The following is a 72089-nucleotide window of genomic DNA, read 5'->3' as shown; positions in this document are numbered from 1 at the left end:
TAATTACCAACACATTGCTCTCTCTTATGATAATGCTATAATTTGATCTTGGTAAACCTCCTTCAGGATGGAAATACACATGATGTTCTAGAATGTTACCTTTTTCCAACCACCTTGCAAATGGGAACTTAAACACAGCGTCTTAAAATGAAAAATCTTTGAGAAGAAAAGACTGGTATTATGCATGCCTGATACCTCCTTCTTCCTTTTCATCTACTTCCTCTTGTACTGCTTGTGCATTTTCCTTCTTATCTTCCTATAATTATTCCAGGTCCAGGTCAGGAGAATTTGAGGGGGACATGACCCTGAAAATCTTGCGCTGGTCCAAGTAATTACCACTGGACATTCATCACACCTTCATCTTGTCCTGTAATTTCTTTCTCCTCAGCATGTGGATGTTTTTTTATATAAACTCATATTTCAAAATACTGAACCTTACCATCAGAATTTCCTGAAGTCATTACTGGGCTTTCATTTGAAACATTCACGCGCACGCTGTACTAATTTTCCAACTTGCTTGCATTCAGTCAGCTAATAAACTCCTTGATGGAATAACACTCACAATGTTATTTTAGAGGCTGGTTAAAGGCTTATTCCTTTATACTCGTGTGTGGCGCTGATATCTTTCTCTCATTAGCCGTCGTTCCTTGCTTCATACCACAGTCGTGTTAAAAAACATCAATGTATTTACTCATGCATTAACATTATTAGATCCATTGGCATAATGACAAGTTCCATAATTCCGCCTATGCATCATCAACCTACGCCTTTGTTGTAAGAGATTAGTGACCCCTAGTGGTGAAAAAGAAATACATATTGTTAGCTTTAAAAGGGATAGTTTGTCCGAAAATGGAAATTATGATCATTTACTCACCATTCAACCCGGTCTCATCCCAAATCGTCATATAACTGACGTTTTGGGACGTCTTTTGACCATACGTCAATATTCGCCTTTTTAGGGCCCCCTTAAACGTCGGTAGATGAGGTTATGGGATCCTAACTCTACCCCATACCTAAACTTAACCCTAAACCTAACCCGTCACCTAACTGACGTTAAAGGTAAAGCGTCAGTTGTATGACGGCCCGGGATCGCCATCTACCGACGTTTAAGGGGGCCCTAAAAAGGCGGATATTGACGTATGGTCAAAATACGTCCCAAAACGTCAGTTATATGACTTTTTGGGATGAGACTGTGTTACACCATTATATCATTCTAAATCCATACAAAGAACAGATTATGCACTTATTTTAGTAACTACAATTACTGGGTAATGACTAGTACTAACCCTGAACCTACCCCTAAACCTACCCCTGTTCCATGTACTTACCTTATATTTGCCAGTACTTTCTAGGTAAGTGAACTTTAATTACCCTGTAAGTACTGTACTGTAAAAGGAAGCGTTACCAGATTATTCAGTGGAATACAAAGATATTTAGAAGAATTTCAACTATACAATGGAAGTCATTGTATGAGTTAAAATATTCAAGTAATAAAGTGCCTTGCATTTTGTATGAGATTCTTTCTTCTCTTGAACACAAAAGAAGATATTTTGAAGAATGTTGCTGGTCAAACATGGTAGCCATTGATTTCCATAGGAAAAAAAAATATTACTATGGAAGTGAATGGTTACAGTCAACTGTTTGATTACCAACATTCTTCAAAATATCATAGAATAGATAGAAAGGATCTCATACAGATTTGGCACAGCATACATTATAACACAATTTGCCCTTTAACAGGAAATTAACATTTGGTCATCAATTACTCACCCTCATGCCATTCTAAACTCATGTGCTGTGGTATTTGTGGATCAATTCCAAACATCATAATAAAAGTAGTGCTTTTCATCCGTATTCCAAGTCTTCTGATGCCACATGGAAGCTTTGTGTGATGAACAGACCATTATTTTCTGATAATCTTCATCTCTGCTGTGGCTCTTCTTTGAAAAATATTGCCCATGGCACAGCTTTGATGTCTTATTGTTTGACTATGAGAACTAAGGACGTTTAATGATATTCACCTACAGCACGTGCCATAGGCGTTTCAATTCTGGTCTGTTGCTTACCCAAAGCTATCATGTGGCATAAGAAGACAGAATGTAGTATAGTATTATGTGAAAAAAAAAAAAATCGCTCTTTTTGAGCGATTATATTTCACAAAGACAAACAAACCAAAAAATAGTTAAAGGGTTTGGAATAAGATAGTGAGTAACTAACAGAATTTATTACACAGCTTTCTGAAATGCTTAATTTTAAAGTCAATTATTCAATGATATTGACTGTATAATCCCTGCTCATCAGGTACTCTGCAGTAATAAATGTTCCAAAATGAGTTTTCACAGCTCATATAGAAAAACAAGTTGGGGTTCTTCAGAGAACGTGGAAAGAATATTTTAGTGGAAAGATATTTAAATAATCCGAAGAACCTTTTTTAATCATAAATAACCTTATGCAATGGAAAAGTTCCATTGATGTTTAAGGTTCTTCATGGAAACAAAATGCCAATTAAGAACCTTTATTTTTAATATTGTATTTGAGGCCTGCGTTTCATTCATGTCTTTCTTTTTTTTTTTTATTTAACTGTCAGACATACATACAAACAAATCAATATAGTGCAGTAGTGAGTAATTGTGTAAATCCATAATTCCAGCAGTGACAAGAGTGATTTAAGTGTTTGATCTAAGTGTGAATGTGAGCGGGTGTGAGTGTGGGTATGTGTATGTGTGTGTATGCGTAAACAAAGTAACCATTTATTATTTATTACCATTGTCATTACAATCACCATCCCACTCCCCACTACCATCATACTGCCCATATTGTGTTGGTAGATTTTTATTTCCATCCTTCCTCCTATGTAACAATTGCCATTGTCAATCCTGTATAAAATAAAATATGATATAATAAGAAAATATAATATATCATGGTATGTAATATAAGAAAATATAAAAAATAAGATAACCTTCCCCCACATCTCATCAGTCCCTGTCTTTTCCTTTTTTTTTTTTTTTTTTTTTTTGTGAGTGTTATGTGCAATGTCTAAGGTGCATTAAAATAGGTAGTACAGTGCGAGAGTGTCTCAAATTGGGACAGAGATGCTGTCCCATTGAAACCATTTCTCGCCTGTCTTGCCTGCCTTGGTATTTGTGAGGTGTTTCCATATATACTTATTCCTTCCTTTTTCCCCCCTATTCTATGTTGTGGTGCATTAAAAACCCATGAAAAGATAAGGGGGAACTTATTGCATTAGTGATGACAATGACACTTAATTCTAATACAGCATTGACAATGGCAATATTGCATTCATGTCTTTCTTGTCACACCACGGACACGCTTTCATTCAAACACAGCTGGTGCCATCTTGCACCTTATTTATCGCCTGTATTTACTGTAAAATGAGACCAGAAGACTTGTATTAATAGTAGGCCTACAGTGATGTTGTTTAAGTGTTTGTCTTGTTCCTAGAAATGGTTGTTTTGTTCACTGTAATGGATAATACAAAAAAAAAAAAAACAGGAAGATTTGTGACAGTTTTTCTCAAATCAGTATTTCATATCCATGTCATTATTTATATGGTGACACCTGTGTAATAAGACTGTTCATTATCACTTAAATGTCCATCTTGTTTGAACTTTTTTTTGTGCTAGCATCCAGCTGGATGTACATTATTTTTGAGTGAACTATCTTTTTAGTCTGTCCTAATTTCGATCCAGCTTTTAGGGTACTTTTTACGCTATTTGGACCTTAACAGCCTCAGTCCGCATCCATTTGTTGTTGGAACATGTGCAGCAGTTTACTGCAACTGCTAAAGCTGGTGACTTGGTTGCTGTTTTAGACCCCCGACGGTGCTTTCACTCACTTACACCAATTTTAACACTTGCTTGTGTTAAAAGACAAAAAAAGACTGCTGTTCCTTTGCTGCCAGGAGTACAGAGAAGCTGTAGGAGTTCTCATTGGTTACTTCCCGTTCAGCCCACTTGAGAAGCGCCATTATTTCAGCCACTTTGTTGGATGGTTCCTGGATGTGAAAATTGGCCATAATCATAAAGATAATGAATGATTATAACGCAACTGCTTGATTGCTCAATTGGCGTCCTGTCCTTCATTAAATGCTGCAGAGCCAACTCATATGTCACACTCAGTCAGACAGCTGTTTCACCTCTTCGGCGACATACCATTCGGCTTCAGGAACATCACGTCATTAATCACTTGCGCTCAAGCAGTGCAGCTCATTAAATGCTTCAAAACCAAACACTGACACCCGCCTGCCCATCAGCATCCCGACAGCCTGTCTTTCCACGCATACACTTGCAATCTCACGTAGGCAGCACATGTCCGTGTTTATTATGTCTGGCTTGGATGTCCCTTTGGGAAACCCACATCAATCACCATTTCTTCTTCATCTAATCACATAGCTTGACTTGCCCACTGGAAACCCTCTGCTGGCAATGTTGAACCTGGGTAAGATATTTTTGTTAAAAAAATATTTCATCACACCGTATGACCTGATGAACACATATTTCCATCCAAATCAGTATAGCTGCTAGTCTCACCTGCCAACATCACAACATCGACTCCAAACTTTAGTAATGGTACAGTGCTTTTCAAGGTCTTTCAAAGTCTAAACACCTACACACCAGATGCCAGGCCGAAGACTGCAATGACAGGAAATTCACATTCCAATGCATGATTGAAATTACACTCTGAATATAATGAAGAAAATTACCAGGTTTACATGCTCGTATTGTTTTTAGTTGGAGGGCCATATTTTGTGTTTAAAAAGAGGATTGCATATTTCACATTTCTTGCCATATGCATCAGCATATTTAAAACAAATATATAAGTTATGCATGTTGTTTATTCTCTCTCTTTTAATAATTCCGAAGATGCTTTCACTCAAATTCACCATTATGCTCCTTCAGTCAAGCATTGTCTTTTTAGTGCTTCTTGACACATAAAGGTTGTGGCTTTGGCTTCTTTTGAAACCATTTTCATTCCCATTATACAGACATATGCCAGATGTCTTGTCCAGATTTCTTGTGCATTTGGAAAACATTTTCATCCAATGTCCCATGTTGCTGGAATGTGTGTTCCCTGGCCATCAAAACCCATGACCTTGGTGTTGCTAGTGCTATAATGTACACCAAAAACACAATAATCAAGCAGGTTTTAAATATAGTGATTAATTGGCTTAAGTGGTTTAAAGAAATTGGTTTAACATGTTGAGGGATCTTCCAGCACCAATAGTCCTTATACAGCATTACCTTCATTAACCTTGTTATTTTTTGTGTGAAAAAAAAAAAGCTTAACTTGATAGCACTCCAAAAAAATCTGTGAACTCTACACTGTAATTTTATTTTAAATGACAATTTTAGTTAAATTTTAGTCATTTTATTTGTGTGCTTGTGTATTTTTTTATTTATTAGTTTTGTCTTTTTTTTAGTTTTATACGCCCACGAAGTGCTGACACCATTTTTGGGAGGTTTTCATAAATCAAGACCATTGTCAAAAAATGCAGACTTTAAACACATGGTTCAGACTTTTGCAAAACCGAAGCTGATACATGCCACTGCTTAAAACACCATTCGAAAATGATTTGTGGATGAGGATGTTTTCTCTTTTTATCTGTCTCTCTAAAGAGGAAAAGTGCATAAAATTGTTGTTTTCCCTTCAGTATTGGAAAACAGAGGAGGACAAAACAAGGACAGTGTGTTTGAACAGTGTTTTACGCACACATATTCATAGCGGTTATTTGTCATCAACAGCTGTGAATTTATCATGGTGAGACAATAAATGTATCACAACCAGCTTTCCGAGGGAGAACAAAAGCCAAATGCACTCTTCTTTTCCTGCTCAAAGACATGAGAACTTATTTTGGAGTCCTCTGCTGATACACAACAATTATTAAGCAGATTGGAAAACGTATGCATACAAACAGTTTGATGTCTGTTCTGTACTGTATTACAGTTACTGAGAACGGGACTTTATGTGTGCACTGCAATTAGAAATTAACTCTTACTGACCGTTCTGTAACCAATTTGTAACCGGACCTAACCTTGTGTCTTTTTCTTGCTGTGTGTGTGGAGACAAAAAGAGTATCAGACTGTGTGTGTGTGCCTCCATGCTTGTTAATAAGCTTTAACGGGGCCTGCATAAACCCTTCATTAAAAATCTCCACTAATCCGCATTTTGCTTTCTCCCTGAATCATCCCTCATTACTTTTCCTCTCCACACTTCCACACTTCTCCACCTCTCTCTTGCTCTCCCGCATGTGTTCTGTTTATTTCACTATTATGGATTTCCTCTGTATTGTGGGTATGGAAATGCTGCGTGTGCCGTTATGCATTATTTGTGCTTCTGCAATTCAAAAGTCCTTTTAATTGACAAGCTCCTCCTCGTTTGCATATCTCCACCAAGAGTCGTGACCAGGAAGAAAATAAAGCTTGTGCGGTTAATGTGTGAGCTTTCTGTTAATATGGAATATTTTGTGACTTATCCACACGATTCTACATTTGTGATTTATTTGACTTTGCAGGAAAAGCATGGTGCTGCTCAGCTTTTTCATACATATCCCTCCAGTCCCCCATTATTAATGCTAAAATTATGCAAATAGACAGCATTTATGGCTCAATTTTGTTTTTATGCTTTCTGTTATTCGTACAGTTGCCATGGGCATTCTATAATAATGTAAACTAAAAACACTGACATGACAACACAGAACAATGGCCATGCAGATGTTCCTGCAAACAGTCAATAAATATAGCATATGTGGTGCAATTATTCTATTTAGAAAAAAAAACAGTGTAATTGAGATTTTTATTTTACATAAAGGGGTCATGAATTGAGAAATACAATTTTCCTTGATCATTTGACATATCATTTGAAGGTTTCAGAACTCAAAACTTCCTCCTTAGTCCAAAAACAGCTTTTATTAAAACCAAGCTCAGAAAACATCTCATTTCGGATTTTGTCTAATTATTATTATGCCACAGTGCGACGGAAGACCACCTCTGCAGAAGAAAATCAATGCCTCACTCACTGAGCCCCACTCACCGATTCACCAATGTCATGTAGTAGTAAATACGAGAGCGACACAGGCACAGGATTACTCCAGCAACAAAACTATAGAGTTGCCTCTGAGGATTACAAGACGTTTGGAAGTGCAAACTTGTGGAAAAAATACTGGATCCGACAGTAATGTTGCAACACATTACTGGGGCGGCAGTGGCTCAGTGGTTCATGTGGGTTGTCCACAAACCGAAGGGTTGGTGGTTCAATCCTCGGTTCCACCTGGCCAAGTGTCGAGGTGTCCATGAGCAAGACACCTAACCCCAGCTGCTCCCGACGAGCTGGCTGGCGCCTTGCATGGCTGACACCGCCGTCGGTGTATGAATGTGTGTGAATGGGTGAATGTGAGGCAATATGTAAAGCGCTTTGGTGGCCATTAGGTCTATGAAAGCGCTATATAAATGCAGTCCATTTACCATTTTACCATTTTAACACACAAGTGTGAGTGACAGTGTTCCCCTTTCTGTCGGTCACTTTCAAAGTTATGTAAAAATAGCGATACTAGGGGTCCCCCTTGAGAGCCCCTAACACCTCTGACGTATTCAGAAAAAGCCAATAGATTTGCCGTGTGCAATTTTTCCCAATGTGAGAACAAGACCATGCCAACGTTGCAATCTTGCTTCCCTTTCTTGCCAAGAAAGAGAAAAACCCAGTCTGAGTGTTACACTGAGTTGGCAGCTGGGCCGCTGCAAGCATCGGACAAGATTGGAATTCCTCATCCTGTACTGAGAACTCAGAGTTTGATGGTTTCTTCTTCTGGTTCCAGAAGTGCTTGAAAAGCTCATAAAGAATGGAAGGGAGACACTGCCAAAACCTACTTCAAAAGTTCTTTCGCCCTCAATATCGTCAACGGTGGGATGGCCAGGGGGTACACAGAGCGCTGCCACCTGGTGGGATCGTCCTAAAATCATGCCCACGTCCTGTACGTCTACTCTATCCCTAGGGATGAAGGCTTACAGTGCCTTTAGAGAGGTCACTTCCACCCTGCGTGCCATGGCCATCCTGTAGGCCCATCTAGCATTGATGCAGGAACCTAGATTGATGCTGGGACTGCGTTTGCCGATTGTTGTTGCTCTCAGAGCAACTAAAGTCACAGATCAGTCTCTCGACCTGACGATGTCCACATTTGTGGCCCTAGAATTCCTTGGCTAACCTTGTGGAGATGAGGGAGCTCAACAAAGTGTGCTTTCTTGTTGCCCTTTCTTGCACGTGTGGCCTCTTCACCGACACTGTCGAGGACTTTGCCCAGCAGTTCAGCTGTAGAAAAGCTGACTGAGGCAATTATGACATCTTTCTTCGGCGAGATGCACCTATGACTGCCACACCAGCTCTGATTTCTAGCACCATCTCTTAATTGTCCAAAAAAAACACATAATTTTCACATATTTTACATTATTACAGCTCCCATCCCCCCAAGCTTTCCCAAACGCGTTCTTTAGTTCTGGTTTTGATTAAGCCCCTCCTAATAAATGTGCTGTGATTGGTTAGCTGGCCCAGTGTGTTGTGATTGGCTGTATTTAGCGTGTGTTCGGGAAATGTCCCACCCATAATCGTGAGTTCTGCTGTAACTATAAAGGATGGCGGCAATTTTAAACCCAATTCAGACCCTGACAATGTTAACAAACAAGATGAGCATCAAAAATGGAGTTCATGCACGGACCTTGCAAGCCTGAGTTCACAGGACGTTTCACAGTGCTATGTTTTTCTTGTACATTTATAGTGGTTCTCAACTCTTAACCCACCGCTCTGCATATTGTGTATGTCTCCCTTATTTAACACACGTGATTCAGATCCTCAGCTCGTTAGGATAGACTCTATGAACTGAACTGAGGCCCTGTTTACACGAGAATGCTCGCGGGTGAAAACGTAAAAATATTTTATCGGAAGTGCCTTTCGTTTACACGGTGACGGCGTTTTTGAGGCTTAAAAAGGCAAAAAAGTGAAACCACCCTCCAGAGTGGAAATCTTAAAAACGCTCCACTGCCGCGTTCCCGTGTAAACGGTAAAAACGCAAAAGTCTGCTTGACAGTGAAGGTTGTACGCAGGCGCGCGGGCTTGGTGTTGTTGTAGTATGCACTCACTGCTGCCTGAAGTGCATACTACATTAAATTTCATACACTTTTGCATCACCATTTGCACGCGAATTTCCCACACAAAACGCTCGACTAAACACAGAATAAAAAGTGATGACGCAACCCCACTTTTGCGTTTTCACTTCAGAATCGTTTCAGTGTAAACATAGCCTGAATATGTCAGATAAGAGAGAGATACAAAATGTGCAAATCAGTGGGTCCCGAGGACTGGAGTTGAGAACCACTGCATTATACAGTACAATGTTATCCACCATTTAATTATGATTTTGAGATGAATTTGATGATGAATTTTTCAGAAAAGAATGGTTTTACAAACAGTTATCGCTCACAGAAACACGGTTAATTTTCCTGCTAGAAATTTCCAAAAGCGAGAGCTTATAATAGCTATAGTAAACAACACTATATCAACACTGATGTTGGCAAGCAGGTGAGGGTAGCAACAACATAAAACTTATAATTAGAACTGTTAATAGAAAACACAACTACAAATAATAAGACATACTTACAAGTTTTCATCCACAAACAACAGATTGTCCTGACAAAGTGGAAACTGCTGCATTTCAGAAGAAGCTTTTGGGAGTAGCCTGTATTGTGTTTCTGGGAGCTCTTCTTCGTAAAATGTGCAGCACACAGATAAACATCAGGATTATAATATTCAGGAACAGTGTTTAAAATAGATTTCACCCGATTTTCACTCCAAGTTCATCAGCCTAAGGAAGGTCAAACAAATGAGTTAAAAAACAGTGTCTCTTTGACATAGCAGCAGCTCCTCCAGGCCTTGTACGATTTGCTCCGTATTCCGTCGGCGGGGATTATTTAAATGAGTAACATTATGACTTCATAAAGCCCGGAAAAATTGCGTTGTAGTCCAAGTAGTTCTTGGAAAGTGGATTCTGTTAAATAAAATATCTCCTTTTCAGTTTTGTAACCTTGCAGATCTTTTATGCTCAAACAGCAACATTAACTAAAGCTGAAAAAGCGAAAAAGCACAATAGGGCCACTTTAAACATTACCAAACAGTAGATGTTAGTGAGAGATTTTCATGACTTATGAAGCAACAAGAAATTAAATAAATAACACAATAATAATAGTGATTATTTCATCTGAAAAGCTTGAAATCTTTGATTGATGCATAATGCATTATCTTGAAATGAATAGCCAAATGGTGTGTTCTAGTTAAAGACATTCCTATTCATTAGCTGTCCTGGGGAAACAGTCAGAAACAGAAAGAAAGAAACAGAGCAAGAGTGCACCTGTCACACAAAGCAATACCCTGATGATATATTTCCTCATATACAGACAATATATTATTTTCAGTAAAATAATATTTCTACATTAATGCATTGAAACAGACTTTTAGAATCTTAATAAGTGCTGCTGCCCTGATGGATTGGATCATAATTGGCTTGCACACTGTAAAATCGATGATAAATGGACACTTAAAGTGACATAAAATGTATTTTTTTTTAAAAAGCAGACATTGTCATACAACAGAATTCAAAGTGTCCAAATGGTGGTCAATGTGTATAAGAATTGTAAAGGAAGATAAAAAGAAAATGAGAGCTATATCAATATATTATAAAGGTATGGATGGTTGTGCAGTGAAATGCAAATGCACATAGTCTATTCTAGGGAGCTCTTTGGTTACCAGGTTGGTTCATATTTCTACCTTCTTCAGTAATTGGCATTTAGCATGATAAATGTAGTCACTTGACCCATACTGAATTATGCAGTAATACAGGGATGCCAAAACGTTCTCTCTTTCTGCTTCAAACATTTGGGTCATTTGGTGTTAAACCGGTTTGGGGTCGGTCGGTCTTATACTCACTTATGCTCACCAAAGCTGCATGTATTTGATCAAAAATACAGTTATATTATGACATTTTATTACAATATAAAATAACTGTTTTCTGCTTTTAATGTAATTTATTCCTGCAAAGGCAAAGTTGAATTTTCAGCAACATAACTCTAGTCTTCAATGTTTCATGACCCTTTAGAAAGTAACGCTTCCTTTTACAGTCCAGTTACCCATGTAAATACTATGTACTTATTTTAGTAACTACAATTACTGAGTAATAACTAGTACTAACCCTGAACCTATCCCTAAACCTACCCCTGTTCCATGTACTCACCTTATATTAGCCAGTAGTTTCTAGGTAAGTACACTGTAAGTACCCTGTAAGTACTGTACTGTAAAAGGAAGCGTTACCTAAAAATCATTTTAATATGCTGAATTGGTGCTCAAGAAACTTTTTTTTTTCAATTATAAATGCTGTTGTGATGCTTAATTTTTTTTTTTTTTTGTGGAACCTATTCAAATTTATCCCCAGTACTCTTTGACTATGAAATTTAAAAGAACATAATTAGGGCCCAAGCCCTGAAAGGGCGAAGGCCCTATTGTTTTCCTAAGGATTATTTATTATTAGGGCCCAAGCCCTGAAAGGGCGAAGGCCCTATTGTTTTCCTTAGGATTATTCTTTTCTATTATTATTATTATTATTATTATTATTATTATTATTATTTTTCTTACGACTATTCGGGCACTTTTGGGGCCCTTAACATGCTCGAAAACTCTTGAAACTTTGCACACGGGTCAGAACCCGCGGCCATCAGAGCCGGGCTGAAGATGGTACCCGGGCGTGGCAGGGGGGCTCGTCAGCGCCCCCTGGAATGGGGTCCGAACACTTGGTCCATAACTCAAACACGCTTGCATGTAATAATATGAAACTCGGTACGCATGTTGATCTCATCGTTTCATCTATACCTCGCGCTTTTACTTTTTACCCCAGCCCAACAGGAAGTCGGCTATTGAGGTTTGTTTGTAAAACGCTCGCAATGTTATTTGAAATACTCCTCCTAGAGCTTTGATCCAAATTCGACGATACTCGGTCAGCGTGAAGTCAAGACATTGAGGATGAAAGCTTGTGTGGGGATTTTTGATATCTCGAACGGTTTGGCCATGGCGAGGAAACGAAATCATGGCGAGAAACGTGAAACAGGAAGTTTGTTATAACTTCAGCATACATTAACTGATCTTGATGAAACTTCAGCAGTGTGTTCGCTGTAAGAGGACGATCACATGGATGTGACTATTGTGAGTCAAAGTTATAGCGCCACCAACTGGCAGCAGGAAGTGTGTCACTTTCAAAATGCTTTGATATCACCCTTTTATTTTTACCCGATTTGCTTCAAACTTCATATGTATAATGTAAACATACGGCAGATGTAGACCTGTGAATGGATTCTTGATATCTTTGAAACTGTTGCCGTGGCGACGCATCAAACTTTACCCTTCTTTTAGGATGCTTTTAGGATGCTTTTGAGACCCTTAGCATGCTTCAAAATGCATGAAACTCGACAGACACATCACATTTATTAGCCAGTAGACACGTGCAAAGTTTCAGAAACGGGCGTGGTGAGGGCTCAGTAGCGCCACCTTTTGACAAAAGTGGGGTTGTTAGTTTTATCTACAGTTACAAAAATCGGTATGTATATTGTACTCCTCGAGCCGGACAACTTTCTAATTGACACTCATTAGCTAGGACCCACAGAAAGTCAGATATGTTTGTTTGAATGTGGTCTTGCTTAATCTGAGCCTACATCTCTGTCTTTGCCTGTCTGTGTATGTGTGTGTGTTTGTAGGGGGAGGGGTCTTAACCATTTCACTCCTGTGTGTATGGCCTGCATAAAAAATAAATGCCTTAAGCCTGGTATTTTTTTAAATAAGTTTTTTATTTTTTATAAGTAAAGGCATATAACCAGTTTAATTGTAGTGCATTAATAGTTTTATATAATTAGTTTATTAATTAAATTAACTTGGTCCATAAACTTGATCTGAAAATTTGGTCCATAAATCAAACACACTTGCATGTAATAATATGACTTGAGTGTTAATCACATCATGTTTTCAGTTTGAATATAAAATATATAAATTATGTAAAAAAAATAAAGTTGATCCAGCTGGAGCGCAGGCTGAGAATAGCGCTGTCATGACTGGATCACGAGATCATCAGTCATGCCCTCTCATACCTTACGCGCACACCACGCCCACTTACATCAGGTCACATCAACATGTCAGCCGGAGGGATAACGAGGGTCGTCGTCGCTTTTGGATTCAAGAATTTCTTACAACAAGATGGCAAAAGAACAGCGCTTTGCAAGACATGCAACGTTAAGATCGCGGACAGTCAGATGACAACCTCCAATTTCGTCCGTCATTTGAAGAGCCATTCTGCCCACTGTGCCCAGTAAGTGCTTGTCAATTTGTTAATGTTATCTGGTTAGCTCGTTCGTAGTTAGCTAGCTAATGTAAGTTAAAGGAGAACTCCGGCGCAAAATTACACATTTACCTAGTCAACCGTTATCTGAGATTTGTTTTCATGACTGCCGAATGTAAATAGTTTTATCTATAAAAACAGTTTAGCCTATAAGTGACGCCCGACATTCTGCATATTGTGTTATTTTGTTAAGCCCCACTAAAGGCATAAAACTGTAAAGCACAATCAAGTTTTCACACTATATTCCAAGACTTCTAAAGTCATTCAATAGCTTAATGTGTGGTAAAATTAATATTTTAGTCTCTAAGTTAAAGTTAACGGAAAGTCATCTCGCCTCAGTCATTCTCCATGCATCAGCATTAGCGCGTCGCGTTCGGTTGCGACAGTAACACGACGACACTCTCTTCAAGATCAATGTTCCCAATATTATACTTTATTTGTAGATAAGGCATAAAGGTCTATGATTTGCATAAAATGACTATCTTGCTGGAGTGGAGTTTATTGCCCTTTAGAATACACTAAGCATTAGTGCTGCACGATTAATTATATCGCAGTCGTAATAGCGATCTCAAACCTATGCAATTATATAACGCAAAATGCCGCGATTTTATATGAAATAAACAAAGTAGGGCTATTAGCGCAGCATCTCTTCTTTTTTGTCATCCTTTGACTAGTGTTACAAGATCCCCCTCTTATTGGTTCAAATGCCTTTTCGCATTTTGCACGACAAGAAGTGAAAAGCTGCTTGTGATTAGAATAGATGAGACTCGCATAATGCGCATGCACTGACCGTGTGCCAGCCCAGAATAAACAGTTCTCTTTCGAGCTTGAACGAACAATAGCACACACAATTATGCCAAAATGTGGTTTTGTCTAGTATCTTCATAACATAAGAAAAGTCTATGGATTAAAGAGTTGTGCTATGAGGCGCATGTGAGATCCGCGTCTCGGCAACGGGTGCTCTTAAAGGGCCAGCAGCGAATAAAGCGTTCTTTCAGTAAAGTTAAAAGAACAAAGGGAAATTAGAAAATTACTCACTGATCTTGAGTAAAGAACTTTTGTAGCTTTAATAAGGATTATTATATATATATAATTTATGATTCAGGCAGCGCAGACTGTTTGATAACTTTATTCAATTTCTGTACCTGTTAAGACAGGAAGGGCACAGGTTTTTTATTATGGGTTTATGTGGGGATTGTTTGAAGTTCACTTAATTTAAAAGCTGTTATATATTTTTTTTAAGCCTAATAATTTTTTAAAAAGTTGATGGCTTTCAATTGATGGAATCACTGTAATGTTGGTTTGGTTGATGGTTTATTGATCATTATAGGTGTTATCAATCATTTATTGTTGTTGTTGTTGTTTTTAGTTTGAGTTGAGAAATAAACATTAATCTGTGTGTGCATTTTACTTTAGAACCAAGCAAGTTGGACTCATGAAACCATTTTATTATATCGGAGTCGCAAATCGCAATTGCAATATTGGCTCAATAATGGCAATATGACATTTTCCCAAATCGTGCAGCCCTACTAAGCATAGATTATAGATACCATCCCTTCGCTATGTTCTTTTCAATGTGAAGCGTTGCGTGCTGTGACTTGGTGTTGCTTCAAGTGCATCATTCTGCACGGGATGCGCATGATTGCTTATAATACTTTGGGGAGACAAGGGGGCGTGGCCTAAGGGAATATCACTCGTGATGTTAAGTGATGTTACCCCGCCATCGCTGATACAACCTTTAGCAGTTATGTTTTTGCTTCTTGAGAGAGAGAGAAAGTGTGTGTGTGTGTTTGTGTGTGTGTGAGCAGTGGCGGTTCTAGGCGGGGGCCTGGGGGGGCCAGTGCCCCTGCGACAACAAGCTTGGACCCCCTTGTGGCCCCCCTAAATGTGGAGTCAGTGTGAAATATTTTTTTTATAGTGTGTCACGCATTGAGCATGACAGTCACTCGTTTCAGTCTTTTGTCTCACACTCCCGTCACACATTGTATTTCTCATGCGGAAAAACTATTAATATATTTAATATACGCAATTTCTCTGGCCGCGCCGCTCTCACGTGAGAATCAAGCGCGTCTCGCCTGGAGTTCAGCAGTCGACCCTGCTACGCATCAGCCAATCAAAAAAAGAGAAGTGCTACTTAATAGCCAATCAGAAAAGGGCACTATTGTATCTGGCTTAAAATTTAACGCAACAACCAATGAAAAAAAGCATATCCTGGAATTGTTCATATGATTCTGTTACATCTTCCGAAAGTTTCTTCACCCGTCCCACAGATGAAACTAATCACTAGAGCTCCGAACATCACTTAGAGCACGGAGTAAGTCATGATCTCCTGTTTTAATGTTACAACAAATTCACAACTTGTTTGACAAAAACTATGACAACTTGACTGATGTAAGATGAATCTTTCCCGTAGCGTAAGCTAGCTTACGCAATGCTCGTTCCCTCATCTAGAGAGAACCGAGGTTACGTTAGGTAATCGATTCGTTTCCCATTTAATTAGTATCAGTCTGTAACTTAGACAACAGTTTTACAGCCTGTTCACTGACAACACCTGCTCAGAACAAGTAGTCTAGGCCTAGTCATCTTATTACACGAATCACGATGACTGACATATTGTCACATTATAAACATCTCTCTCTCCAAATAGGCTTAATAATTTTATTAGCACTAGATAAATTAAAGTGTAATGCATAGTCGATTTTAAAACATCTCTCTCTCCAAATAGGCTTAATAATTTTATTAGCACTAGATAAATTAAAGTGTATTGCATAGTCGATATTATAGGTCACTTTTAAAATCATGTCATATTTTATAATTATATCCTGGCCAAGGATGCATTAATTATTGCTTCTGTCTTTCAAAGATGTCAGGAAAAAAACAATTATAAAAAAGCTCATTCACCCTGAGAGGAAAGCCCCCTAAAAAGGCCAGTTTAGAGGATAATTTGCTGATCTTTTTGCAAAAAAAAAAAAAAAAAACCCCACAAAAATCGTAGATTAATTTGTAAAAAATTATATATATATATATATATATATATATATATATATACATACTGTATATTCAATGTAAAAAAATAAAATGGAAATTCAAATACAGACTGATATATGTAATGCAAATGTAAAAATATAATGGAAATGCAAATTGTTGGATAATTATAAACATGGTATTTTGCTTATTTATGCATTCAGTGCAGTGCAGAAAATGATAAGGTCTAAATGTAACTGGCCCCTCTAACAGTACAACTGGCCCCAGCTTGGCCCCCCCAGTTGAAATGGTCTAGAACCGCCACTGTGTGTGTGTGTGAGAGAGAGAGAGAGAGAGAGAGAGAGAGAGAGAGAGAGAGAGAGAGAGAGAGAGAGGAGAAATGTAACAAAGTTTAATATTGTTTGTAAACTGTGTTTGAGAGAGAGGAAGGTGTTCAGAGAGTCTGTAGGATGTTAAGCTGTTATTTGTTTTATGGACTCAATGTTGAAAATTTAAAACATTTCAAACACACTGTTGGCAGAAGTGAAAAATAAATAATTTTATGAAGTTACAATTTTGTTTGATTCCATGGTGTATTTTACTGAACATGAGTATTTACAATGCAAATTAGTGTAATTTACTGGCAAATACTTATCTTGTCTTTTCATTTTATTAAGATCAGATTCTGCATGTAAAATTAAAATAATAAGGTGACTTGACTTGCACTTGACTTAACCTACTACAAGACTTGACTTGACTTGACATAGCCTGTGACTTGACTTGACTTGCCCCCCCCCCAAAAAAATACTTGGGACTTACTTGAGACTTGACGGTTAAGACTTGAGACTTACTTGAGACTTGCGTGACCTGCGCCCATCTCTGCTCTAAGTTTTAAGACAGTTCAAATGGAAGTTGGGAATTATGTGTTGTTTGAATAAATCTCCTGGGAGAAATACATCAAATTACAACACATGTGTTTACCAATCACCACCATACTCGGTGTGCATGAAGTCAAGACATTGAGGATGCTCAATTCCGGACGGATTTTTGATATCTCGAACGGTTTGGCCGTGGCGAGGAAAATAATTTTATGACTAAAAAAGGACACATAAAATGTGTTAACTTTGCTCGTTTTACCTACAGTTACAAAACATGCCACGTATATTGTTCTTGTCAAGCCGATCAACTTTCTAATTAACAGTAAGAAGCTCAGACCAAAAGAAAGTCAGATATTGCAGTTTGGATGTGTATCTTGTCTCTATCAGTGTCTGTATGGGGAAGAGGGAGGGGGGGGGGGGTTGCTGGTGTCTGCGTTTATGTGTGTGTGTGTGTGGCTGACTGTAGATTTTTTCTGCAAGTCCTTATCTTTTTGCATAACAATTTTGTATTTTTTTAAAAGACAAAATATGCATATAACCCTAATCTTTTAAATGTATAGTTTGCTTTAAATAAAAGTAAGATAAATTGGTAAACTACAAATTGGTAATTGAAGCTGAATGAATTTAAAATTAATGTGCTATATTTCAATACATTTGCTTTCCTTAATATTGTAAAACACTAACCTCATTTATATGTGTGTGTGTGTGTGTGTTTGTATGTATATATATTTTGCAAAGCCCTCACTGATGCAAGCTCTTCTGCACACTTCTCTTCGACAGTCAATGCGGAGGTTAAGTTTTTGCACGTCGTGCAGAATAACCCTCTTTATATATATATATATATATATATATATATATATATATATATATATATACTTAAAAAAGCGGGGGTTAAGTTTTTGCACGTCGTGCAGAATAACACTAAAGGCACCATATATATACTTAAAAGTGGGGTTGTTAGTTTTATCTACAGTTACAAAAATCGGTATATACATTGTGCTCCTCAAGCCGTACAACTTTCTAATACATAGTCATTAGCTCGGACCAAGAGGAAGTCAGATATTTTGGTCTGAATATGGTGAGCCTCTCTCTGAGCCTACGTCCCTGTATGGCAAGCCCTTTTAACATTTAAAAGCTAAGTTTGCCTATCCGGAATTAACATTGTAGATATCAACAACGTCTTTCTGTCTAGTCGTTACACTTTGGATAGTTTGTATTATCATTTAAGATATCTGTAACATAATTGTGACTACTCGAAATGACAGAGTATGGCAAGCCGTTTTAACATTTAATCATGAAAGGGTCAAAGCCTTCGGCACCGCCACCCGGGTGCCTTTAGGTAACTAAAGGAACCGGGGTTGCGGTGCCTCCGGCTTGGGCCCGCCATCGCTGCTCGCAGCTATATTTATTATTTTGTAACCTTTTGGGCATTTTTGGGGCCCTTAACGTGCTCGAAAACTCTTGAAACTTTGCACATGGGTCAGAACCCGCGGCCATCAGAGCCGGGCTGAAGCTGGTACCCGTGCGTGGCAGGGCGGCTCGTCAGCGCCCCCTGGAACGGGGTCCGAACACTTGGTCCATAACTCAAACACGTTTGTATATAATAATATGAAACTCGGTGCACATGTTGATCTCATAGTTTCATCTATACCTCGCGCTTTTACTTTTTACCCCAGCCCAACAGGAAGTCGGCTATTGAGGTTTGTTTGTAAAACGCTCGCAATGGAATGTTAAATACTCCTCCTAGAGCTTTGATCCAAATTCGACAAAACTCGGTCAGCGTGAAGTCAAGACATTGAGGATGAAAGTTTGCGAGGGGATTTTTTATATCTCGAACGGTTTGGCCGTGGCGAGGAAACGAAATCATGGCGAGAAACGTGAAACAGGAAGTGTGTTATAACTTCAGCATACATTAACTGATCTTGATGAAACTTCAGCAGTGTGTTCGCTGTAAGAGGACGATCACATGGATGTGACTATTGTGAGTCAAAGTTATAGCGCCACCAACTGGCAGCAGGAAGTGTGTCACTTTCAAAATGCTTTGATATCACCCTTTTATTTTTACCCGATTTGCTTCAAACGTCATCTGTATAATGTAAACATACGGCAGATGTAGACCTGTGAATGGATTCTTGATATCTTTGAAACTGTTGCCGTGGCGACGCATCAAACGTTACCATTCTTTTAGGATGCTTTTGAGACCCTTAGCATGCTTGAAATTGCATGAAACTCGACAGACACATCACATTTATTAGCCAGTAGACACGTGCAAAGTTTCAGAAACGGGCGTGGTGAGGGCTCAGTAGCGCCACCTTTTGACAAAAGTGGGGTTGTTAGTTTTATCTACAGTTACAAAAATCGGTATGTATATTGTACCCCTCGAGCCGGACAACTTTCTAATTGACACTCATTAGCTAGGACCCACAGAAAGTCAGATATGTTTGTTTGAATGTGGTCTTGCTCAATCTGAGCCTGCTGTCTTTGCCTGTCTGTGTATGTGTGTGTGTTTGTAGGGGGAGGGGTATTAACCATTTCACTCCTGTGTGTATGGCCTGCATAAAAAATAAATGCCTTAAGCCTGGTATTTTTTAAATAAGTTTTTTATTTTTTATAAGTAAAGGCATATAACCAGTTTAATTGTAGTGCATTAATAGTTTTATATAATTAGTTTATTAATTAAATTAACTTGGTCCATAAACTTGATCTGAAAATTTGGTCCATAAATCAAACACACTTGCATGTAATAATATGACTTGAGTGTTAATCACATCATGTTTTCAGTTTGAATATAAAATATATAAATTATGTAAAAAAAAATAAAGTTGATCCAGCTGGAGCGCAGGCTGAGAATAGCGCTGTCATGACTGGATCAGAGATCATCAGTCATGCCCTCTCATACCTTACGCGCACACCACGCCCACTTACATCAGATCACATCAACATGTCAGCCGGAGGGATACCGAGGGTCGCTTTCGGATTCAAGAATTTCTTACAACAAGATGGCAAAAGAACAGCGCTTTGCAAGACATGCAACGTTAAGATCGCGGACAGTCAGATGACAACCTCCAATTTCGTCCGTCATTTGAAGAGCCAGCCATTCTGCCCAGTAAGTGCTTGTCAATTTGTTAATGTTATCTGGTTAGCTCGTTCGTAGTTAGCTAGCTAATGTAAGTTAAAGGAGAACTCCGGCGCAAAATTACACATTGTTACCTAGTCAACCATTATCTGAGATTTGTTTTCATGACTGCCGAATGTAAATAGCCTAGTTTTATCTATAAAAACAGTTTAGCCTATAAGTGACGTCCGACATTCTGCATATTGTGTTATTTTGTTAAGCCCCTCTAAAGGCATAAAAAACTGTAAAGCACAATCAAGTTTTCACACTATATTCCAAGACTTCTAAAGTCATTCAATAGCTTAATGTGTGGTAAAATTAATATTTTAGTCTCTAAGTTAAAGTTAACGGAAAGTCATCTCGCATCAGTCATTCTCCATGCATCAGCATTAGCGCGTCGCGTTCGGTTGCGACAGTAACACGACGACACTCTCTTCAAGATCAATGTTCCCAATATTATACTTTATTTGTAGATAAGGCATAAAGGTCTATGATTTGCATAAAATGACTATCTTGCTGGAGTGGAGTTTATTGCCCTTTAGAATACACTAAGCATTAGTGCTGCACGATTATATCGCAGTCGTAATAGCGATCTCAAACCTATGCAATTATATAACGCAAAATGCCGCGATTTTATATGAAATAAACAAAGTAGGGCTATTAGCGCAGCATCTCTTCTTTTTTGTCATCCTTTGACTAGTGTTACAAGATCCCCCTCTTATTGGTTCAAATGCCTTTTCGCATTTTGCTCGACAAGAAGTGAAAAGCTGCCTGTGAGTGCCCTAGATTAGATGATACGCATAATGCGCATGCACTGACCGTGTGCCAGCCCAGAATAAACAGTTCTCTTTCGAGCTTGAACGAACAATAGCACACACAATTATGCCAAAATGTGGTTTTGTCTAGTATCTTCATAACATAAGAAAAGTCTATGGATAAAAAGAGTTGTGCTATGAGGCGCGTGTGAGATCCGCGTCTCGGCAACGGGTGCTCTTAAAGGGCCAGCAGCGAATAAAGCGTTCTTTCAGTAAAGTTAAAAGAACAAAGGGAAATTAGAAAATTACTCACTGATCTTGAGTAAAGAACTTTTGTAGCTTTAATAAGGATTATTATATATATAATTTATGATTCAGGCAGCGCAGACTGTTTGATAACTTTATTCAATTTCTGTACCTGTTAAGACAGGAAGGGCACAGGTAAATATGTTTTTTATTATGGGTTTATGCGGGGATTGTTTGAAGTTCACTTAATTTAAAAGCTGTTATATATTTTTTTTAAGCCTAATAATTTTTTTAAAAGTTGATGGCTTTCAATTGATGGAATCACTGTAATGTTGGTTTGGTTGATGGTTTATTGGTCATTATAGGTGTTATCAATCATTTATTGTTGTTGTTGTTTTTAGTTTGAGTTGAGAAATAAACATTAATCTGTGTGTGCATTTTACTTTAGAACCAAGCAAGTTGGACTCATGAAACCATTTTATTATATCGGAGTCGCAAATCGCAATTGCAATATTGGCTCAATAATGGCAATATGACATTTTCCCAAATCGTGCAGCCCTACTAAGCATAGATTATAGATACCATCCCTTCGCTATGTTCTTTTCAATGTGAAGCGTTGCGTGCTGTGACTTGGTGTTGCTTCAAGTGCATCATTCTGCACACGGGATGCGCATGATTGCTTATAATATTTTGGGGAGAGAAGGGGGCGTGGCCTAAGGGAATATCACTCGTGATGTTAAGTGGTGTTACCCCGCCATCGCTGATACAACCTTTAGCAGTTATGTTTTTGCTTCTTGAGAGAGAGAGAAAGTGTGTGTGTGTGTGTGTGTGTGAGCAGTGGCGGTTCTAGGCGGGGGCCTGGGGGGGCCAGTGCCCCTGCGACAACAAGCTTGGACCCCCTTGTGGCCCCCCTAAATGTGGAGTCAGTGTGAAATATTTTTTTTATAGTGTGTCACGCATTGAGCATGACAGTCACTCGTTTCAGTCTTTTGTCTCACACTCCCGTCACACATTGTATTTCTCATGCGGAAAAACTATTAATAATATATTTAATATACGCAATTTCTCTGGCCGCGCCGCTCTCACGTGAGAATCAAGCGCGTCTCGCCTGGAGTTCAGCAGTCGACCCTGCTACGCATCAGCCAATCAAAAAAAGAGAAGTGCTACTTAATAGCCAATCAGAAAAGGGCACTATTGTATCTGGGTAAAATTTAACGCAACAACCAATGAAAAAAAGCATATCCTGGAATTGTTCATATGATTCTGTTACAACATCTTCCGAAAGTTTCTTCACCCGTCCCACAGATGAAACTAATCACTGGAGCTCCGAACATCACTTGGAGCACGGAGTAAGTCATGATCTCCTGTTTTAATGTTACAACAAATTCACAACTTGTTTGACAAAAACTATGACAACTTGACTGATGTAAGATGAATCTTTCCCGTAGCGTAAGCTAGCTTACGCAATGCTCGTTCCCTCATCTAGAGAGAACCGAGGTTACGTTAGGTAATCGATTCGTTTCCCATTTAATTAGTATCAGTCTGTAACTTAGACAACAGTTTTACAGCCTGTTCACTGACAACACCTGCTCAGAACAAGTAGTCTAGGCCTAGTCATCTTATTACACGAATCACGATGACTGACATATTGTCACATTATAAACATCTCTCTCTCCAAATAGGCTTAATAATTTTATTAGCACTAGATAAATTAAAGTGTATTGCATAGTCGATTTTATAGGTCACTTTTAAAATCATGTCATATTTTATAATTATATCCTGGCCAAGGATGCATTAATTATTGCTTCTGTCTTTCAAAGATGTCAGGAAAAAAACAATTATAAAAAAGCTCATTCACCCTGAGAGGAAAGCCCCCTAAAAAGGCCAGTTTAGAGGATAATTTGCTAATCTTTTTGCAAAAAAAAAAAAAAAACCCCCACAAAAATCGTAGATTAATTTGTAAAAATTATATATATATATATAGATATATATATACATACATACTGTATATTCAATGTAAAAAAATAAAATGGAAATTCAAATACAGACTGATATATGTAATGCAAATGTAAAAATATAATGGAAATGCAAATTGTTGGATAATTATAAACATGGTATTTTGCTTATTTATGCCTTCAGTGCAGTGCAGAAAATGATAAGGTCTAAATGTAACTGGCCCCTCTAACAGTACAACTGGCCCCAGCTTGGCCCCCCCAGTTGAAATGGTCTAGAACCGCCACTGTGTGTGTGAGAGAGAGAGAGAGAGAGAGAGAGAGAGAGAGAGAGAGAGAGAAATGTAACAAAGTTTAATATTGTTTGTAAACTGTGTTTGAGAGAGAGGAAGGTGTTCAGAGAGTCTGTAGGATGTTAAGCTGTTATTTGTTTTATGGACTCAATGTTGAAAATTTAAAACATTTCAAACACACTGTTGGCAGAAGTGAAAAATAAATAATTTTATGAAGTTACAATTTTGTTTGATTCCATGGTGTATTTTACTGAACATGAGTATTTACAATGCAAATTATTGTAATTTACTGGCAAATACTTATCTTGTCTTTTCATTTTATTAAGATCAGATTCTGCATGTAAAATTAAAATAATAAGGTGACTTGACTTGCACTTGACTTAACCTACTACAAGACTTGACTTGACTTGACATAGCCTGTGACTTGACTTGACTTGCCCCCCCCCAAAAAAATACTTGGGACTTACTTGAGACTTGACGGTTAAGACTTGAGACTTACTTGAGACTTGCGTGACCTGCACCCATCTCTGCTCTAAGTTTTAAGACAGTTCAAATGGAAGTTGGGAATTATGTGTTGTTTGAATAAATCTCCTAGGAGAAATACATCAAATTACAACGCATGTGTTTACCAATCACCACCATACTCGGTGTGCATGAAGTCAAGACATTGAGGATGCTCAATTCCGGACGGATTTTTGATATCTCGAACGGTTTGGCCGTGGCGAGGAAAATAATTTATGACTAAAAAAGGACACATAAAATGTGTTAACTTTGCTCGTTTTACCTACAGTTACAAAACATGCCACGTATATTGTTCTTGTCAAGCCGATCAACTTTCTAATTAACAGTAAGAAGCTCAGACCAAAAGAAAGTCAGATATTGCAGTTTGGATGTGTATCTTGTCTCTATCAGTGTCTGTGTGGGGAAGAGGGAGGGGGGGGGGGTGCTGGTGTCTGCGTTTATGTGTGTGTGTGTGTGTGTGTGTGTGTGTGGCTGACTGTAGATTTTTTCTGCAAGTCCTTATCTTTTTGCATAACAATTTTGTATTTTTTTAAATGACAAAATATGCATATAACCCTAATCTTTTAAATGTATAGTTTGCTTTAAATAAAAGTAAGATAAATTGGTAAACTACAAATTGGTAATTGAAGCTGAATGAATTTAAAATTAATGTGCTATATTTCAATACATTTGCTTTCCTTAATATTGTAAAACACTAACCTCATTTATATGTGTGTGTGTGTGTTTGTATGTATATATATTTTGCAAAGCCCTCACTGATGTAAGCTCTTCTGCACACTTCTCTTCGACAGTCAATGCGGAGGTTAAGTTTTTGCACGTCGTGCAGAATAACCCTCTTTATATATATATATATATATATATATACTTAAAAAAGCGGGGGTTAAGTTTTTGCACGTCGTGCAGAATAACACTAAAGGCACCATATATATACTTAAAAGTGGGGTTGTTAGTTTTATCTACAGTTACAAAAATCGGTATATACATTGTACTCCTCAAGCCGTACAACTTTCTAATACATAGTCATTAGCTCGGACCAAGAGGAAGTCAGATATTTTGGTCTGAATATGGTGAGCCTCTCTCTGAGCCTACGTCCCTGTATGGCAAGCCCTTTTAACATTTAAAAGCTAAGTTTGCCTATCCGGAATTAACATTGTAGATATCAACAACGTCTTTCTGTCTAATCGTTACACTTTGGATAGTTTGTATTATCATTTAAGATATCTGTAACATAATTGTGACTAGTCGAAATGACAGAGTATGGCAAGCCGTTTTAACATTTAATCATGAAAGGGCCAAAGCCTTCGGCACCGCCACCCGGGTGCCTTTAGGTAACTAAAGGAACCGGGGTTGCGGTGCCTCCGGCTTGGGCCCGCCATCGCTGCTCGCAGCTATATTTTATTATTATTATTATAATAATTATTTTAAATGTAAAGGTCTTTCTTTCTTTCTTTCTTTCTTTCTTTCTTTCTTTCTTTCTTTCTTTCTTTCTTTCTTTCTTTCTTTCTTTCTTTCTTTCTTTCTTTCTTTCTTTCTTTCTTTCTTTCTTTTTCGTTTGCAATTTAATGCATCCTTGTTGAACATGTTGTGAAATATTGTCACGAAAGGGCAACATTTGCTAAATTAACATGATTTTCCATTTCTTTAACTCATCCAAATAAATTAACTAATTGTAAAAATGATTTTTTAAGAACTTCATTTCTTCAGCTAGTCAAGACTTAAAAAGAAATTACTTGTATCCAATTATATTAAAAAAAAGGAAGTCATACTGAAATTGTTTTTAAGATGAATAGGTTTTTTTCTTCTTTACAGTGTAGAAAAAATTACATTTTTATTTATTTATTTATTTCATTTTATTAAAAAATAAACAGACCTTAGCCATGAGTGACATTTACTGGAGTTAAGGATGTGACAACTAGCCCCGGTCTCCCCTATACAGCTTGCAATATTTTTATAAGCTCCTCTTTATCTTTCTTTGCTGAGTTAAATAAGTCAACACAGTTCTCTGTTAAACTCTCCCATGCTGAGATTCTTTCAGCTAAGTAGCACGTTTCTGAGAAAGAGAGAGCGAGAGGAAGCAGAACAGGAGTAAAAGCACACGACATGATGCCTGTAAAGCATTTTGATACCTACAGGGGTGCATTTACGGAACTTAATACTGACATGTGAGCGTGTGAAGCGGCTTTTAAATTTCATCACGAAAGAGGAAGCATTACAGGGCTGTGTAAATCTGCTGATATGTTTAATTACTTACGAATGTTGGCGATTTACAAGCTTTCATTTGCAGAAGGGAAATAAATGAAGAACTGAATACACAATCAGTTTTCCATTTAAGAAGCAAGCTGTCGTCTACATTCACAGATGAATATCACCATCATATGAGCGTTCAGGTGGAAAAGCTCACAGTGTTCCATTACTGAGATTTGTTTCTGGGGCCTAGTTAGGCTTCAGCTGGGATCCATTTGAGCATCAAGAATCACAACTAATTGTGTTTTAGAGTACTTGACCAATTACAGATTATCTGCTCTAGGTCAAATGGTAAATATTATCATGACATGATTAACAGCTCATGTTTAGTTAGTCACACAAGACACAATTCTTCATATTAAAACATAAGAGCATGGGGTGTTTGTCTATCAATCGCTGTAATCAAATTTCACTATATCTTCTACTTTAAACATTCTCTACAACAACATGGATTCGATTTTGCTTAGTTTATTATAAGTTGCAGAGATGGGTGAATTATGAATCCTGGATCAGTTGAGTCAAAAGCATGACCTCCAAAATTCCAAATTTAACCCTTGACTTCTAGAGACTTTTATTTTGCTGGATGGCAGTGAACAGTTCACAAGTCAGTCTTCTCCTTTTCCCAAGTTCTCCTCTATCCTACGCATTTTAATCCATTAATCATTTATTTTCTAGGGGGCATGATCCCTCAATATTTTTATTTATTTACTTTGGGAACAGCATTTCCACATTTTCTTTAATTTAAAAGTTTAATTTATCCAATGGCTGCTAAGAAGATGGGACGCAATGAAAACCCTGTGGTCGTTGTGGTTTCACTCATGGAAGACCAAGTAAAAGAAGTAACACTCATTATTTTACTAGTTCTTCCAGCATGCGTTCAGTTGAGTTCTGTTGACAACTATGCATAGCTCACCATATGTCACTCACTTTTTTTTTTCCTGGTTCGGTTAAGACACGCCTCATAATCAAAGCCCTATGGAGCAGTATCAGACTCACATTCTGACTAGAATATGAGTATGACGAAGTCAGGCTACATTTCTGATGTAGATTGTTGTCATTGTTTTCACCAATGCTTATTGTTATTGTCCATATCACCTAGAAGCCACATAGGATCCCAAGTCTCCATTTTTTTGTCAATGAAATGTTGTTCACAGTGGTAATTTGACCACTTGACTTGTAGTTTAAGCCAACAATAATACTTTCCTGGTCTGCTCTGCAGCCATAATGACATTGCAAGTGCTATAGCAAGCAAGCTTACGTTGTTATTACACAGATAAAGTTACAGCTCATGTTTTCAAATGAGTTCACAGGCTATTATTTATCTGAAATTGTGACTGGCTGAGGTTGTTCTTTGTGATGAGAAGCCCTGTCTGTAATTTCAGAAATGCTGACGTTAAGCTTCAATCCGTATAGAGGCAGCATCTGCTGAATGTTTAACTTTGGTTTTTATCTTTGTAGAGTTGTTGTTCCACTAAAATTGCCATGTCCACACGGTTCAACTCACAAGCTGCTCTTTGATGCAGCAAACAGTATGGAAAAAAGTACTAAAAAATCGTAGAAGGTCACACGTGTTTGTCTGCATTCTCACAGACTGTCTGTGTATCATTCCAGTCATTTCATCGCCATGATGTTTGTGTCATTGCTGTTTTATTATTCAATGGAATTGTGTGGTTGTGCATGTTATTAGTTTTCAACCGGGGGGCCAGGATTCACTAGGGGGGCCTTGGCAAACTTTCAAGGAGGCCACAATATGCTTTAAAACTTGTTTTGAGCTGTTTTAAAATAAGCTTAAACAACTAAAAAGCAAGAGATCCCCTGAACTTATACTACTTAGTTTAATTCAAGACGGTTGTTTTGAACGTAGTGAACCAGTTCTCGAAGGTGGCTCATTTCATTCCCTTGCCCACATTACCCTCTGCCAAGGAGACAGCAGAGACTGTGGTTGACTATGTTTTTCGCTTACATGGCCTCCTGATTGATTTGGTTTCCCCAATTTGTGCCCAAATTTTGGTGAGAATTTTGTAAATTACTGGCAGCGACTGTCAGTCTATCCTCTGGGTTTCATCCCCAGAGCAATGGTCAAACTGAAAGAGCCAACCCGGATCTGAAAAGAACGTTGCAATGTTGCTCTCAGTGGTTGAGTACGCTCATAACTCGCTACAAGTGTTATCCACGGGCCTATCTCCGTTTGAGGGTAGTTTAGGTTACCAGCCACTAATTTTTCCTAGCCTGGAATCTGAAGTCACGGTCCCCTCCGCTCACGCCTTCAACCAGAGGTGCCACTGCATATGGACCAGAGCCCGAGAGACTCTGCTCCAGGTGGGGGCATGCACCAAGGATAAGGCTTCCACTTTGCTCCGTTTCTAATAAATTAGCTCCTAAATTTATCAGCCCGCTTACTGTCTCCAAGATCATTAGTCCAGTGGCAGTCGGACTCAACTTCTTTCTGCGTGCAGGAGAATTTATCCCGCCTTTCATGTGTCTAAATTAAAACCTTAAAACCTAATTAAAACCCACCTGTCCCAGTTCCTCCTCCGCCACGACTCGTAGATGGGGAACCCACATATTCGGTTAACCGCATTCTGGACTCTAGGCGGAGGGGGCATGGATTCCAGTATCTGGTGAGGGTTATGGTCCGGAGGAGAGAAGTTGGGTAACTGCTAGGTCAGTGATTTCAAAAACTCAATTCCTGGAGGGCCAAAGCTCTACACAGTTTAGCTCCAACCAGCTCCAACTCAGACCTGTAAGGAAGTTTCTAGTAATCCTGAAGACCTTGATTAGCTCAATGGATCTGGATCAGGTGTGTTTGATTGGGCTTGTAGCAAAATTGTGCAGAGCTGTGGCCCTCCAGGAATTGAGTTTGAGATCACTGTGCTAGGGACATCCTGGATCACTCCCTTATCGATGATTACAATCGGCTGGTAAGGACATCTGGTAACACCAGGAGGCGTTCCTAGGAGGGAGGGTACGGTCACGGTTCATGAATCTACTGTGTCCTCCTTGTCTCGTGCCATTGTTATTGTGTGTGTGTGGGCATGGTTACTGATCACTACCGCTGGTCAGCAGCGCCAGACTGCGCTGGTACATTATCTACAGCGCCAGCTGCATCTGATCAGCTGTGCCTATATATACTCACTGTTTGCGTCTTGTCTTTGTCAGTTGTTGTGATATGTTCCGGTGTTGTTCCTGTTCCTGTCTGGTCTTCAATCGTGGTCTCTGTTCCTGTCTTAGATTGTTTGTTGTGTCTTCCCACCTGTTTCATCATCTGCATTCTCTGGATCTGGATTCTTCTCATCATTAATCATCACCTTCAGTCTAGTTCCATTGAAGTCCCTGCGTCACTTGCCTATCCCTGTTTGTCATTCTTGGGGCAGACCTGACCTGGATTGTTTATTATTTTAATAAACGAGATTATATTTGCTCTTGCCTTCTCTCTATTTCTCCGCAAGACACCAGCGTTTAGTTGACTCTGGTAAGCGCTCATTGTCACAGTTGTAAACATGACGACTTTCTTCTTACACAAAGGGACTATGGCGTTGCAATTACTTTTTTTTCAGGCAGACTGTTAAAGAAAGCTACACAAGTCTCCCAGACACCCCGTGGAATTCAAACAATCAGATGACTACTTTGAAAATCCTGAAGTGTGCAATATGCATCATTCAACCAACAGTCTGTGGGTGTGACGACTGAGACTACAGAGCTCTTGGAAAACACAACAAATTCCTTGTGTGTTTGCACACATTTGGAGAATAAAGCTAAAGCAGATTCTGATTCATAAAGCACGTTCCACCTCCCCCAACTCAGACATCACAAACTAATTGCAAGTCGTAGTTAAAAGTAGAATACTTTCAATAAGAGGTTGAATATATTAGGGAATACTAATTATATGCTGGTACTCCACTCAAATCAACTCAAATTATTCTGCAAATAAATAATACGTTTAAAAAACATTTGAAAGTGAGCAGCTTTGTCATTAGTAGAAGGATCAGAAATATCTTGAGGACCTTCAAATATTGTTTTGACAATAGGGAGCCTTGGAGACTGTTGCTAGGCTATTCTTACTACTGTAGTTGCCTGGTGCAGTAATGCCTTGTGTATGGCTATCATTGTTCATATGGAAGACCGTTTCCAAGTATTTACTACAAAAAATCTTTTTTCCCCACAAATATGAGAAATAAAGTCACAATTATAAGATATGAATGATATCTAAAGGCAGGTACAGGCCTCTATTGCCCAGATGATTGAGTCGACATATAAGGGTAAAATTAAACTTAGATTAGTAAATGAGTTGAAGACATCAGTTTGCTTTGCAAAAGCAGCATTTAAAATATTACACTGTTACTACACTCTAATTACACTATATTACTATTACTGTATTATAAAAATTACAATATTATAAATATTACACTCTTACACTGTTAGTAAAGTCAAATCGCCTTGGAAACTTGAACCTATTGAAAGTAACTGGAGCTAATCTGAAATTCAGCTTTATATGGCATAAAATGTATCACATGTTCTCTCTCTATAAGTAGTGGATCATGAGTTAAATGAAGTGTGGAGGAGAGGAACCCCTTCAGCTCCTGTAACTGTAGAACTCCTCAGGGATTCCTGCCTAATTCCATTTAATTCCATGAATGTCCTGCCATTCCCAGATGGGCACTAACTACTCAATTATGCCACGCTAAAACTCTTATTCTGGTGGACTGCGGACCTTGCTTGACTTCGTACAAATTTCCCTAACGATACCTAATGAGAATCTTTTGAACGGCTCAGTGTGCTCCTCCAATTTAAAACCAGGAACTGTAGCCTGCATTTTTGATGCATTAGGTTTCAAATCACACAAATAGCATCAGTAATCTGGGTAGCACTTTAAGTTCAGTGAGACTGAAACTTTATTTTTAGAGCATCATCTTTGCGAGTCCTTTCACGGAAATGTGTGCAACCGAAGAAACTTTTCTTATAAAACCTTTTATCACGGTCCTGGACTCTTTTCAGAGTATTTGCTCTCATGCTGTGCCGAGGGATTACGCTGAGTCATCTGAGAAGAGACGGAGAAAGGGAGGGGGATACAGAGAGATTGAATTTTAGATTTGGATGCTATAATGGAAAACATTTCTAATTGCTAGTAAAATTGTGATGGGAGAAATGTTTGTTTGTTTGTTTTTGTTTTTCAAATCTTTTCCGTTCCCTCACAAAACTTTTGCATTCCCATGCAAAACTTTTGCGTTCCCTCGCAAAGACATTTGCGTACCCCCGCAACTTGCTGGCACAGGAAGTCAGTGAAGAAAATGTTTAAATAGTCCATGTGACTACAGTGGCAACAAGAATACTTTTTGTGCGAATAAAAACAACAAAAATACCGACTTTATTCAACTATTTGTTTTCTTCAGTGTGGGCCTCTGACGCGAGTTCACGGCGTGAACGGCGCATGAACGAGAACTGAGATGATGACGTTCAAGAAGTAGAAGAAGAACGTCATCTTCTCAGTACTCGCGCATGCGCTGTGGCACTCTCGTGAACTCACATCAGAGGCCCACATTGAATAAAACAAACACATAGACACACAGTCACATGGACTATTTCAACATTTTCTTTACTGACTTTCTGGGCTGGCAAGTTTCAATCCCTTAGAATCCATATAATCCATAGAGGAGTGAGCCAGCTCTCAGATTTAATCAAAAATATCTTAATTTGTGATCTGAAGAAGATGAACCAAAATCTTATGGGATTGGAACAACATGAGAGTGGGATTGGAACAACATGAGAGTGAGTAATGTTACGGCCCTTGGCCTGTTTCTGGTCATTCTCATGTGCCTCCTCTCTTTCAGGCCTAATTGCTGACACCTGGGAAGATGGTTTTTATATAGGAGCTTCTTTGGTGCATTGTTCCCTCTTCCCGGTCTCGTGGCCAAAGGCTCAGACGCTGCTCTACTGTACATACAACCATATATATTTATACATGAGTATAGACTTTTAATTTTGAACCCACAGATGTCAAAATTACCCTGTAAAATTGCACAAGAACATATTTTGCCAGAAATGTAATGATAACTTTTGTATACGTAAATTTTTTGGAATTTTCTGGCATATATTAATTAACAGAATAGGTACATGTTAGTTTTAAAATAATTACATTATAATTTGCTTGTATATCTGCTTGGTACCCCTTTATTACCCAAAACTTAACATAGTTCCCTTATTCCTACACGGATGTACACTATAATTACAGAAACTTACACCAAAATTTCAGGGTACTTACACAGATTTTTGCAGGTCGTAAAATAAAGTGTTACCGCACTTTAAAAAAAAAAAAAAAAAAATATATATATATATATATATATATATAGGTTTTGAATGGCATGAGGGTAAATAAATAATAACAAATCTTTCATGTTGGCTTAAATATATCTATAATTCTAACACAGTCTCATCCCAAAAAGTCATATAACTGACGTTTTGGGACGTATTTTGACCATACGTCAATATCCGCCTTTTTAGGGCCCCCTTAAACGTCGGTAGATGGCGATCCCGGGCCGTCATACAACTGACGCTTTACCTTTAACGTCAGTTAGGTGACGGGTTAGGTTTAGGGTTAAGTTTAGGTATGGGGTAGAGTTAGGATCCCATAACCTCATCTACCGACGTTTAAGGGGGCCCTAAAAAGGCGAATATTGACGTATGGTCAAAAGACGTCCCAAAACGTCAGTTATATGACGATTTGGGATGAGACCGGGTTGATAATTCGGGCAGGTCATAGGCTATTCCTATGCTGTTCATAAGCTATTGGTATATAAGCTATTCCTAATATATACCAAGATGTAAAAGCAAGAATGAATTAAATTGAAAAAAAAATGTGAAACTCCACTACAGAAATGATACATTAAATATCCTTGGAAAACATTTAAAATGACTTACATGCTTTGATGTGTTTTTTTTTTTTTTTCTGTTAGAATGGACCATTTAATATTTTCAGAGGTTAAGGCAGCTATCACTAACAATGGCTTTCAGTTTGTCATCTCACTTGGGTTTCACATACATTTTTTACTTCTCACGACATCCGTCTATAGAACTCAATTCTTCAAACCATTCGTTTTTTTGAATAAAGTCAAGGCAGAGTGTCATGCCTGAATAATTGCTGCCCAGTGGTGCACATTTCTGTAATTATGAATTGCCTGCACAGACTGCTGATGTCTCACATCGACTGCATTAACCCTGACAACTAAGGACTGTCCAGCTGCCACGTTACATTAAAAGACTTGTGTATTATTTCATCACCCTCATTCTGAACAGCTTGCATGAGCATGTGAACATGTATGACACATGTCAGGGTGACGCTCATTATGTACGGTTCTCCCTATAACCATCCAATCTGGTTCTGAAACTGCATATTCTTCATATGCAGCTCTACAGGGGATTTCCAAACAAACTACAAATCCAAAAAATGGAAAACATAACCTCATTGATGCTGACTTTGAATAGCCAATCCAATATGGATGTTATATCAGTCTCTGACTGTACCCACTCATTTCCATATGCAGCTTTTCATCTTTGGCGGTTCTGCAACCTACAACAACAAACATATTATCAAATGAATTCATAAAATGTCAAATCAGCAGCACTGCTAAAACCACAGTTTACATGTATCATCTATATAGCCTACAGTATATATAATTTTATTGAATAAAATATGTGTGTGTGTTAGTGGCCAAAAGTGATATCTGGAGGGGATATTTGTTCTTAATGACCCTACAAGGTTGATTAAACCATAATTATATCAGGAGAATATTTGGTCATTTTTAAACATTTGAAATATGAGGGTAGGGTAAACATTAAACTTGATTGAGGCATTTATCTGACTAAATTATTTGGCAAAAAGCAAACTACATAATTTATGTTCATAATTTATTTGTATGGCAGCCAGACCAAAAATTTGTGTCTGCACAATTTGGCATGTTTTTGTGTTATCAAAATGTTCTCGGCAGAGGTGGAAAGCGTAATAAAATATTCGACTCAAGTAAAAGTACCACTACTTCATTGAAATTTTACTTAAGTACGAGTAAAATTACTGGTCTGAAAATCAAAGTAAAAAAAAAAAGGTAAAAAGTAGCTCATTTAAAATTTACTCAGAGTTACCTTTTTAACAGCGTGGTGGGGGAATTTCCGTGTAGGATGGAACTCAAACTGCGTCGAATGAAACTTTGGGGGAACACCCCTTAGCGTAGCGCCTCTGAAGCATGACTGAAACTAAGCCATATCTCCAATTTGTGCAACGTCATGACATAATGACAGCACATAGGCGGAAGCTATGAAGGGACGCCGGCACATGAGATGTCAGCTTTCTGTTCTTCAGCAAGCGCTATCTGTGATTGTTTGTCTTTTTTTTATAGTTTTCTGTCTCTAAGTCAAAAAAGTATATCAAGCACAAAATGTTGAGCGCGAGTTTCAGGAAGTGTGTGCATCCTTGCCCTCGTTACATCACGCACTGTATGGGAATGCAATACCGTTTTTTCCCGACCTACACAACTCGTAGTGGAATAGACCACACTCCTCTCATGTGCAACTGCAATCTGTACCCATATTTTAAAATATTCAGGACCCAAATAGACATTTTCAGAAGGTATTGCCATTCTACAAAATCTACTAAGGGAACCAGCCCATTGAGACCGGCTCCTGCTGCTAGAACAACCTTATTTGCTCCTACACTACATTAGGACCTCTTTCCTGAAGCCCTCTTCGCCTGACGGACAACCTTCAGGTCACCCTTCTGGCTGGAGGACTTCGGTTAAGAGCACTTTCTCTGTTGCCAGGCTCCTGCAGGAGGGGCTCTAGAGGCAATTCTCTCCAACTGCTCTTGCCGATGGGAGGAGCTGGTTGACGGCTGAGGCTGGCCACTTGGACCAGCTCTCATAGATCAAGATTTAGAGTGGAGAGGGAAATACTGTTGGAACGCCGTTCATCTATAATCAGATTATATCAGCCCATTGAGCTGTATTTTTAGGCCCAGGCCACGCCCGTCTCGGCGGGATGTGATGTAATGGGTGCAAAGCGCCCCCATTGGTTCTGACGTCACCATGGGCCTCTCTTGAGGCTGCTGAAGTTGCCGCAGAACAGCCAATAGGCACGCAAGCCATTTTTACGATGTGTGCCACAATGCTTTTTACATTTAATTTAAAATGAAATATATTTTTTGGCTGGTGTGTGATGGTGAGGGTCAGAGAGGATGAAATGTAGTGATGAGGTGGTGACTAGCTGGTGACCATGACAGTAATATTTATGCAACAAAAAAAGCTTAATTTATTGGTTAGATTTACAGATGCTTGTTTTTACCTTTATTCTATTCATACTTTGATTTTAATTTGTGATTTACTTAATATAATTGCTCCAAATGCTCTCGTTAACTGACACTATTGCCAAAAAAAGTTTTGTATAGTTTTCATTTGACTGGGCAATGAGAGCGTGCTGATATTTGATCACAACTGCCAACAGATTATCCTGTATAAGAGCAGGATTACATTAAGGCTTTAGAGTACCTGTCTTTGATATGTCCTCCATAATTAATGCTAAGCTAATACACTGTGTCAATCAGCAATGGTCAAATAAGTTTATTGTTCAAATAAGTATATGTTTGACATTGGCCATCAGATTAGTAGGTCGCGCGACATACTTTTCTTTTGCACCACTTAGGATTTTTGATTGTTAGAAACACTAGTTTAGGAGGGTGCCCATTTTATAAGTTTTGTTATACTATAATTAGTGTAGTTGATTAGAGCGTCTGGTAGTTTGGTAGTTAGTTAGTCTCACAGTTAAGTCAGAACGTTTGTTAGCGATACATCTTAAAGGGAATCCAAAGGTATGCTTTGTCTCAGTATACGCCCCAACAAACAATGCCAACGTCTACGTGAAAGATGCATTTTACAACGACCTCACTGAACTCATTAAGACCATTCCTCCACACACTATAACCATCCTTGCAGGAGACTTTAATGCAAGAATCGGGAGAGACAGTCATATTTCAAATCCAAGAGTTGTCGGTAACCACTGCTATCACACAGTAAAATTACAATGGATTGAGGATGATCAGCATGTGTGAAATGGCAAGTTTACGGCCCGCCAACTCATGGTTTCCAAACAGACCGACCAGACTACAAACTTACAAAAGTCCAAAAAGCAAATTCTATCAGCTAGAACACAAAAGTCCAAAAAGCAAATTCTATCAGCTAGACCACATTCTATTCAACACAAAGTGGTGGACTTCTGTTAAAAATCGTTGTGCATATAATACCTGCAATGTCGGCTCTGACCATAAAATTGTGTGCGCCAAGTCAAACCGGAAAAGAGATGTGCTTGAAGACCCAGAACTGAAAAACGCGTTCAGGTGCGAAATCGATTTGAAGCACTCTTCGATGAAACAGTATGCCTAGACCCATCAGAATCCATAAAACAGCGAACCAATCCATTAGACTCTGCTCTCGTCGGAGCCTGTGAGAATATACTGGAGAAAAGGCCGAAATTCAAACAACCAAGCTGGATTAGCCCCAAAACCATCAAGCTAATCAACGAAGAAGGAGATGTCAAGGCAAGATACAAGCGCACACAAAATACAAAAGACAAAGAAGAATGGCGTGAAAAGCAAAAAAAGGTTTCGAAAGCATTCAATTTGGACAACGAGGCACATATCAACGCTAAACTCGATGCCCTAGAGCGAGCAGTCAGCAAACATGAACATCTCAAAGTATGGAAGCTTATCCAGGACATCAGTGAAAAGCCCAAAGATGTTTCCTCTTGCAAAGTCAGAATGTTCAATGGCGACATCCCAATGGACATCAAGCTTGATAAAGCCTATTCTGAAGAAAGGTAACCCACAGCTCATGACGAACTATCGAGGAATCAGCCTAATGTCAATAGCAGCCAAAGTTTACAATAGAGTAATTATCAATCACATAAGAGGCCCGGTCGACAAACTGCTTGGAAACAACCAAGCAGGTTTCAGAACAGGCTGGGGATGTGTTCAACAGATCCAAATCCTTCGTAGGATCATGGATGGAGCGTGCGCACAAGACTTCCCAATGTATACTACCTTTATTGACTTCAGGAAAGCGTTTGATCGAGAGATGATGTTTACCATCCAATGTCATTACGGAATTCCATCGGACATTGTAAACGCAATCAGAATCATGTATGACAAGTCGACAAGCCAAGTATACGTTGGAGGAGAGCGTTCGAAGTCCTTTGCAATCACAACAGGAGTTTTACAAGGAGACGTCCTTGCACCGTACCTATTCATAATTGTCATCGACTATGTTTCAAAGCAATCAGCAGGCGAATTCGGTTACCTAACACACACGGTTACCCCAGCCCGATCGGAAAATGCACGGCCACAATGATCTTGCGCCAAAAAGAGAAAAGAGACAAAAATCGATCGAAAGCTCAACGCCTCGCATTCGCAGACGACATAGCGCTTCTCGAGAACGATCTAACCAAAGCACAACAACAGCAGAACAGTAATGCAGCAAAATGCCTCTACCGTCGGTCTCGAGATAAGCATTGAAAAAAACGTTCAAGTCCAACTAAACGATAAATCCCAAATAAAGACCAATCTGTCAATTGATGGAAAGCTGATCGTAATCGCGGACGCGTTTAAGTATTTGGGATCATACATAGTGTTGACCGAAAAAGATGTCAACAACCGTATAGCTTTAGCTTGGGTCGCATTCACGAAACGCAAGACCATTTTTAGATCGCCCGAGCCGCATGTAAAGTTCAAGATGCGGCTATTCCATGCATTGTGCATATCTGTGCTTCTTTACGGATGCGAGTCATGGGCGCTCACTCAAGCCTTTGAAGAGAAACTAACATCTTTGCTAGAAAGTGCTACCGAATCATGCTGGGAATCAACCAGGCAGAGTTTCACATGACAATAAAAAACTGTACAGCACGACTGGTCAACAGCTAATTAGTGACATTATCAGGAGAAGGCAGCACCAGTTCATCGGACACCGTCATCGCATGGGAAACAATGAACCAGCGCATATATATGAAGAGTTCAGATGCAAAAGCCTCTAAATGCCATTTGAAATTTTCTTCTTTAATGATGATTTTTTATCAAACTTGTATATTTGAGTTCAGTAATTTCACTTAAATAACAATTAATAGGTAATTATCATTGCCATTTAAGTGAAATTACTGAACTTAAATATACAAGTTTGATAAAAATCATCATTAAAGAAGAAAATTTCAAATGGCATTTAGAGGCTTTTGCATCTGAACTCTTCATATGTTCCTCACAAGTCGGAAGTCATGCCCGTGGGAACTAGGGGTGCTGAGGGTGCTGCAGCACCCCCTGGCGACAGCTGTTTCACTACATTGAAATTTAATATGACGTGACTTTAAATAACTTTGTTTTTGAGCATGTTTTTTAAGAACACCTTCTACCTTTATAAAACGACTCTAACGATTATTTAATTTCCATATGTTGTCGAATAGTTGTATAGAAATTAATATAGGCTGCTTATCATAAGGCAAAAGTCGATCTCGCATAGAGTGAGTGACATGACACTGAGGTCCAGCATCTCAAAATTGATTTGACACTCATTTTATGCATGTGAAAAAACTAAATATAGATGTCTTGATTAAAGCATTCTTTGGCATTAAGGGCTGTTCACAAAGAACGAGTTTTTCCATTACCCTCTGCTACTGTTCCAATGATTTTCACTGTGAATGCGCACGCAACTGTTGCGCCCGCGTCTCGCGAATGAAACCTCATTCTCAAAACGCGGCACTCAAGTTAAAATAAGTTCAACAAAAATGCACCTCGAGACCTTGCATTCCCCCAAATTCGCCTGTATGTGCTGTAATGGTAGTTAATGTAATGGTCAAGTGGTAGAACATTAAACTAACGTGCAAGAGTTTCTGAGTTATTTTTTTCCCCTCATTAAAACCGATTATGTTTATCAGTTGTTGTCAAGCAGGGACATGACAAAATGTTTGAATGCATTTTACTTTGTGGTTTCACCGGTACGAATAGAGATTTTTCCGCAACTGATCAAGCTCGTGTCCGTGTGAAGATGTTCCTTGTGGCAGCGCGAGCCACAAGAGAACACTTTATCAGCACTGAGTCAACGAGTAGCTTACTTTGATCACTTGATTTAAAAAAAACAACACATTTCAGTGTGCTATTTCTCCTCTTATTTAACAAATGAATGTTCTGCTAGACTAGTTAACCGGATATGTTTTATTTATTAGTATTGGTACATCCGTGCCGCGAGATGTTTAAAAGTGCTGGGGACAATATCGACCCTGGCAAAAAGTGGTGGGGAAATTCCCAAATAATAATTATTAATAATTATGATAGTAATAAAAGGTGTTTCTGTTTCTGTTTTTTTTTTTTTTTTTTTTTTTTTGCGTCAAAATATTTCTCAAACGGCAGTGCCTCCACCGCTGATGACCCAATGCCCCTCCAGGAGATCTGCTCTGGCGCCGACTCTGTCAAGCCACGCCCATTAAGCCCCGCCCCCAGCACCCCATGATAAAATATGTTCCCACGGCCATGTCGGAAGTCACATCAAACTGGCGGGGTAGACCAAGAATATCATACAGGGATTACGTTTATCAGCACTACAAACATCTAGAGCTAGATAAAGAACGACTGCACGAAGAGGTGACCAGCATGTCGAAAGAAAGAGGAACATATAGCTAGTTTCGGTTATAGAGATCGGTTCATTTGTTTTTTTTCCTTGCTCTGTTCTACACATTGAGGTACACACATTTTTTTTTTAATTCTTATGCACTAGACAACGTAAATAGGGACGTAACATTTATGGGGGCTCGTCCGGGATCCAAACAATTGGAATTTTCCTGGTTATTGATAATTATAGTGTGTGTATATCTTTATGCTGCATCTTGCAAGGGAACGCTTGTGTACATAATGAATGGATATAGTGACAGCTACGTTAATGTGTTATTCCCTAGACAACGTAAATAGGGAGGGACATAACAAACCTCCATACACAGACTACAGAGCTAGAATAATGCTTGTCCTGTCTCCTATGAAACCAATCAGACATGTTCAATTCAGACATGGTTCTTGGTGCATCAAGAGGCTTTCAGCAGCTCTCATGTTTGTGCTTTCCTTTTGACTTCAGTACAGTATGCAGTTGTTCAGGTCAGTGTAAGGCAACTCGGTGTTACTCTTTCTTACAAACAGGAAACTTGTAACTGATTACAAGCACAAACAAACAGTGCTGACCACATCTAATACAACTGTGAAGGTCGTCTTTTGCAAGGCCATATCTAATGTTGTATTTTAAAATGTGTTTTGGTCTCTGGAAAACCTTCATTGTGTATACAGTATGTGGGTGTGTATTTGTGTTTGTGCTTCATTTCTTTCTTTCTTTTTTTGTACCACATGATCATTCATTATCAATTCCATAATAAAGAGTGCCCTCTGCTCTGAACATTTCACACATTTTAATCGACAAACAAGCTATGTTCTGTAATATTTACAGAGCAGTTACATCTGCTCTGTAAATCCAGCATAGTCCCAAACATTCTGACACATTTTGTAAGGTGTTCTGCATTTTTTTCCAGCACAGTTAAAATAGTCCAGAGCCTATTCTGCAAGCAACCCAGAAAAAAAAAAAATAAGAACCCTTGTGAACTTTTTGGTCAGTCTTTTGCTCCATGTTTATGTTTTTATAATGTCAAGTTAATAAAATACATTTTAACTTAAGCCTAGTTTATTAACGTTTTGTGTTGGGGCGATTGCATGGGGACAGGTGGGGCACAAACCTTTCCCTATACCTTCAAATGGGGAATGGCAGAAAATGTTTGAGAAACACTCTACCAAACCAACCAAGACCTACAATCCAAGAGGCGAATCAAGAGACACCAATGGCCGGTGGCCTGGTACCCCTTGGTATTTTGTTTCCCCATGCTCCTTCTGCGGTAGAGTGTGTGGCTCAAGGATCGGATTTGACGCCCACGTGAAGTGGCACCAGCAGCAAGGTTGCTGAAGCCCACCCCCATCCCTGGAGCAAGCGTCATCATCGAACACGATGGACATCTAAGAGAGTGTGTGTGTGTGGTCCTGGCAAACCCTATGTTATGGGGACAAAATGTCCCCACATAAATGACAATATTTGAAATCCCTGTCCTTGTGTGGACGTTTTCGGTCCCCATTAGGAAAACAGCATAAAAGTAATTAGTTAGGTACAGTATACAATTCATTATGTCCATGGAATGTCCCCATAACACACACACACACACAAATGTGTGTTCCACCATGTATTAAAGAATGAGAACTTCAGACCTATTGCATATCTTAGGCAGAGACTAAGGTTAGTGGGACCTTTTTAGTTTCAACTTCAGTAATACAATAATATTTACTCTATACTAAATGATACCCACAAATGTATTATACGACCATATTTTAATATTTAATAAAGGATTGCTCCATTCAGTACTGAAGCCTTGATAATCTACTCGCTCTACTACCCATGGTCATTGAATTTTCATGAAATCATCATAGTAAAAAATATTTCGCCTTTGACTATGGTGGTTCACCAAAACTGTTGGACGATGATATGTCTCTGCATTCTAATCTTATCATGCGTGGTAAACTGTTGGCATCTATCTCATTTACAGCTGTTAGGTGGCAAAACGTGCTCTGGTTAACATTGTCAAGCATCATGACTTCTACATTGCACACACGGAACAATCATTTAAAAGAATAACTCCCATATTTAAATGTGGTTGTCATAAACTTTGCAGTGTATGTGGCCTATGGCACCTTGGTATTTCCAAATGTCAAAGGACCACAAACTTTAATTGCCAGCATTCACAGTCTTAATGTAACCAACAAAACTCAAACATCAATACCAATTGGCTTTGTTGAAATGAAGGAGGCGCTCGTTGTCTTTCTTGTCATAACCATCCCTGGAGCTAAAGCTAACTTTACTTAATTTGTGTAAGGTAGCTGTTTAATGGATGTCTCTACCACTTTAGTAGAGTTTTCTCTGTTTCTGTTTGCCCCACTCAGAAAACATTCTTGTCATGTCTCTGTTGTGTTCAGTAAACAGTTTGGGAAAATGTGCTGGCTTGTGCTAAATTTCCTTTGAAATTCTCTAAAGTAAAATGCCCACAATACACTGGCAATTACAGCAGTTCAGCACTGCAGTAATTACAGCTTTTTGTAACTAGAGCTTCTGTCAATAGAAGTTTCATGTCTCAGTATCTCTCAAGTTTCTAGAAGGAGGCGTGACAAACCAAACCCTTTACGGCAAGCAATTATTAAGCAGTGGGTTTGTTAATGACCCTATAGACCTCATTCGCAAACACCAGAAGTAGCTTACCACGGCCATATTGTTGACATGACATCTGTCCTGCTGCCCCTTGCAGCGCGCAGATTTGAGTTGAGGGGGAGCTTCATCTCGTCGGTATCAAGAGAAGAAAAACTTGATTGGTGTGTGGACCCACATCAAAATCAAGTAATAGCATTAAGTAAAGATCCGTCCTTATTGCCAGCCGTAACCTATCCGGATATTTATATTTATCTCGATCATACAGTATCCATATACTGTAAGGTACAAACTACAATTTACCTCAACAAGGCAACATGAACGACACACGTCTCATTTGTGGAGGTGGAAAAACAAGTTCTTTGTGACGTGCAAGATTTGTTGTATTAAAATGTAAGTACAAAAAGAAAAGGCATGAGAGTCGGTTGTTTTTGTCAATTTTTCATTTAAAATGTTTGTAATTTTAATATAAGTGGTTACATATTTGACCACTTGCTTGAGCAACTTAATATATAGAAGTAGTGTATGGAATAATTGGCTTATGTTGTTGAAATAGTGAGTATGTGTTAAAATAAAAATAGTGAGTAGCGGGGTGTTTGTGGTACAGCCGTTGATCAGTTACTGTAATGTAAACGCAGCACACTGTATAAAGCACTATCGCGCGTCCTGCTTGTGTACCGTATACACACCTGCACATGCATTGCACACGGATTATGTGTGAAACCTGTGGTAAAATGATGGGAACAGACTTTTCTGTGGGGAGTTGGCTGAAAGTTTAGCATATTTATCCTAGCTAGCCTCTGCGCTGTCTCAACCCTGCCTCCTTCCCTTCATGTTTTCTGACAGTCGGTATCTTATCGCATAAAAACTAACTCTGAGGTTCTTATTGATGTTGTTAGAACAGCCGTGTATTACACAAAACCATCACGCTGTTAAAAAAACAACAAAAGTGAAAACAGTGAAAATACCATGGATAATCCCGACGCTACCTCACTTGTCAATTGACAGACTGACAGTTTCCGTGCTTTCTATGTCAACAATATGGCCGCCGCAAACATTGATGACGCAGATCGAATATGGTCTATTGTAAATGGATGGTCTCATAATATTCACTGTTGGTATCTTCCTATTTATAATAAACTCATGAACCCCTTTCACACAGCACATAGATCCTGGAAAATTGCCAGGAAATTGCCAGAACACCTTCTGTGTGAACGAAAACACGACCCGGGATTGATACCGGCATCGATCCCGGTTGGGGACCTAGTAACATTGTTGGGATCAATCCCAGAATGCACGCTGTGTGAACAAAAGCCAGGACCAATGGCGTAAGGGAATGAGTGATGCCATATAATGCCATATAATGATGCCATTTTTGGTTACCCAAAGAACCTTTTAGTTCTTAAACAAACCATTTTCCTTCTTAGTGAGAAGACCACTTTAATAATTTAAAGAGCGTTTCTCCACTATAAAGAACCTGGGGTGTGTTTCCCGTACAATGACGTAGTTCACTGAATCACTACCATAGTACGATGCATCGTTGGAAAAATCAACTAGCTAGTCACGACTGTTTCCCGAAACCCACTGTCGCAAAGTATCGTTCAACCACGTTGGTTTCACACGTGGTGGAGTAATAACTACTTTTAATGAAACTGTTTGAGATCCAATTAACGCTAGATTTGTTTTGTATAAATTACACACATCTCATCTGAGGACTATTTCTAATTGTTCTCAGTTGTTCTGCTTTATTACCAGACTCAATATTTGGCTCGTTCTTGCATAGTAGAGCACGTTCGCACATGCTCACTCTTCAAACACGTTACTTCAAATCTTTTGAAAAACTAAAAGATGTAAATTACATTTGTATGTATGCTGAATAAATGGCACCGGTTGTACTGAATGTCAGCTTGCTTATTTTGCTCAAGATAAGGATTTATTACCTCCAAATGTTATGCAATATAGAAACGATGCCTCTAACCACAGGTCGAGAGCTGTTGTTCAAACCACCCAACTTTGCGATGCTGTTTGCGAATGTCCGTTGGAATGATGGTTTCGGTAAACACCGACTCGTTAAACTATGCAGATAACGACGGAACTTGAGACCATAGTTGGCTAACGATGCTTTCGGGAAATGCACCCCTGGTTGGTTCCATGAACGTAAAAAGTTATTCATGGAGCCATTAATGCCCATAAAGAACCTTTTTATTTAAGAGTGAAGTCCTGTTTACAAGCTCACTTTTCATTCTATTCTCAGGTCCACAGAAAGACCACACACTGCAACAACAAAAACTTCACTCGATACATTGACATGAACATGTAAATGTACTTTGGCAATTACCGCAGTCCGCATTACAGTAATTACAATAATTTGTTGAGTTCCTGTCAAGGGATACACCTTTGTCTGGACAAAAGCGAAACTAATTGCAAAGCAGGTACTTGGCAAAACTGGGTCTACCAATGCTCTTTTGTGTTGAGGGCCATTAATATTAATGAATTCCTCTGTTTGAATCTTGTTTAATGTTTTATTGTAACATTAAGATATTAAAAGTTATACATTTCCAATGTTTTATTACAAGACAAACATTGTTGAGCAGGAATGATACAAGCATGTTAAAGGAAAAGTAAGCCAAAACAGGATATTCATAAGTGTTCAACCTTCATAAAATTAAACTAAATATTATATAAGCTGTTTTTTCTTTATATATTTTTTTCATACTGTTATTTATGCAATGAATCAAAATGAAATCAAAACAGGGTTGTGTTTCCCGTACAACGATGTAACTCGCTGCTTCATAGTACGATGCATCGTTGGAGAAATCAACTAGCTAGTCACGACTATTTCCCCAAACCCACTGTCACAAAGTATCGTTCAACCACGTTGGTTCCACACGTGGTCGAGTAATAACTACTTTTAATGAAACAGTTTGAGATCCAATTAACGCTAGATTTGTTAATATAAATTGTGTCATCTGAGGACTATTTCAAATTGTTCTCGGTTATTTTGCTTTATCACCAAACTCAATATTTGGCTCGTTCTTACATAATAGAGCACGTTCGCACATGCACACTCTTCAACATCGGTACTTTTAAATCGTTTGACAAACTAAAAGACGTAAATTCCATTTTTATGTATTCTACATACAAGGCACTAGTTGTACTGAATGTCAGCCTGCATATTTTACTCACCTACACTAGAGATTTTATTACTTCCAAATGTCATGCAATATAGAAACGATGCTTGAGCTGTCGCTTTGAGCTGTCGTTCGAACCACACAACTTTGCGATGCTGTTTGCGAATGTTTGTTGGAACGATGGTTACGGGAAACACCGACTCGTTGAACTATGCTGATAACGACGGAACTTGCGACCATAGTTGGCTAACGATGCTTTCGGAAAACTCACCCCAGAACGAGAGTTACACATAAATGTTAGTCAAAATTAAAAATAGCTAAAACCCAGTGAGTTATTTTGTTGTGCAAGTAACTATCAATAATTATCAAATAAACATAAAGAAAAATCATATGCAAAAAATAGGTAAGTAGGTTATAAGTTTAGTCCACATTAAAGGGTTAGTTTGTCCAATATTGAATATCCTTTCATTAATTACTCGCCCCCATGTCATTCCAAACCCGTAAGACTTTCGTTCATCTTCTGAACACAAATGAAGATTTTTTTTTAATGAAATCTGGGGTGCGTTTCCCAAAAGCATCGTTAGCCAACTATGGTCGCATGTTCCATCGTTGCCAATAGAGTTCAATGGAAATTGCGACCATAGTTGGCTAACGATGCTTTCGGGAAAACGCACCCCAGAGCAATATTTGTTCCTCCGTTACAGCCTATGAAACTACCTTTTTTGTGCACAAACAAAGCACCTCTGTTGTTTCATAAAATTTAAGTTAAACCACTGAGGTGGCATTTATTACTTTAATGATGTATTAACTACCTTTATGGGACCAGAAAAGGGTAGTTGCATAAGCTGTCCAAGAAGAGACAGAAAGCTCTCAGATTTAATTAAAAAGATTTTCATTGAGGGTGAGTAATTAATGACAGAATTCAATTTTTTGGGTGAACTAACCCTTTCAGTGATCTAGAAAGTTTTGGAAAAAATGTTGGTTCCCTATCAGTCAGTCACTCTAAGTGTGAGAAGGGAACGAGATCTGCGTCCCTTGGCCACGCCTTCCCCTGCCTGGGAGCGCTTGTTTCATCATAGAAGCTGACATCTCATGTGTGCCGTCCCTTTGTAGCTTCCGCCTATGTGCCGTCACACATTACGCCATGACACAACACCAATCGGAGACTGGCTTAGTTTCATTCATGCTTCAGAGGCGCTATGCTGAGGGCTGTTCCCCCAAAGTGTCATTTGACGCAGTTTGAGTTCCCTCGAAAGGGAACAAGGGTTACAGTCGTAAACCGAGGACGTTTTCTCACAATAGCTTGGTTTTGGCAGTTGCGAGAACAAATCATTTGTGCGAATGATTCATGGACTCACTCATAAAGACTTTCTTTCCTGGTCGAACCAATGTATTTGAACAAATCGGTTGAATAAATGATGCAATGACTCACTCAAAAAGTGCCATAACAATGTAACTTGCAAAAATTAACCGTTCTATACAATAGTATATTTAATGTGTGTGTAGTTCCTATAACAATTTTTTTTTTTCTCATGACTTGCATAGCAGATCATTATTGCGAGTTCAAGTTATTGCAAGTGCAAATTCTTGCAATTCATAATACTGGGCTGTCTGCAATACAGAAAATGACTTGACATTTTATAGAAATTTTCTTGTTTTATATAATTTGGCTGATGTTGCTGCTGTGTGCAGTCTCTCTCTCTCTCTCTCTCTCTCTCTCTCTCTCTCTCTCTCTCACTCTCTCTCTCTGTGTGCGCGTCAGAGTTAATAATATAGTTGCAGGGGAGGTGAGAATGCTCTAAGGTGCATGCTCTACTTGCCTTTGCCAGTGAACTGAGGTAGTGTAACATCACTTAAACAAGCTTCTGCACTTGGTTCTGGTTCTAAATCAGTGCAGGTCACTCAGCTGCTCTAAATGTACATGCTCCAGTCAACTGATTGTGAGGAGGCGGTAAAAATGACTGATCCAATTGGTAGTGAGAATGTCCTACAAGTATTTCCCCTTTCCCTCCACACTCATGAATTGGAAAGGGAATTTTGAGTAGTGCAGGCAGAGAGAAGAAAGAGATAGGAAGATCTGAAGAAATATTAAAATGTGGAGAGACTTTTAGTGCTTCTGACATGCACACTACAAGGACACAGCGTTGCAGTGTGAGCAACACATCTACATTGCAATGGGTTATCATTGTCAACAAGTCAAGAAAAAAAAACAACAGAGTAGAGAATTCACCAAATCTGAAATATGCTGGCTGAAAGTGCCGGTTATTTGCACATGCTTTCTGTGTTGTTTTACTGGCAGGTTCACAAAAATAATTATCCAAATTAGGTAAGGGTGCAAATATGCTTACAATATCTGCCCTGTACACTTGCACTGTACACGTGCAATTCCTAGGAATGGAAGAAACAGATTGCAACTACTGAGGTTACTTGTATTGTGTTTGTATTTGGGTACTCTCTGGAGTATATAATTCTACTTGTACTTGAGTAAAAAAATTAAGGTGAGTAATCTTGTAAAATCACAATCCATTGCTGAGTACGCCCACAATTTGAATTAATATTAAAACCCTTTGACCTAGATTTGGTATTCAATAAAGATATACGATCGTAAACGGACCAATCAAAACCAGCGGAGGCTGGTGGGTTTTAAAATGGATGCACACAAAATTTTAGCAGTCAGATCCACTCCCAAGGATTTTTACCTTTTTTGGGGGGTCACTTTTTGACAGAACATTAACAGACATATGCAGCAAGACGATATAAATGTAATTTCACTCTCCTAGCCTTATAGCCCATCACTATCATAACGTGTTTGGCATGAGGGCGGGACAATGTGCCACTCAAGTGACATCACAGCAATAGCAAACCACAATGAACCAATCCAATAGACAAAATCAAGAAATAAATCAGATACATCACAAAAGGGCGAACTTTAAAATAAGAGGATAAATATAATGGAATACATCACAAATTACATGGCATCTGGCATAAAATGATCCATATGATCCGTATCTTTTCCGTATCTTTTGTGGAAAACAGATTTAAAACCCTATTCGTGTATTCGGCCCTCATTGTGTGTCATTTATTAGAGAAAGCCATGTTTTGTTGTTAGAGGATTTAATTTAGGCTCCTAGATGGAAATATCTGTTCGGTTTTCAGACGTTTGACGCTTTGACTTTCACATCCCTAATCTCTCTGTCCTTCTCTCGTCCCATTCTTTCTCTCTCCGCCCGGGACAACTCGTTTAATGACATGCTGCTAATCCTATTAGACAGCTCGCTCGTTCTGTTACTCTAGTGGATATCCCTCTGTCACAAATCCTGTTCGCCTGGACAAACCTAAAATGGTTTTCTAATTGTGGATTGTTAATTGCTAATCAAGAATCTAAGATAAGACCGAGACTCTCGTAGGCCTATTATCTATTATATGACTTTGGATGATATCATCTTAAACACGAGAGGTTTGAAAGACATGCAAAAGTGCCACTGTTATTCTGCTCAGCCACCGACGCACATTTGATTTGTTTGTCTGTTTGTGTTACGGAGTGGAGTGGTACGGAGGGGTCGGAGAGATGGAATGACACTTGACAGATCTTATGTCTTGCAAGTCAATGTTCTCTCTCATTCTTTCGCCCCCTCTTTCTTTCTGTCTCTTGACACCTGATGTGTGCATCTCACTCCCCCGGCCTCTGATTTTTGATCCTCTCGATAGTGGCAGAATGAGAAATTGTCATATTTCTGTTTTTCATTCTATCTGTTTTTCTTACTTCTCATCATGTCGTGTGTGTGTGTGTGTGTGTCATTTGGGTTGACTTGATTCACTTTGCTTTGTTTATGTCTGACCTCATGTTTGTAAAAAGACTCATAAAATCAGTAACCTTCTGCACCACCATAAGGTGTTTTGGCTAGTGTTTTTTGGTACTTGTCTGCTAAAGACCAGCTGCCTGATCTGCTAAAAGTTGAAGGCCATCTAGAAAAAGCCCATTAAAACCAGTTAGCCTTAAATTTTAAAGATATTAAAGAATTTACAAATTCTCAAGAATAAGAATCTTACAACCACTCCTTAAGATATCAGGGAATAAATCAGCAGCCCACCAACCCCTTTCATTAATAATTCATTTTCTATTAGCAAAAGTAATTTGTTCATTTTCACAAATAACATGTATTTATTTTTTTTTAAACCAAGGATTCCTTTTAAAATGGAATCTTGTGTGGAATTAAATATTTAAATATAAACAAGCAATCAACCAGCATGATCATAATTCACCCGCATGTCATTCCACGACATTCTGTGGAATACCAAAAAATACATTTAGTAAAATGTCTTTTATACAATGAAAGGCTCCAAAGAATAATACTAAAAAAATAAAGATAACTTTTCCCAAGCCATATGGCAATATAAAAATGAGGAATAAATGGAAATTTGTTGTTTTTCACTGAAAACCTTCAAAATTCTTTTGACAATCATTCATTTTGTGTTCCGTAGCAGGCTGATAATAATACAGGTTTCAAAACACATGAAATGTATTGAAAAAAATAAATGGACAACTGCAAGACTATAAATTCAAGGTTCTGTTTCTGCAAGAGTTCAAGATCAATTCAAAACTGTGACAGATGTGTGTGCATTATGAGATTTACTAGGGAGAGCCGTGTTTTGTCATCAGAAGATCTTAAATTAGATATTTGGATCAAAATGCCAATCTGTTCTGTTTCCAGACATTTACTGCTGCTTTGATTTTCACATCCCTAATCTAATGTTATCTAATCTAGTATAATCTTCATAATAGTGAATGTGTGTGTGTGTGTGTGTGTTTGTGTAGTTGAGTGTGTTATAATGTCTCTATTAGTCATTTGTAGTGAGGTGTTCTGGTTCAGTAGGGCTACAGACAAGACAAAGTGCCGCAGATAAATGTGACAATAAAATACATGCACCCTCTCCCTTCTCTCTCTCTTGCTTATACTCTTAGAGATCAATTTACAGTTTACACAACTTAATAGTGTGAAAGAGCATTTTCGATTACTTTTTTTGTGTAGGTAGACACACAATTGTTCACATTGTTATTGTGAATCAGAGTCCTGTGTGGCTTGTTAAATTTTCTTGTTTGGAGATTGGCATGGTGTAAATATGCGTGTCTGTGGTTCAAGTTCATATCTGATGTTACATCTTGCCTCTCGAGGTTCATTAGAGGGCACACAATTCCCATGAGTGTCCAGAATGAATCCGTATTTTGGGTGGTTTCCTGGCATGCAAGTGAGACAGAGTGTCGCAGTGCTTCCTTTGGCCTGTGAATACTAAGCTGCATAGTGAGTGTCTAAAGTATTCCCATGGGGTTCTCAAGAGAGCCAGAAGAAACCACTTCTGCTGTTGCACACATAGTTTGACACAGCAAAACACACAGACAAAAAGAGTGAGTGCAATGCACATTCATTTTAAATATATTCATAAAAAAATATTTTGTAATTATAAGAAATATTATATTCATTTATTTTTATAGTACCACATTTAAGTCGTAAAATATACACCTGCATTTCATGTGAACAGAAAGCGCACCAGTACAGATTTGAGTTCTCTTATCGTGCTTGAATGGTTTAAAAGCACTTGAAAGAATGATCGGCTAGGACAGGACAGGCCTATATATTTATTTATTTTTTTATTTATTAGGGGTTGCACAGACTAGTCGACTTCATGACGCTTGCTCTGTCATGACGCTTTAAGCTTGACGTCAACTAGTCGCTGGTCACGGCCAATGGAGGACGCAATAAAAAAAAAATCAAACAGTTAGACATGACAAATAAATGCATACTCAGAGAATGCTCCATGAGATATGTTTGATTATACCATCTGGATTCTCACAATTGATCGGGACAATGCATGTTTAAAAAAAAAAAAAAAAAAAAAAAACATATTTCTTAGAAATTAAGTAAAAAGCACTCACTTACACACATAAATAGAAATTTATGTCCCATGTGTATATTGATTTTCTTCAGCCTTATTTAAGCCCTGGAGACAAAATCTGTTTAGATTTTAGTAACGATCGACTACTAGATCACAAGCAACACACACACACACTCACTAAAGCACATATACAGAAAGACCTAATATTGAGGGGGATTCATTTATCTCTATGTAGTCTGTTGATCAATACCTAGTCTGTCCAAAATAAAACAGAATTGTTATTAGCCATAATGTGTTGCCTTATGATGGCATGTTGCATATCTGAGTGATTTTTGCTTAAAATCACCATTTACTCATGGATGCATCTTTATTTTATTTTTTTAACAATGTACAGTAGATTCCTATGGCTGCAGTTACACTCTGTGGACAACACATGAATAGTAAATGTAGGTGAATTGTGTGGATGTCCAACTATTCTTTTGTTTCAGGCAGAGGGGAGAGAAGATTTTAATTATGCCTTTCAGCTGCAATTATGATTTTTTTTAGCAATTGCAAACAACATGCATTTATATTTGCTTTATCCATGTTTGTGTTTGAACTCATATGAACTGCAGTTTTTGTGCGTCTGACCCTAAAAGGTTAATCAAACTCTTTTAAGCAAAAGTAGAAGTTAATTTGTCTTCTTAACATCCATATTTTCATCTCTATGTTCTCTCTCTCACCCATTCGGTTCCGGTTTTCTCGTCTTTTTGCTTGTTGTTTTAAGTAGGTATTAGATAGGACAACTCTTGCCTCTGGCAATATTGTGCTGAGCTCTCTAAATTTAAATTCACCAGCGTGTGTCACAACCCGACTTATCCGTCCATAGCCACCTACCCAAAGCCGCATACACGCGCGCACACACACACACACACACACACACACACACACACACACACACACACACACACACACATACACATACACATACACACATGCACAAGCCTTTTATGTTGACTCTGATGTGACGAGAAAAAGCAAGGCACTGACCCTTGTTTGGCATAACACACACACACACCATCCCACACACAATGTGTTCATAGATGATGAACACTGGCTTTAACGCGAGCTTGCATGCCTTGCATGGACATAAACACGTACACACACTCACACCCATACACTCTCAAACTTCCCCCAGGCTGTGTCTGTTTTTTAAGCTCTGTCTATCAGTGCATGCAGTGTAGAGGAGACAAAACCCCTGACTCTGCAGTAAGAAAGAGGAGAAAAGAACAATCACTCAAAAGAGAGAGGAAAAAGATTGTCCTTCAAAGATTGCCCAACACTCCCACAACGGCCACCCGAGGGCAGCATGCATGTCGCCTCAACAACTACCATGATGACTGATACATTTGTGATCAACCTGGTGCATTTAGTGCATTTAGGAATATAATACAATATTGGTTAATATTTGCATTTTTTTTAAATGCATGCAAATACTATACAAATTGTACAACTAAAACTGCCTGTGAGTGAATTACACAAATAGTGACTGTTTCCAAACAGGTTTCCCAAATTCCATGCCGCCAAACTTGTGCTGTATAATACATATCTGAAAGAACCTGTAGTGAATCTGTGTACTGCTGCAAATGAGCAATACAGTTGAGAGCTTTGTGCGGGGGTGGCGCCCTTGTCACCCTGGAGAACATTGGCGGCCCTAGGCGGCTGCCTATATCGTCTATGCCAGGATCCGCCACTGATCCTCATACACTCATACGCCGATGGGTTTGAATTGAATGCAGAGCTTGATGTCTCTGTCATGTTGCTAATTAAAAATAGTAATAAAGTGCATCAAAGTCCCTTTCAAGGAAAGTCTGTTCACTCTGCGGCCATATTTGCAACGCCTCAGGGCAACTATTTCGGGCATACAAGACTAACTCCGAGAATACAGAAATACTGAAATGTCAAAAAATGCTTGACAAATTCTTATTTAAATTATATATTTGTACTGATGTACTGGCCCATAAATGTTGCTTCTTATCCTCAAATAGCATTTAAAAAAACGTATATTTCAAGTGTGTCCAGCTAATGCGCATGTGCAGTGCCTAATGTCAGCTTACCGATTGGCGATTGCCTATTTTATTTAGATGACAGGACTTGTTCTGCCAAATTGAAAAGATATTTACTCTAGCACATGTTCAGGAAAATGGCACAGGCAGACACAAAAACATTTGCTTGTAGCAACTTTTGTCACCCAAAAAGTTAGTTTTGGGTTCCTGGAAAGTTCTCAAAATGTTCCCAAAACATGCATGTTTAAGACTTGTTTTTGGAAAGCCAGGACTGTTTTCTTTCGGAATTAGAATGTTTTTTACGTTTCCAGAAGGTTGCCTAACATTCTAACATAGGAACATAACCTTTTGTCTTTACTCTAATATCATTTACCCTGCTGTACAGATGAAGATGGATGAATGGATGTCAATAATCAGTTCTATAAAAACTGTGTGTTGTTTTCGATTTGGTTATTGTTTAATTAATAGAAATAATCCAAGCACATCAACCATCTGTTTACTGACTGAGAAAATGCCTTAGTTGATTCAGTGAGAGAACGACTCTTTTGACTAATTCACTGAAAGAAAGAAACTGATAGCTGGTTCAGTCAAAATAAATATGGGATACACTAATAACTGATGCAGCCCCTGTTTTACAAGTGAGTATAACTGAATCATTCACTCAAATGATTCAATTCATGATGGAATTTTCCAGCTTTCCGTGTTTTCACTCTTATATGCTAGGGGGCGCTATTACACATCTTCTGAAAGAGTACAGAATCTCCTGATCAAAACACATGTGAAGAAGATGAAGAAACAAGCGATATCACATGTAATCATATGCATAAAATAACGCGATCATCAACATCAAACAACATATAAATCAAAACTGCCTAACGTTACTGAATGAAATTTAGACAGTGAAATTTCGACGGCGGCCGCGGTGCGACACTGGTGGCTGGGGTTGCCAGATTGGGTGGTTTTTCGCTACATATTAAGGCCTGTTTACGTGTGTTTTAGCCGGGTTTTTGCCCTACCCTATCTCACGACCAATTCGTACGAATTCGTACGAGTGATTAAAAAGTGGCTAATTCGTACAAATTCGTACGACCTCACTCGTACGACTCATACGATTTGTCTAAACCCATGTGATGGTTAGGTTTAGGGGCGGGGTCAGGGGTAGGTCATTCGTACGAATTCATACGAATTGGCCAATTCGTAAAATATGTACGATTTAGCAAAATCGTACTAATTTGTACAAGTGAGGTCGTATGAATTGTTACGAATTAGCCACCTCGTTAAATTCGAATACGAATTCCCGTGAGATCGGGTTGTTTTCGCCTTGAAAGCTCCATAGAAATCTGGCACCCTATTGTACGAAGTTAAACTGAGAGAGTGTGTGTTCACAGACACCAGAATGAAGGCCAGGGACTATATTTTTTCTAGTGGAAGGCTTTTAGTGATTTTAGGCCTATACTTCATCTAAGTTAATAAATTTTTTTTTTTACTTTACTAAATAAAACCTCGTTCACCTCAAAATAGTAGAATTTGTTCTTTATCCAAAAAGCCATGATGTCTATGTGTTTTACTTTAAAATGGTAAGTTGATCTATTTAAGAATAAAACCCGATCATAGATTTCATATTTAACAAAACGCTGCAAGGGTATTTAGAGAACCAGAGAGAGGCTCCAGGGGAGGTTTGGCATGCTGCAGACTCCCTCATGCCTAATATGTCATGCTTTCTTTCTCTCTTGCTTTCTCTCCCTGTTCTCTTCTTTTTATCCTCCTCCTCCATCCTTCTCCCACTCTCCCCCTCCATTCTCTCTCTTGCTGTTTCTCCGGTCTAGTGCCTTGACCTTGACATACACTTTTTACACCCTCCCTTGCCCCCCCCCCCCTCCTCCCACTCTGCACAATTCTCTTTAAATCTTCATGTCTTTATCCAGCGTGATGCCCATCCACTTTCTGCCAAGATTAACCATGAAACTGCTTTTATTAAATGCTTTGTATTCTGATCTCTTCTTAATGAGCCTTTGGAGAGCCCGTTCGGATTTTCTCTTTATCTCTTTCTGCTGCAGGTTATTCTCAGCTGGATGTGGAAACCTGCCGCTCCGTGTTAAATCTGTTCAATCAGCATTTCTCAGCTCCTCCCTGTTAGTACAGGACCAGCTGATGTGAGGTCAGCACACTTTGATCCTTCTGCTTTTTGAAGCCTGACACAATGTCAAGTGACGTGACACAACTAGACCACGCCTGTTATGATCAATGAAGCTGCAGACAATTAATAATGTATAATGAGATTCTTCTAGTTTTGTTGCGATGTTATCAGTGTGGGTGTGTGAGTATTGGGAGAAATCTGTCGGTTAGCCTTCTCATTTGTCTCAACAGCAGCTGCTCGCTTGGCACAGCCCCTAGCATACTATATGAAATCTGCCATTTTGTTATGAACACAATACAAAATAAATACAAAATAAAATAGTATATATGATATTAAAGTATATATTTATATTTTATGAGCAAGTATACCCTCCCCTCAGACAGCACGCCAAATACGCATATCACTTACTCTAATTAATTATATGTAAGTGTGAACTTGGGAAACCCATAATGTGGTGACACATTACTTGAAAGGGTGTGCATAAGACTGACATGACACGTCAAGAATATGAAGGAGGTTTTATGCATGTTTATGACAACTGTCATTAAGTGTCATTAGCTCAATTATGACATTTTTAATATTACAAGGTTTGAGATGTCTTTGTTATGACAACATGACATAAACCAATACATCATAACCTCTCAGTGTCTTGGTAATGATAACTTGACAAAAACCAATACATCATAACCTGTCAGTGTCTTTGTCATGACAACTTGACATTACGAAGACAACACAACCTCTCATCAATATGTCATAAACAAGACATAGAGAAAGAAATCACTTAGCTTTATGGGTTAACGTTCTATTAAACCTTACAGGTGGTTGGTTTTGACATTGGCTGTCAGTCATGAGGCCATTATAACATTTTAATGACAAAATTAAATTGTACCACTGCAGTTGAGGTCAAGAAAAATATTCAGAAAACCGTTACAATGGCCTCATGACAGCCAAAGTAAAAAAAACCAACCTCCTGACAGTTTAATGTAATGTTAACCCATAAAGCTAAGTGGTTTCTTAAGTTTAATTAATCATCCTATGTCATGTGTAATGCATATTTATGACAATTTTTGTTATCTTGGTAATGTCAAGTTGTCATGACCAAGACATTGACAGGTTATGATGTATTGGTTTGTTAAGTTGTCATAACAAAGACATCTCAAACAATGTCATTTAATGACAGTTGCCAAAAACATACATAAAACCTCCTTTATTATGAAAGTGTCATATCAGTCTTATGCACACCCCTTCGAGTAAAGTGTTTCCAAAAAAGTTTTACAGTGCTATGAGATGCCCACATAACATATGACTAATCTGGTATTTGAGATATTGATGTTTTTTAACTGTGTATTAATAGTCGTCTGTATGTAGGTCTATCCTCTTTAATGGATTGACACTGTTGTGTAAGGTCAGTGGGTTATGTGAGTGACTCGCATGCATGGCCAACTAGCAAATACTGTACATGGATTACGGATATTTGGGGGTGGGTGAATAAATAAATAAATAAACAAACACATACATAGTCATTCACATACATATACAAATGGTATGCATGCTATTTGCCATTTTTTTTGAACGGAGACTGATAGTTTAGTAATAGATTGTGAATAGTTTATAGTCATGTTTTGACATTCTAGGGTTTACACTCTGGATTGACATTTGAAGTTTTTATTTATACTTTATTTAATTTAATTTACTCTGCATTCCACTCCTCAAAAAATAATAAACACCGCAGACAAGTTATTTTCATGAATTCTAATCCTGGCTACATCCTTCTTGCACACTTTCATGTCATTTAATGACTTTCTAGTTTAAAAAAAAAAAGATGTTATACTGTGGCCATTGAACATTAAGTTCTCGAGTGCTATACCTGCTGGGAGATGATGGAAGTGGACTTTGGGAGAAGAAGAGATAATAGGATTAAGTTAGAAACCAATTTCTTCGTTAATGCTTCATGTTGGCACATAGAAGTGAAGTCGTTCAGCTACTTTCTGAAATATCTTTTAGTATGGCAACCTTAAAGGGATTATTAAAAAAAAAAAAAAATTTTGTGTGTGAAAACATAATTGATTAAACTATTTCAAGTATGGTGAATACTGGTAAAGTGGAACAGTTAAGGTTAATAAGTTTTATCTTTATGGATATGTTTTTATTACTAAAACTCAACACTGAGCGCGTCATTAGCAATTATGTGATAATAAAAAAAATAAAATAAAAAAGATTCTGTGGCTATTACATCCCTTCCAGGGTGTGGCACATCATATTTAACAACCTTGCCGTGAACCGTGATGGTAAGTAAAATGCACATAGCATTCTGAGGTAAATAATGTTATGGTTATAAAAAAATTGTAATTGTTATACACAGTATTTTGGTGAATCAAAATTTAGAATATGTCCCTCATAAATTGAGTTAGCTAGATATTTCAACTTTCAAGACTGACTTAAACTACTTATATTTGATTGAACTTTATTATTTTTTGTTTTTATTTTCATGGTCTCCATGTTTTTTTTTGTTTTTGTCTATCCACTCACCTGTTTTATCATGTAGCAAATTGGGATTTGCTGAAATATAAAAGGCATTACAAATTAAATTTATTATCATTATTATTATTATTAGGCTATCATATTGAGCTTTCTTGCGATGCTAATGCTAATGAGAATGTCCTCATTGAAGACGGAGAGGCGTTCACTTGCACTGGCTGTACTGACCTATAGATTAACCAAACAGAAATGAAATTTAGACTGTGTGCAAATAATTATCCTACAAGAGATATTCATGAAGGTTTGTATGAAATAAATTAAACCCAATATATAAAACTTTTGGACAGGCGAAGTAGGGGGTGGGCTGAATCTGCTGTACCTGCATTCCTTCTTAAAATAAAGCGAAAAAAACAAGTGATGTTTATATTGTTGTTGTTGTTTATTGTTATTGTGTATTTATAAGGCCTACAATTGAATACAAATTGAATGTGTTTTAAGTGTCTCAGTTTGACAGTAACACCTTGAAAATGTGGTTTGGGGTCATTGTGTTTGAGGAAGAGGCATTCATCCTGTGTTTAATGTGTATTTCCAACGCATTCTCATCCTTTAACGTCATATAGAGCGCTATATGACAAAACGGCGCTATACTACGCTAAAGGCACCCGTTATCGTTAATATAACACGTGCTGTGAGGGCTAAGTTTAGGTGTGGGGTAGGGTGTACGTGTCATATTCACGCTAAAGGATTTATAACGTCTTAGGTTCGCGTGTTATATTAACGATAACGGGTGCCATGTGCGTAGTATAGCGCCGTTTTGTCATATAGCGCTCTATATGACGTTAAAGGATGAGAACGGGCTGGTATTTCTTTTTTTATTGTGTATAGTATGGAGCTCTTAAGCTATTTAGAATAGCATCATAAGAGCAGTTAAGACATTTGGATCATAATAAAAAGTATGCACAATATAAATTATCAGAAAGTGTCCCACTTTACCAGTATTCACCCTATATTAGCATTCGGCGGTGAACATTTAGCCAATCACTCTCACTGGACTTGCTAGATTTGTTGTAAAGTGTTAATGGTAGAAAATGCTCTCTGTTTGTATTTTTGGGTTTTTCCCTTATCAATACAGGGAGATGACACAGTAATTGCCTAGTGAAGCAACTTTGCAGTTTTTTGATAAGCAGAATATTGCTCTTTACAGCGCTGTTCTCTCTCTCTCTCTCTCTCTCTCTCTCTCTCTCTCTCTCTCTCTCTCTCTCTCTCTCTCTCTCTCTCTCTCTCTCTCTCTCTCTTTCACACAAGCATACCGCCACTGCACTGACCATAAAACACACCAATTCCCATGTCCACTCTTGTCAAGGGAGTCACTGGTGCTCTCAAATCCTTGTTTTAAATCAGTGTGATATAGAAACAGCTCACTAAGCTCATGGCAGGTGAGATAGGGTATTTCTTCAATCACAGGCAATGTTGATGTCTAAGGGGTTTAATGCTTATTAAAACGGATTACTTCTTTTTTGCTATAAAGGTCACATTGAAACTGTCTTGGAAACTTTTTTATGATGCCTTTGTAATTCATTCCAAACAGTATATCTCAGGAGTACTTGTATATTATACACGTATGTATTAATATTATACACTTATAGATTTTTTTCTATGAATCTTTATTTTTAAATAATTTTAGTAATTCATGCTTAGACTATTTTAGACTATTTCAGCTTTATTTAAATTACCAAAAATAATTGTAATAGTTTTATTTTAGTTAAAGGGATGATGAACTGAGAAATCAAATTTTCCTTGAGCTTTTAACATTTAAGAGGTCATCATATTATAAGAATATCCTGTAAGTTTCAGAACTGAAAACATCCTTGTTAGTCAGATAAAAGCTTTTATTGACACCAGGCTCAGCAAACGACTCGTTTTTAAAAGGGGGGAACTATGACGTCAAAGAGGATAAAACACCACCCCCGCAGAAGAAGATCAACGCCTACTTCAACACGGCTGGTTTAGCCCCGCCCACCCATTCACGCCTTACACGCATAGCAAATAACATAGATGCCTACCTCGTGATGACAAACCGGATCGAGCTACCGAGCAATACAAAATATAGTGCGGTGCCTGGTTGTGGAAGAAGACAGTCGCTGCATAAGCTTCCTCTGAATTCCAATAGGACTGCATGGATAAACTTTATTTTTAATGGCATTCCAGCTGATGAGGGTAAAACATTGTCCGTCTGTTCGCTTCATTTCACTGAGGATTGTTTTGTAAACAAGACTGGATTTGCAAACTGATTAAGAGTAAAAATTCAACATTAAGGTGTTGAATTTTATGTCGGTTTAATTTCTCCAAAAATATCCCTTAATTAAAGAAACACCCAGTGAGTTGTTACATCAATGGAAAGTGAGTATCTGTGTGAAGGAGGTCGAAACATTTATTAGAAAGAGGGAGAGTGCAGAATTCATCTGAGCCAAAAACAGACAGCAAAATTGACAGTGATGGATGAGACATCCACTGATTTAAAATAAGAGCGAGTGAGAGGTCTGACAGATAAACATAAAAAAGAGAGGAAAAAAAGCGGGGCCAAGTTAAAATAGAGATATAAATCTCAGTATTCAAGTCGGAGCCGGGCAGTGCATTTTTTGTCCCCTACGGCAAGACACTGTATAGACGAAGTACTGTAATTTAGTCTCTTAGCTGATCTTGTCAGGCTGCATTATGACAGAAGACAGATCATAACTAGTGTTCAGAGATTGTTATGAATGATTAATACTCTAGTGGCAAAAAAGCAGGATGATGGGATTGGGGTTACGCCTGAAGTGTCAGTGAGAGACAACAAGGAAAAGAGAGAGAGGGAGAAACAGACAGAGAGAGAGAGAGAGAGAGAGAGAGAGAGGTCACACATTTCATGTGATATTATTGGGTTGATTTTATGTGTGTGTGTGTGTGTGTGATGTGTGTATTGGGGGCTGAGGCAGATGGTGAGAAGAGGAAGAGAGAGAGAGAGGGGGGGTATTTAAGAAAAAAGAGAGAGAGAATAACTGCTCTTTATGATTTCCGTGACTTGAATGTTTAATGTCCTTGACTCGAGGGACACATAAACATGTTCATATAATGAGCCTTTGAAGAGTCTTCAGCAAATAAGATGTCTAGATTCAAAAGTACATTTGTTGTGCATGTGCGTGTGTGTTTGTGTGCATTTGTTTGTTTGTGCGTGTGGGCTCTGTCCTCTAAGTGCATGTGTTTACCCTGCGGGCACTGCTAAGCTAGTGAAGTATTTTTTGTTAAGCTGTTTTTCTTGTCCAAATTTTACTCCACTCTAAACTCTAATAAAATAATTAATTTAACCATAACCACAAGTTGCAAAATATGGTAACACTTTAGAAGTTTGTATGTTTGTTAAAGGGATAGTTAAAAAAAAAGTTCCACTGAAGAAAGTAATACATGTTTGGAATGACTTTAGTGTGAGTAAATGATGACAGAATTGATGACAACCCATTTAATGCAAAAGCTTTTGTGAAATTACAATGATAATACAACAAAGGTAATCCAAATGGGAAAAAAAAAAAAACAGATGAAAAAAATCCAAATGAAAAACCATAAATCCAAGCATAAGGATGATAATATTCCAATGGGGAAACATAACATCTGTACAAAAGGATGTGAAGACAACGGCCAACAATCAAATACTGAAACAAAGGGATAACAAGAGGCCGGTGAAACGCTATGGTGACTAACAAGGGTAACAATGGCATTAAGTAACTAAACATAGGAAGTAAAAAAAAAAAAAAAAAAAAAAACTGGAACAACAGAAACAGTAAGGCAGCAGAGCATAAACATTTATTTCTATGAATACATTTTAACATTTCAAGTTGTTATATAATATTATAAACCATGCTTGGTATAAAGGAAGATAAATTAATATGAAAAATATATACCCAAATAAATTTAAAACGGAGGAAAAAAAATCTTTCTAATTTCATTCACTGTTCATGTCAAACAGTGTGCCAGTCAAACTCATTTTGGGCCAAATTCATATGTCACTTGGTAAGCTATAGCCAAATTAGCCATATGCCAACATTGACAGGTTGTGACATGTTTTCACTTGTCAGTATAACCAGTTATATTGTAGTATTATTTTTTATAGTATTTAGTTTTTATTTCTATATTTTTTTTTTTCAGTTTAAGATTTTCACATATTTTATTTCAGCTCCACTTCAATATTCAACTATTTTAATAGTTTTAGTAACAATAACAACACTGGAATAAAAGGTATTAAAAAAATACATGACCCAGTTTATCCTTGAATGTTTATCCAATCAAGAGACCATAAACCAATCTACATTTCAGTATTTTATTTGAAAGATTTTTTTGTTTACGTTTGTATGCTAAATTACTTTGGTTCAGCACTTGATGTTCAGTGTAATATCTGGGTTTTAAAAGAAAGCCCACTGAGAACTGGTCAAAATGTGAGACTACAATGTAAAATGTAAGACAAATATACAGTAAATCATGTTTGTACATTTCTGAGTAGATGAAAATGACAAAATATAAATCATTAGTATGTTAGTCGTTGATAGTATATCAAACATCCGTCACACAGCTGTAAGCTGGGAACTATTATGCACGATAGCTTGTTAAACATCCACCCCAAGGCGATGTCAGGCCTTTCACCGAAGCTTACTGAACCCCTTCCGGCTCCTGTGACTCGTCCCCTGGGATGCTGCATGGGAGAGGGAGGCAGATGCAGGGTGGAGTGTATAGACCACTGGCATAAAAACAAAAAGTGATAAAAGCTGTGACTCCGTGAGTCCCTGTACAAATAACAGCATTCTGTACTTAAACTCCAGTGAAGATATTTATTATACATAGGTGCCGCTGTGTGAAAAGACTTTGGTTCTTTTTTGGCTTTCCTGTTCTGTTGGCATCACATTCATTTTCTCTGTAAATTGCGTAGACCTTGAGCTGAGTGATAACTTATGACAGTGGCTGATGAAATAAAAGTGCTGTACATATTCACTCCACATTAATCGCCACTGTGACCTTGACTGATTACATACAGGCCGAGGCTCACGATAGTTCTTTGAGAAGAGTTTGTGTGTATATGTGTGTGTGCGTGTATATCTGTTGTGACTGTGCTTCATGATAATTGGTCCCAATGGATTTGCCGGTTCCAGCAGCCAGAGGGCGTTAGCCAGGTGGGGCTGAAATCAGCCTGAAACTACTGATTCAACTACTGTCAAAATAGTAGAAAGAGCATTCAGCTGTGTCATAGTAGACTTATGCATAATGGGAAAGACATTAGCATTTTAAAACATCTCACAGTGAATCCTCTCAATGCTGGTTCAGGGTTCGTCATGAGTACCTGTATTGTATCGTCAAGAGAAAAAGCATAGTATGTTTAAACTGTCACCTAAACTAGTGTCATATTGATAATGTTCACACTTAAACACTGGAGGTTGATAAGTTGCTGTCGACTCACCCCAAAAATCAGTATAGTGGCTATATGAATGGTCCTATCTTTTGAGTAAAAGAGGCAAATTCCAGTTCGATAGAGGTATAAAAAATGCATGCAAATTTATTTCGAATTTTCTGCTTTTTAATTTTGTTGGGAATTGGTAAAATATGATCAGCTGATTCCGTTTAGTGGCTGATCATTTTGTGTATTCCTAGAAGCTACCTATTTTATTTTATTTATTTCTTGATTTATTGTGATATATTTATTTATCTAGTTTTGACTATAAAGAAGTGTTTGGAACCACTGGCCTAGAGGGTGCTAAGTCAACACATTCTCATCCCAAGACGTCATCTAAATGACGCTTTTGACCATACGTCAACATCCGACGTTTTAGGGCACCCTTTAACTTCAGTTTGATGACGCTATCCTAGGGCGTCATCTAACTGATGCTTTACATTTAATGTCAGTTAGATGACGCGGGTAGGGTTAGGGTTAGATAGCGTCATCTAACAGACGGGTGTCTTAAAACATCTGATGTTGATGTATGGTCAAAAGCGTCAGATAGATGAGAAGTGTAAGTTGTCTAATTTTGTGGAATGGAATGGAAAGTATAAAAAACCATCTTGTGATCCAGACAGCCCTTTTTGCGAAAAAAACAAAACAAAACCATGTTTTGTTTTCTGCTATTGCAAACGAAAAATCCATTTAATCATTCAACTAGTCGGAATGTAGTTCATGGATCCTTCAAAATTAGCCAGTTTACACTTGACATCCCACTGGTTGATAGTAAGCGTTCATAATCGAATGAATTGAGGCAAATACAAGTGCTTATTGGTTATCCCACGTCGTGCCACTTTACATAAAGTCCATAAATGCCTCTGGTCGTTTTGTTGTTCACTTTCAATGTGAATGTGTTATAAGGTCTCAATGTGTATTTATGGTAACACTTTACTTGAAGGGGTGTGCATAAGACTGACATAACACCTTCATAACCATGACATGACATATGTCTTGAATATGAAGTGAGGTTTATGCATGTTTATGACAACTGTCATTAAATGTTTTTCGCTCAATAATGACATTTTGAATGCAAATATGTCATTGTTTAAGATGTCTTTGTTATGACATCTTGACATTAACCAATACAATAACCTGTCAGTGTCTTTGTCATGACAGTTGTCACAAACATGCATAAAACTTCCTTCATATGTCATGATTATGAAGGTGTCATGTTAGTCTTATCAAGTAAAGTGCTACCGTATTTATTTATAATCTTATGGTCTTCACCACAATGTCATGGAGCACTTGAGATTGTTTTGTATTACAGTAATATAATCCTCTGCTTTTGCTACGCATATAATATACAATACTTTTTACAAAAGGTTATTTTCTGTTTATGTAAAAAAAGAGAAAAAAGTCAATGGAAACAGACCGCAAATGAATCACAATGTTGTGCAGCATTAACAGTCAACATTACAGCTCTGTAATGACAGTAAAAGCCTGGATTTGCCCATAACCTTATAAATAAGTGAAGAGGTATGCATATTACCAGAGCACAGGCGCATTGAGTTGCATTCCATTTCCTGCTGCCGTTGTTGACCCTCTCTTGACTTTCAATGTCATAACTGTAAGTGAAATCATCTAGATCTCTGCTGTCTAGCAGATTAAGAAAATTATGGAGCGTTAGCTTTTTAAAAGGTGTCTGTTTCTGCAAGCATGTGCATCTTCTCTCTCTCGGTTTCTCTCCCCACCTCTCTTTCTTTCAATTCTTTGTCTTCCTCTCCAAGAGATTTAAGAGTATAACAAAGATAACACGCGTTCCCAGAGCACTGAAAGAGGGCGAAATTTAGAGAAGAATGTAAAAATAGAAGATGTTAGCTGTCATGATTGATTTTAAAGCGAGATTTGAGATTTCCCTGAGATAATTAAAAAGGAGCTCTCCTGACAGCAGTTTCCAGTATGGTACAGTACTACAGAGAACAGACCGTGGCACTGTAAGAAGCTCACGAGCAATGCCCTGTCTGTGTGCAACTTTGAGCGTATTTTAAGTGTGAGATTGTATTTACAGACTTATTAAGCCTTAATGTCTTTTAACATACAGCAACGGGAGTCTCCCAGGAGACCAATTATCTGACTTTGTGTACAAAAATTAACTACGGCAAAATAAATCTTCATGCTTTTTGCACCACTATGCTGTGTATGTTGGTTTGAATTAAATTATTTAATCAGAGCAATGCCGCACATCCTCTGCAGTTCTCACGTGAATGCAGTCTGAGAGCTGTTGGCATCGCCTCATAATCAATTTTGGAAAGGAGCCCAGTGCTGGCGAGTTCCTCGTAGTGTTGGGATATTTATAGTTGTTTTTTTCATTATATTTGAACATGTTTTGAGGTACTAGATTGCAAAATTTATAAAGGTCCTATGTTTGTTAGCTATTGTTTTGTTACAAAACATGTGATATGTATCGAAACTGCTGGACTCAGCATATAAAGGACATACTGAGCTGAGGTTGAAGATTAGCTCACCTTTAACACTGCGGTTAAATCATCAATAAACCTAGAGCCCCTTTGTCCCCTGAGATCTGCAGTCATGAAGAATTTCTCTCTGAATCGCATGTGGGCAATGCAGCTGAGCAGTGTGTGCAGTTATGTTGCTCTCTGCAGACTCATGGAACATTTAAAGAGTCTATTTCCTTTCCTGGGTGAGTGGGTAAAAGGTTGTGATTCCCTTAAATTAATATTTGTTTTTATCTGGGGTGTAAATTACAGTACTTTAATTGTACTGAAGTATTATTTAGATGAATTTGTACTTTACTCAAATTTCGGTTTCACTTTATTTTGATTGTCCCTTTAACACGTTCTGTTGAATATAAGTAACGTTGCACCTACAGTACATGTTTACGAACTCTCATTAGAGTGTTAGTAGAGTATTAGTAGACTGGTAGGGTTAGAATAAGTTGACATGTCGTTGCAAAGTTACTTATATAGTTAGTTGAGTGTCTGTTGGGCGGCATCACAATAAAGATTTATCAGATATGGTAGAAAATCAACTAATACTTTAGTGTGAGTTACAAATGTACTTATAGTTAACAGAATGTTCAAAAGGGACCATAAAAATAAAGTGTTACCCAAATTTCGAAGGTAAAAATCATAATTTTGCAAATGCATTTAGACCTCCAAAGGTCACTGTGACTTAGATTTGTCCTCTTATAAAAACAACAACAACAACAACATCCAATTAAGTTATATAAAAAATGTAACTTTAATTTAAAATCTAGTTGGAAACAACTATGGTCATTCGTCCTTGTGAGGAGACTGCTCTTTAGTCTCCACAATACAGAGGTACACCCAAAGCCAATCTTTTAATTAATGCATTAATTAATGTAGTTTTTATATTTAATATTGATGATGGTTGAACTTTACTTGAACTACATTTAAAATGCCTTAAGCATTACAAAGAGAGTGGCCTAAGATCATAATGGTTAAACAATTTGCTTTACAGAGTACAGAGTTTGGTTTCTTTAATGGAAAAATCTCCTTCAATTCTTGAGGTCACGTTTCAATTACTGAAACTCAAAAAATACACTCACCTAAAGGATTATAGGAACACAATACTAATACTGTGTTTGACCCCCTTTCGCCTTCAGAACTACCTCAATTCTATGTGGCATTGATTCAACAAGATGCTGAAAGCATTTTTTAGAAATGTTGGCCCATATTGAAAGGATAGCATCTGGCAGTTGATGGAGATTTGTGGGATGAAAATCCAGGGCACGAAGCTCCCGTTCCACCACATCCCAAAGATGATCTATTGGGTTGAGATCTGGTGACTGGGGGCCATTTAAGTACAGTGAACTCATTGTCATGTTCAAGAAACCAATTTGAAATGATTCGAGCTTTGCGTTATCCCAGCCCATTCTCATCCCAAGACGTCATATAACTGACGCTTTTGACCATACGGCAACATCCGACATTTTAGGGTACCCTTTAGTGTCAGTTAGATGACGCTATCTAATCCTAAATTTACCCCAGACCTAAACCTACCCGCATCATCTAACTGACGCTAAAGGTAAAGCGTCAGTTGCATGACGTCCTAGGATCGTCCCTTTAGGGTACCCTAAAACATTGGATGTTGACGTATGGCCAAAAGTGTCAGTTAGATGACGTCTTGGGATGAGAATGTGTTGGTTATCCTGCTGGAAGTAGCCATCAGAGAATGGGTACATGGTGGCCATAAAGGGATGAACATGGTCAGAAACAATGCTCAGGTAGGCCATGGCATTTAAACGATGCCCAATTGGCACTAATGGGCCTAAAGTGTGCCAAGAAAACATCCCCCACTCCATTACACCACCACCACCAGCCTGCACAGTGGTAACAAGGCATGATGGATCCTTCTATGAATGTTGTTGAATGTTCTCATTCTGTTGACGCCAAATTCTGACTCTGCCATCAGAAATCGAGACTCATAAGACCAGGCAACATTTTTACATGATTGGTTGATTGGATAATTGCATTAATGAGAAATTGACGAGGTGTTCCTAATAATCCTTTAGGTGAGTGTATATACTTTTAATGCCTTATCATTTGTACTTGTTAAACTTAATAAATAGAAACTTTCACCCAAATATGTTTTTTGCCGATAATTTGGTTTTAATGAGGTAACTTTTAACTCAGTAACCATCATTTATGTTTAAGTTTGCAGTACTTTTTACACCTCTTCTTGATGGTGAACTAGAAATCTTTCTAGTTGTCGTAGGTCTACACCAACAGATATTTCCCAGAATAGAGAATCCACCATTTAACAACTAATTAGTGTAAGTATGTAAAAAGTACAATTAGCCTAAGATTAAAAAGCAAGAAAAAAGGACAAAAACAAAATAATTGTTTTGGCAAATATAATAAAAATATATATAAAATTATACAGTAACACTTTATTTTAATAGTCTACTTTAGACATTCTATTAATTATAAAAAATGTGCAACTCCATGCCAATTAACTCTCATCAGAGAATTAGTCTGTTTAATATCTGCTAACACTTTATTGTGATGCTCCCCAAAAGTCATTATTCTGATTAACTATAAGCAACTTTACAACCACGTCAACTTATTCTACTAACCTTAACCCTGATACCTAACAGTCTTCTACAGTCTAATCACACTGTCAGTTGCCATGTAGTTTACAAAGTCACTTATAGTTAGAATGTCTAAAGTGGACCATAATACAAATATCCATGAAAAATAGTGAAGAATAATAATTTTACAATGAGGTTTCATTTGTTTACATTAGTTAACATGCAAATTCTAAAGCATCTGTTAGTAAATGTTAATTTAAACATTTGTTGAAATGAATATTACTTTAGATTAATAATTTTAGTCTAACTGTCGAGCACGCTCCACCTGTCGGCAATTGTAACGCTTGCCGTAAAGCAAGTCAAATTTGTAGTTTTCTTAGGTCTCTTTCGCACTATAAATGCGACCCGCTCTGGCAATCTTACATAGTGTGGATATATCAGATAAAGGACGGTGGCATACGTGCATTTCACCATGTTACGACTTGATGAACCACTGAAACGATCTTGAAAACATTATTTTACGGTAAAAAAGATTACTTAGAGTTGCTTTAACTCATGTGTGACATTGACATTGACATTGAAAAAGAAATGTCTCAAGATTGTCCATCCTGCCTGTGTGTGAGTTTGTGTACTGCGTGTGCCCTCTCGTGAATTAGTTACCCTATATGCGGCTATATTTGCTAAACTCTAAATGTATGCATGAGCTTGTCAATTCTGAGTTGTTGGAGAGTAGTGATGGTCTGGTGCACTCCGGGTATGCTCCTGTGCATATGCGAACATGTGCATGTGCCCGTGAATGAATAGTTCGATTCTCTACCTCTTACTTTTTTCAGATGCTATTTTAACACACTTTCATTCAACGGAGGCTCTGTTAGCATGACCAAACCCTGTTACCATGGCTCCCCTCTGGGACGATAACCCCCCCAACCCCTCGCAGTCCACATCAGCCCGGTTTCCGTAAAAAGTGCTGGAGTTCTTTCGCTACCAACTTCCTTTGAAAGAGCAGGCACATTCCTATTACAGTGCAGCATATGTAAGAGGCTTAGAGGGAATAACTGTAACCTTGGAGACACTCCGCGGCTCAGAGCTTCACTTTCAACCAGCCAGATGTCGTGTAATAAATAGCGAGGGAGTTAATTCACTCTGAAGTACAGCTGGGCTCAGGAAAAGAACCAGAGGACCCACTGTGTCCCAGATGCAGCACAGTGCAGCTACAGTTAATGCACAGTAAGGCCTATTGTTCCTAGCTGGGCCAGTCTAGGCCAATGGAAATATCACATCTAGCCCTGGCATTGGAGTGCTAATGCATTATAACATATGTGTAACACTCCATTTCAATGGAAGCAAATTTGCAACCATGACTTGCAATGTCGGTTATGTATGTAAAGGCTGTGACACACCAAGCCAACAGTCGGCTTTCAGCCAAAGTCAGGCCTTCGTTGACCGTCTGTCAGCTCAGTTTTGTCGATTACCGGCTGAGCGTGTTGAATCGACGATAGGTGGCCGGTGAGAGAGATCACTCTGATTGGCTATTCAGCTTTGAAATGTAGTGCACGAGAAGAATAGCGAAAGTGATTAAAAGCAAGCAGAAAGTGCACACAGAAGGGATTTCAATTCGGAAATGTTTTCATAGAGACGGCCATCTGGAATGAATAAAGTTAAAACCAATGTGATTAGTTATATTCAAAATGGTAAGCAAACGTTGATTTTTCTACGGTTTGTATATCCGCAGTTGTACTTTTGGTTTCTCTTTTTGAATGATGAATTTAGACTACTGCCACCTACTGGTATAGCCAGTTATTTCCTGTAAAAACCAATTAGTTCAGTTTACTTAATTTTTTTATGCAAACTCGTTGCCTTAAGCATAACTTAATTGCATCAAGTTATTCTTAAATAATCCATTTAAGTTTTGTCAACTTCATTCTGTCTGTGATCTGAGGAAGTATTCTCCCAGAGTGCATTGCGGCATGAATAAATTAATTGCTTTGTTTTTCTATTTTTGGCTTTATTTTACCATTACAATTTCATTTGCTATCGTTATTGGGGTTATACTTAGAGACCACAAAAAATAGAAAATAATTAAATCATAAAAAAAGGGGGGGGGGCAAAATGGTGCTCAAACCAGTCAAGTAATGTTTACAAGGTTTTTTCTGAGTAATGAAGGCATTGCATGCAGACAGATTACTAAGAAATTTTAAGTAAGTTCAACAAATCATTGGACATTAATTAAAGTTAACAAAAAAATTCTTTGCAAGAGCAATGTTAGATTTTACAGTGAGGCACAGAATGTGCTAGTTAGCTGATACTCTAGTCTTTGCAGTGTTTAAGTGCAACTTAAACAGGTGACAAAATGCGAAAACAGTCAGCTATTGTAAATACTAGCTCTCTGATTTCGGTTTGGTGTGCCATTGAAAATTCCTGTCTCTTTCTCTAAACTTTCTAAAAAAAATGTCTCCTAAAAGTCTTCAAAAATCAAAATCAAAAATTGTTTATATTCAACAAGAAGTAAACTATTCAATTAATAACTTTATGACTCTGTAAATTTGAGCATGGTTTGTGAATTTGTTAGGATCTCATGAAAATCTAAAGGAGGCGCTTGGAAATGATTACTTTTTCTAAATACAAAAGGGAAGAAAGTGATTGTTTACCCCAAAATGAAAATTCGGTCATCATTTATCATGTCGTTCCAAACCTGTAACATTCTTTTTTTTTTTTTTTTTCTATGGAACATAAATGAAAATGATAAATGATTTAGTCTATATGGAGGTCAATGGTAACCAAACCATAAAAGTAAACAATCCTTTTAAGCAAACGTCTCATTTCAAACGTCTCTCAGTTTCTTTCAGGCTTCACCAAAAAAGGAAATTGTCCTTGTGAATATTCTCTCTGTAGCACAGGAGGACCGTGGGTTCCAGTATCACTGGCCTTCCTGTGACCAATGCCCTCGTGTCCCTCAGCAAGCCACTTAATGCTGCGCCGCTCCAGGGGAAGCCCAGCGTGCCACCACTATCACCCTGCAATCTGTCAAACCATGACAACCTTTTAAAAGAGCTTTGGCTCCACAGACATGCAAGTAAACACACGCAGGCTGTTGAACAATGTCACAATGGGGAACAGTTCAACAGTCACGGTATTAATATGGCTTCACCTCTCTCATCCACATTAAAGTATCATTTAA

The sequence above is a fragment of the Pimephales promelas genome, chromosome 6, assembly GCF_988280905.1.
Source record: "Pimephales promelas chromosome 6, fPimPro1.hap1.1, whole genome shotgun sequence".
NCBI classification, from domain to species: Eukaryota; Metazoa; Chordata; class Actinopteri; order Cypriniformes; family Leuciscidae; genus Pimephales; species Pimephales promelas.
This window is presented reverse-complemented; position numbering follows the sequence as displayed.